Source organism: Aquarana catesbeiana, linkage group LG12 (assembly GCF_042186555.1).
Source record: "Aquarana catesbeiana isolate 2022-GZ linkage group LG12, ASM4218655v1, whole genome shotgun sequence".
Taxonomy (NCBI): Eukaryota; Metazoa; Chordata; class Amphibia; order Anura; family Ranidae; genus Aquarana; species Aquarana catesbeiana.
Window position 1 is genome coordinate 26,434,836 of NC_133335.1, and position 72,089 is coordinate 26,506,924.

Consider the following 72,089-nt stretch of genomic DNA (forward strand, 5'->3'; position numbering starts at 1 on the left):
TGATGGACTACAAGTCCCAGCATGAGCCCCTGATATCTAAGGATGTGCCCCCCCCCTCCAAAAGTAATGGACTACAAGTCCCAGCATGAACCCCTGATATCTAAGGATGTGACTTCCCCCCAAAAGTGATGGACTACAAGTCCCAGCATGAACCCCTGAGATCTAAGGATGTGACCCCCCCACAAGTGATGGACTACAAGTCCCAGCATGAGCCCCTGATATCTAAGGATGTGGCCCCCCCTCCAAAAGTAATGGACTAGAAGTCCCAGCATGAACCCCTGTTACCTAAGGATGTGACTCCCCCCAAAAGTGATGGACTACAAGTCCCAGCACGAACCCCTGAGATCTAAGGCTGTGACCCCCCCAAAAAAGTGATGGACTACAAGTATTGGCATGAACCCCTGAGATCTAAGGATTTGGGATTTGACCCCCCCCCCCACAAGTAATGAACTACAAGTCCTAGCATGAACCCCTGAGATATATGAGGTCCCAGCATGATCCCCTGATATCTAAGAATGTGACTCCCCCCAAAAGTAATGGACTAAAAGTCCCAGCATGAACCCCTGATATCTAAGGATGTGACTCCTCTCCTCAAAAAGTAAAGGACTACAAGTCCCAGCATGAACCCCTGAAATATATGAGGTCCCAGCATGAACCCCTGAGATCTAAGGACATGACCCCCCAAAAGTAATGGACTACAAGTCCTAGCATGAACCCTTGAGATTTAAGGATGTGACTCCCCCCCCATAAGTAATGGACTACAAGTCCCTGCATGAACCCCTGATATCTAAGGATGTGACTCCCCCCCCCAAAAAAAGTAATGGACTACAAGTCCTAGCATGAATCCCTGAGATATATGAGGTCCCAGCATGAACCCCTGATATCTAAGGATGTAACCCCATAGATTTCACGAGTTCATGCTGGGACCTGTAGTTCTTCACTAGTTGGGGGGTGGAGCTAAAGCACTAGGCTCAGAGGAGGAGGAAGTTAAATCCTCCCCCACTCTGAATGTTGAGGCCTCGCTCTGTGGTGATGTGATGTCACTGGTTGCTAAACACCAGGCGGTCCGGGCAGTGTAGAGTGCGGTAAAATTGGTCTCGTCCAGCCAGGTCAAGTACTGTCAGCGAGTAAAGCAGCGATATGGCGGCCTTTTTTGGGGGCATCAGACTGGCCCTGGTGTGTGTGTGTGTGGGGGAGGGAGGGGGGTTGGTGTCAGTTTTGTTCTAGGACACTGTATTGTCCCGGAATTAAGGTTTCGGGGACTCAGGACAGACCTGCAAAATGCGGGACTGTCCCGGGGGAATCCGGGACACGTGGTCACTCTAGTGGACCGTGAAATTGACGGAGGGGCAGAAGATAGAGATCAGTGTGTTTGATACCATAGGACTCCCCTACACAAAAGAACATAGTAACCAGAAGACCATGCTTGCTTTCATTCTTTAAACTTTATTTACACAGTTTGAACATGACATGTCCACTTGAGGTAAAGGGCTATGTCGGTGCGCTGCTAGAAAAAAAGAGGTGGGGCTGTCACTCATAGCAACCAGACTCCTCCCCCTCTGCTCCAGCGTGCACAGGAATAATGGGATAATGAGGCTGGGCGGCAGTCACGTGCTCGGGCCGCTCCCCTCTGCTTCACTTCCGCCCTCACTACCCACGCGTCACTTCCGCTTTTTCGGCCGCGCTGACTCCTGCGTCCCGTGTGCGCATGTGCGGAGGCTTCCGCTACCCGGCCTGCCCTGCGCCGCTGCTGACGTCAGCCGCACTCTGCCCAGTCCCCGCCGCCATTGGTGAGTGTGGAAGTCCCGGGCCAGGCCTCACACCCCGACTGGAAAGATAGCCCGAGACCCCCGACACCGCCCTGCGCCCGCTCCGCCCCACCGACTGAGAGGAAGAGAGAAGGAGCCGGCCTAGTGCGGCCTGTACACAGCGCGGCCTCCACTCCGCTCTACATGAATCATGTCTGCCACCAGCGTGGACCCGCAGGTGAGAGAGACACAGGGGCCTCACCCCTCCCCCCACCCACCCGAGGGGTGACTCTACACCCCAACCCTGAGATCTACTCCCCCCAACATCCGCCTCCTAATAATACCCCGACATCTGCCCCTCCCCCACAAGGGTCTGATCCTACCCCAACCCTGAGATCTGCCTCTATATACACCCCTCCCCCACAAGGGTCTGATCCTACCCCAACCCTGAGATCTGCCCCCTAAATACACCCCTCCCCCACAAGGGTCTGATCCTACCCCAACCCTGGGAACTGCCCCCTATATACACCCCTCCCCCACAAGGGTCTGATCCTACCCCCAACCCTGAGATCTGCCCCCTAAATACACCCCTCCCCCACAAGGGTCTGATCCTACCCCAACCCTGGGAACTGCCCCCTATATACACCCCTCCCCCACAAGGGTCTGATCCTACCCCCAACCCTGAGATCTGCCCCCTAAATACACCCCTCCCCCACAAGGGTCTGATCCTACCCCAACCCTGGGAACTGCCCCCTATATACACCCCTCCCCCACAAGGGTCTGATCCTACCCCCAACCCTGAGATCTGCCCCCTATATACACCCCTCCCCCACAAGGGTCTGATCCTACCCCAACCCTGAGATCTGCCCCCTAAATACACCCCTCCCCCACAAGGGTCTGATCCTACCCCAACCCTGAGATCTGCCCCCTAAATACACCCCTCCCCCACAAGGGTCTGATCCTACCCCAACCCTGAGATCTGCCCCCTAAATACACCCCTCCCCCACAAGGGTCTGATCCTACCCCCAACCCTGAGATCTACTCCCCCCTTCCCCCAACATCCGCCTCCTAATAATACCCCGACATCTGCCCATCCCCCACAAGGGTCTGATCCTACCCCAACCCTGAGATCTGCCCCCTAAATACACCCCTCCCCCACAAGGGTCTGATCCTACCCCAACCCTGGGAACTGCCCCTATATACACCCCTCCCCCACAAGGGTCTGATCCTACCCCAACCCTGAGATCTGCCCCCTATATACACCCCTCCCCCACAAGGGTCTGATCCTACCCCAACCCTGGGAACTGCCCCTATATACACCCCTCCCCCACAAGGGTCTGATCCTACCCCAACCCTGAGATCTGCCCCCTATATACACCCCTCCCCCACAAGGGTCTGATCCTACCCCAACCCTGGGAACTGCCCCCTATATACACCCCTCCCCCACAACATCTACCCCTTAATGATCCCCCTCCCCCACAAGGGTCTGATCCTACCCCAACCCTGGGATTTGCCCCCTATATACACCCATCCCCCACAACATCTGCCCCTTAATGATCACCCTCCCCACAGGGGTCTGATCCTACCCCAACCCTGGGAACTGCCCCTAAATACACCCCTCCCCCCCCAACATCTGCCCCTAATGATCCCCCTCCCCACAACATCTGCCCCCCCCCCCCATGGGTCTGATCCTACCCCAAGCCTGGGATCTGCCCCCAAAATACTCCCCCCCCCCCCCCCCAACTTCTGCCCCCTAATGATCCCCTCCCCCACAGGGGTCTGATCCTACCCCAACCCTGGGATCTGCCCCAATATAGACTAATCCCCCACAGGGGTCTGATCCTACTCCATCCCTGGGATCTGTCCCCTAATGATCCCCTCCCCCAACCATGGGATCTGCCCCCAAAATACACCCCTCCCCAACATCTGCCCCCTATTGACCCCCTCCCCCAACCCTGGTATCTGCCCCTAAAATACACCCCTCCCCCTCAATGATCCCCCTCCCCCACAGGGGTCTGATCCTACCCCAACCCTGGAATCTGCCCCCAAAATACACCCTCCCCCCCCCCCAACATCTGCCCCCTAATGATCACCCACAGGGGTCTGATCCTACCCCAACCTGGAGATTTGCCCCCCAACAACCCTCCTCCCCCAATATCTGCCCCCCTAATAATCCTTCATCACATGGGGTCTGATCCTACCCCCCCTCTACCTCAATATCCGCTCCCTAATACCCCAACATCTGCCCATTGCCCCATCATCTACCCCCTTCCCCAACAACCCCCCTCCCCCACAGGGGTCTGATCCTACCCCAACCCTGAGATCTGCCCCCCATAGACCCAACAACCCTCCTCTCCCCCTCCCCAGTATCTGCCCCCCCCCCCCCCCAACAATCCCTCTCTCCCACAGGGGTCTGATTCTACCCCAATCCTGAGACCCCCCCCCCCCCAATCATCTGCCTGATAGCCCTTCTCCCCCAGTATCGCCCCTAATAATCCTCCTCCCTCACAGAGGTTGGATCTTACCCCAACTCTGAGATCTGCCTCATACACTCTCCCAGCATCTGCCCCATACCCCTCCCCCATAGACTTTCTCTGATCTAACTTCCCACCTGTACCTACTCATTAACATCACTACTTTTACCATAAGGCCCCTTTCACACGATCGGACCGTTCAGGTCTGCCTGTCAGTTTTGACGGCGGACCTGAACGGGCGATCCATGTTAGCCTATGGAGCGTCGGATGTCAGCGGAGACATGTCCGCTGACATCCGACCCCGTTCGATTCGCTGGAGAGCAGACGGATGGCTCTACGTCCAGGTCCGTCGCGATCGGATCGGGTGAGATCTGACGAAAACGGACACGCTGTCCGTTTTCGTCCGATCCCTCCATAGGCGGCAGCGGCGCCTGACAAGCCCCTCCCCGCTCAGTGAGCAGAGAGGGACCTGTCATCCGCCGGCTCAGCGGAGATCAGCGGACAGATCTCCCGCTGAGCCGGCGGACCGAGGCGGGCTCCGTAGAAACGGAATCCGCCTCGTCTGAAAGGGGCCTAAGGTGACCCTTCCATAACATCCTTCTACTCATGTCCCCAATATTTGCCCTTGTACCCCAGATACCCCTCCAACATCTTCTGTTCTATCCATGATACCCCTCCAACATCTGTCTCTGATACTCCTCCTCTAACATCTTTACCCCTCTGCCACCCTCTCTTTGATATCTGCCATTTTTACTCCCCCTTCAACATCTGCCCCTGATACCCGCTCCCCCCCCCCAATAGACTCTCCCAGCATCTTCTTCCTCCCCCCCATAGACTCTCCTAGCATCTCCCCCCCCCCATAGACTCTCCCAGCATCTTCTTCCTCCCCCCCATAGACTCTCCCAGCATCTCCCCCCCCCATAGACTCTCCCAGCATCTCCCCCCCATAGACTCTCCCAGCATCTCCCCCCCATAGACTCTCCCAGCATCTCAGAGTCCCCCCCCCCTCCATAGACTCTCCCAGCATCTTCCCCCCCCATAGACTCTCCCAGCATCTCCCCCCCCCATAGACTCTCCCAGCATCTTCCCCCCCCCATAGACTCTCCCAGCATCTTCCCCCCCCCATAGACTCTCCCAGCATCTCCCCCCCCCCATAGACTCTCCCAGCATCTTCCCCCCCCATAGACTCTCCCAGCATCTCCCCCCCCCATAGACTCTCCCAGCATCTCCCCCCCCCCATAGACTCTCCCAGCATCTTCCCCCCCCCCCATAGACTCTCCCAGCATCTTCCCCTCCCCCCCATAGACTCTCCCAGCATCTTCCCCTCCCCCCCATAGACTCTCCCAGCATCTTCCCCTCCCCCCATAGACTCTCCCAGCATCTTCCCCTCCCCCCCATAGACTCTCCCAGCATCTTCCCCTCCCCCCCATAGACTCTCCCAGCATCTTCCCCTCCCCCCCATAGACTCTCCCAGCATCTTCCCCTCCCCCCCATAGACTCTCCCAGCATCTTCCCCTCCCCCCCATAGACTCTCCCAGCATCTTCCCCTCCCCCCCATAGACTCTCCCAGCATCTTCCCCTCCCCCCCATAGACTCTCCCAGCATCTTCCCCTCCCCCCCATAGACTCTCCCAGCATCTTCCCCTCCCCCCCATAGACTCTCCCAGCATCTTCCCCTCCCCCCCATAGACTCTCCCAGCATCTTCCCCTCCCCCCCATAGACTCTCCCAGCATCTTCCCCTCCCCCCCATAGACTCTCCCAGCATCTTCCCCTCCCCCCCATAGACTCTCCCAGCATCTCCCCCCCCCATAGACTCTCCCAGCATCTCCCCCCCCATAGACTCTCCCAGCATCTCCCCCCCCCCCATAGACTCTCCCAGCATCTCCCCCCCCCCCATAGACTCTCCCAGCATCTCCCCCTCCCATAGACTCTCCCAGCATCCCCCCCCCCCCAATAGACTCTCCCAGCATCTCCCCCCCCCCCCCAATAGACTCTCCCAGCATCTTCTCTTCCCCCCACCCCCCATAGACTCTCCCAACATCTTCTCCCCCCCCCCCCAATAGACTCTCCCAGCATCTCCCCCCCCCCAATAGACTCTCCTTCCAGCATCTCCCCCCCCCAATAGACTCTCCCAGCATCTCCCCCCCCCAATAGACTCTCCCATCATCATCTCCCCCCCCAAATAGACTCTCCCAGCATCTCCCCCCCCCCCCAAATAGACTCTCCCAGCATCTCCCCCCCCCAAATAGACTCTCCCAGCATCTCCCCCCCCCCCCAAATAGACTCTCCCAGCATCTCCCCCCCCCAAATAGACTCTCCCAGCATCTCCCCCCCCAAATAGACTCTCCCAGCATCTCCCCCCCCCAAATAGACTCTCCCAGCATCTCCCCCCCCAAATAGACTCTCCCAGCATCTCCCTCCCCCCAATAGACTCCCCCAGCATCTCCCCCCCCCAATAGACTCTCCCAGCATCCCCCCCCAATAGACTCTCCCAGCATTCCCCCCCCCCCAAATAGACTCTCCCAGCATCTCCCCCCCCCCCCATAGACTCTCCCAGCATCTTCCCCCCCCCCCCATAGACTCTCCCAGCATCTTCCCCCCCCCCCATAGACTCTCCCAGCATCTCCCCCCCCCCCCATAGACTCTCCCAGCATCCCTCCCCCCATAGACTCTCCCAGCATCTTCCCCTCCCCCCCATAGACTCTCCCAGCATCTTCCCCTCCCCCCATAGACTCTCCCAGCATCTTCCCCTCCCCCCCATAGACTCTCCCAGCATCTTCCCCTCCCCCCCATAGACTCTCCCAGCATCTTCCCCTCCCCCCCATAGACTCTCCCAGCATCTCCCCCCATAGACTCTCCCAGCATCTCCCCCCATAGACTCTCCCAGCATCTCCCCCCATAGACTCTCCCAGCATCTCCCCCCATAGACTCTCCCAGCATCTCCCCCCATAGACTCTCCCAGCATCTCCCCCCATAGACTCTCCCAGCATCTCCCCCCATAGACTCTCCCAGCATCTCCCCCCCCCCCATAGACTCTCCCAGCATCCCCCCCCCCTCCCATAGACTCTCCCAGCATCTCCCCCCCCCTCCCATAGACTCTCCCAGCATCTCCCCCTCCCATAGACTCTCCCAGCATCTCCCCCTCCCATAGACTCTCCCAGCATCTCCCCCCCCCCCCATAGACTCTCCCAGCATCTCCCCCCCCCATAGACTCTCCCAGCATCCCCCCCCCCCATAGACTCTCCCAGCATCCCCCCCCCCATAGACTCTCCCAGCATCCCCCCCCCCCATAGACTCTCCCAGCATCCCCCCCCCCCCATAGACTCTCCCAGCATCTCCCCCCCCATAGACTCTCCCAGCATCTCCCCCCCCCCCAAATAATAGACTCTCCCAGCATCTCCCCCCCCAAATAGACTCTCCCAGCATCTCCCCCCCCCCAATAGACTCTCCCAGCATCTCCCCCCCCCCCCCAAATAGACTCCCCCAGCATCTTCCCCCCCCAATAGACTCCCCCAGCATCTTCCCCCCCCAATAGACTCTCCCAGCATCCCCCCCCCCCAAATAGACTCTCCCAGCATCCCCCCCCCCAAATAGACTCTCCCAGCATCTCCCCCCCCATAGACTCTCCCAGCATCTCCCCCCCCATAGACTCTCCCAGCATCTCCCCCTCCCATAGACTCTCCCAGCATCCCCCCCCCCCCAAATAGACTCTCCCAGCATCCCCCCCCCCCCAAATAGACTCTCCCAGCATCTCCCCCCCCCCCCCAAATAGACTCTCCCAGCATCCCCCCCCCCAAATAGACTCTCCCAGCATCCCCCCCCCCCCAAATAGACTACCCCAGCATCCCCCCCCCCCCCCCCCCCAAATAGACTACCCCAGCATCTTCTCCCCCCCCCCCCCCCCCCCCCCCCCCCCAATAGACTCTCAGCATCTTCCCCCGATACCCCTCTGCCATAGACTTTCTCAACATCTGCTCTAACATCTCACCTGTACCTACTTATTGTCATCACTACTTTTGCCATCATCCTTCTACTCATGCCCCCAATATTTGCCCTTGTACCCCAGATACCCCTCCAACATCTGCCCTGTACTTTGTTCCCAACATCTTCTGTTCTATCCATGATACCCCTTCCAACATCTGTCTCTCATACTCCTCCTCTAACATCTTTACCCCTCTGCCATTTTTACTTCCCTTCAACATCTGCTTCTCATGACCTTTCCCCGATATCAACCCTTGTGCCACACATACTCTCTCTTAACACCTTCTCCTGTTTCACCAGAACACCCCTTTATCATCCACCTCTCATAGCTTGTTCCCCAACATCTGTATCCTGTAATCCTCCGGATACAGCGTCCCTGACACTCCCTTCTCAGCTTCTGATCGCCTTTTCCTGAAATCTGCCTCTGTGCCCTCCAGATTCCCCATCTCCAACATTTGCCACCCCAATATCTTCCTCTGATCCCCTTGGATCCACCGTACCCCTATCATCTGTCCTGTACCTTCCCGATAATCTACTCCAAACATCTGCCCTATACAGTGAGGGGAAAAAAAGTATTTGAACCCCAGCTGATTTTGTACATTTGCCCACTGACAAAAATGACCAGTCTATAATTTTAATGGCAGGTAAAGAGACAGAATAACAACAAACATATCCAGAAAAACTGATATTTTTCTTCCATTTGCGAATAATCGTACCGACTGTTGTCACCTTCTCACCAAGCTGCTTGGCGATGGTCTTGTAGGTCTACAATCTTGTCCCTGACATCCTTGGACAGCTCTTTGGTCTTGGCCACGATGGAGAGATTGGACTCTGATTACTTCTGTGGACAGGTGTCTTTTATAAAGGTAACAAGCTGAGATTAGGAGCACTCCATTTAAGAGAGTGTTCCTAGTCTCAGCTCGTTACCTGTATAGAAGACACCTGGGAGCCGGAAATCTTGCTGATTGATAGGGGATCAAATACTTATTTCACTCATTAAAATGCAAATCAATTTATAACTTTTTTGAAATGCGTTTTTCTGGATATTTTTGTTGTTATTCTGTCTTTTACTGTTAAAATAAACCTACCATTAAAATTATAGACTGATTGTTTCTTTGTCGGTGGGCAAACGTACAAAATCAGCAGGGGGGTCAAATACTTTTTTCCCCTCACTGTACCTTACCGATAATCTCCTCCGAACATCTGTCCTGTACCTTTGTAATAGTCCACCTCCTAAACCTCTGCTCTGTACTTTACAGATGCCCCATCCCTAACATCTACCCTGCACCTTCCTTATACACCTCCCCATTGGCTGTACCACCCCAGCATCTGATACTGTATCTGACACCCTTTTACATCTGTTTATCTAATATTTTGTCAGCATAGTCCCTGTGTCCCCCCTTCCTAATATCTACACTATGACGTTATGATCATCACCTACCTCCCCTTCTTTCTGCACAATTGGTCTTGAGGTTCCCTGACCACCCACTATTCTTTTCCTTGCAACTGCTCATCAGTTATTTTTTCCCTAGTAATAGTAAACTCAAATCTGCCTAGTCAGTTCAAGGACTTCCTCCAGGAACTGCAACCCAAACACCCGCTCCTTCCATACCTTTATAAATAGAACTAGGGCCTCAGAATTAAAAAAAAAAAAAAAAAAAATGTGCTCCATCGCCTAATTAGAAGTCCCACAAATATTTAATCCTTCTGATGATGTTCAACTTCTGTCGCTTCCTGTGATGGTGTGACAACAGTGATGCACTGCTGCTGAAATCGGAGCGGAGTGGTCACTCTCGTGTAGGCTGTGTCTGCTTTCACTACAGTGGGATGTCGGTTGTAGCTTGTCAATCGGCACCTGACTACACCTAATCCTGCTCACTGCTTTTTACATTGACTGTGCTGCCTCTGCTGCTGAAACACTCCCACTGTGAGCGGCAGTGTCTGGAGGAGGGGAACCTGTGAGACATGATGGAGGATTTGGCTCAGTCAGGGAAGTTAAAAGCATGTGCATCACATAGTAACTGGGTTCGGTATTTCTTTAGACTGACCTCTTTGTCCTGTCCCCTCTTCAAATATCTTTATACGTCTCTTCTGTCCCTGGGCCTCCCTTCTCTTCTGTCCCTCGGGCCCCCCCTTCTCTTCTGTCCCTCGGGCCCCCCCTTCTCTTCTGTCCCTCGGGCCCCCCCTTCTCTTCTGTCCCTCGGGCCCCCCCTTCTCTTCTGTCCCTCGGGCCCCCCCTTCTCTTCTGTCCCTCGGGCCCCCCCTTCTCTTCTGTCCCTCGGGCCCCCCCTTCTCTTCTGTCCCTCGGGCCCCCCCTTCTCTTCTGTCCCTCGGGCCCCCCCTTCTCTTCTGTCCCTCGGGCCCCCCCTTCTCTTCTGTCCCTCGGGCCCCCCCTTCTCTTCTGTCCCTCGGGCCCCCCCTTCTCTTCTGTCCCTCGGGCCCCCCCTTCTCTTCTGTCCCTCGGGCCCCCCCTTCTCTTCTGTCCCTCGGGCCCCCCCTTCTCTTCTGTCCCTCGGGCCCCCCCTTCTCTTCTGTCCCTCGGGCCCCCCCTTCTCTTCTGTCCCTCGGGCCCCCCCTTCTCTTCTGTCCCTCGGGCCCCCCCTTCTCTTCTGTCCCTCGGGCCCCCCCTTCTCTTCTGTCCCTCGGGCCCCCCCTTCTCTTCTGTCCCTCGGGCCCCCCCTTCTCTCCTGTCCCTCGGGCCCCCCCTTCTCTCCTGTTCCCCGGGGCCCCCCCCCTTCTCTTCTAATTGCCTATCCACAGAGAGTTCAAGTCATGTGATTCTCCCCCCGGCGGCTGGCTTCAGGATTGAGAGCCAACAACGTATGGAATGCCTAGGCCAGTGATGGCGAACCTTGGCACCCCAGTTGTTTTGGAACTACATTTACCATGATGCTCACCTACACTGCAGAGTGCATGAGCATCATGGTAAATGTAGTTCCAAAACATCTGGGGGTGCCAAGGTTCTCCATCACTGGTCTAGGCAGTGAGGTTACCATAAGCTTGCTATGGTGGCATCCATTGTCGCCTGTCCTCTCCCTTGAAGCATCAGCTCGGAGCCAATCACATGACTGGAGGGTAAGTACAAGCATCTCCCTTCTACAAGGTAGTTAGATTAGGCCAGTGATGGCGAACCTTGGCACTTGAGATGTTTTGAAACTACATTTCCCATGATGCTAAACAACACTGCAGAGTGCAAGAGCATCATGGGAAATGTAGTTCAAAAACACCTGGAGTGCCAAGGTTCACCATCACTTAAAAAGGCGTTAGGAGGGGGGAGGGGCCATTTTAAGCTTGGTTAGATCTAGCCTGGACTTCCACTTTAAGTCAACTTTTCCTGGAATATCACGAATCCTTTATTCATTAAGCCCACAATATCTATTCCAGGGTCCATCTGCCTAATATCCTCCTTCTCAAAATCTACGACATTCTTCTTTCCTTAAAATTAAACTTTAGTCAGAAAATTTAGGTCCTGCTAGATCACTTCAGACTGGCCCCTTTTGCAGGTATAGTTATGTAAAACATTAAAAAAAAAATACGTGCCTATACTGTTTGAAATCCAGTAATACACTCTCACCCCGCTCTGCACATGCTCAGTTGCTCTCTATTTTTAGTCACTGTGCTGAATTTGTAGAGGCCCCTCTGCTGACAGCCTAAAGATTTACTGCTGCTCAGGGGCTCTGGACTTCAGCAAAATGGCAGCCCCCAGCAAGAAGAGACATGAGCAAATGCTGGAGACACATTTACAGCACACACAAATTTTGGTTGCATAACTAATAATGTGGAATGAATGTTCCTTGCTAAGGAACATTATTTTGTTATCACATTGTTCTGGGTAAAGTTCCTCTTTTACATATCTTCCTTCTCTTATCTGTAATCTGGTGTAATTCTTGGCATCCTTCCTCATCAGTTTGAGAGCCCTCTTCTTCAAAGTATCACAATCTCCTTATGTCCTAGAAACTGTTTGTACTGCTCTTCAAATATCTTCCATACTTTGAACCTTCCCCCAAATGTTCCTTACTATTTAAGATTCGTTCTTGTACTCCCCACTTTCCCATCCCCCGCCCCCCCACATCCCACCACTGCTAGATTTATATTCCACCTCTAGATATCCCTCCTGTCTGCTCCCATCACCCCCCCTACTGTAATGATGACTTCCACCTTTCCAAATTCCGATTCTCAACGTCCTATCACCTCTGGTTTTCTGTAGTCATATCGTATTTTCCTTTGTGTGGTTTAAAGTTAAATTATTATTATTGTACAGGATTTATATAGAGCCAACAGTTTGTGCAGCACTTTACAACATGAGGGCAGACATTACACTTACATTACAATTTGGTACAAGAGGAATCAGAGGGCCCTGCTCGTCAGAGCTTACAATCTAAATGGGGAACATAACAAATTAGGCGAGGTTCTAAACCTTTTGAATATACCAAGATCACCAATTTTCTATATCATGTGGCAACCAGACACCCTTTACTAAATCTGGAGAGTGCAGAATCTGGTGCAGCTCTGCATAGAAACCAATCGGCTTCAAGGTTTTTATTTATTTTGTCAAAGCTTAATTAAACAAGCTTAAAGTGGATGTAAACAAAATTCTTTTTTTTTTTTTTTTGATGTCATAATGTAGAGCAGGGATATGCAATTAGTGGACCTCCAGCTGTTGCAGAACTACAAGTCCCATGAGGCATAGCAAGACTCTGACAGCAACAAGCATGACACCCAGAGGCAGAGGCATTATGGGATTTGTAGTTTTGCAACAGCTGAAGGTCCGCTAATTGCATATCCCTACTGTAGAGTATACGATTTCCTATCATTTGAGCCCAGTCTTGCCACAAAGAGTTAATTCATCTCTGAGCAATCCTCTTTTATTGTTCAGTGAGAAAAATCTTGAGAAACTGAGAAAAACTTTGTCAAATCCTCCCCCTTGCTGTGAGTGACAGGTGATTTACATCTCGTGCACTAGCCTAAGACATGCATTATTTTTTAATTCCCTCCCCCACTCCTTTCTTCAGCAGCTCTGCAAGGATTGGCTGTTCCACACCTCAGCATGATTTGGCATGCTGAAGTCATGTGGTTACTTTCCTGTCTTTTCACTGGATGTTAGAGATCATAGCAGAAGTTCAGTGTAAGAAATACACAGGAGAAAATGCATATTGACAAGGGAAGTGTAGAGGTGGGCGGGGAGTCTACTGACATCATGACTCCACCCACCGAGCTCCAGACAACAGACCCGCCCACAGAATCTGCAGTTTTTCGGGTCTAATAACAGACAGAGGGGAGACATTAGACAGGTAAAGATACATGCAGGAGGTGTGTATATCCTTATAGATAACCCCTATGGCAGTAGTTTAGAAAGGATGACATTGGGTTTACATCCACCTTAAGTTAGAAGCTGATTGGCTGCAGTGCACAACTGCACCAGATTCTGTCTGCTCTAGTTTTTAGTAAATGCCCCCCATCCCCAAATGTATCATATGAAAAACTTCCATGGAAGAATTTCACTTTCTCATCTTTTATCTGTCCTTACAATTGGTGAACCTAGACCTGTTCTTTTTGGGTGCAGGCTTGGTGGTGAAGCTGTCCCCCCCCACCAGATAACATTCAGACCTGTTTATATTCCATGTCTGACAGGTTTTTGTACTTTTGAAATCTTGTCAATCACCCATAACCTGTGTGTGAGGTTTTTTTATTTTTTACATTGGAAATATGCGATGGGTCATGATCCTAAGTTGTGTGTCTTGTGCTTTCGCGGATCTCCAGTCTTGTCATTTTGCCTCAAGTCTTGTAGGTGGTTCTCCTCAGGAGGAACTTTGAAGGTTTAGTGCCCATCAGTGCAGCCTCATCATGGCACATCAGTGAAGGAGATTACTTAGAAAATTTTGTAACAAGCAAAACCTTCCTTCTTTTTTTTTTTTTTTTTTTTTTTTTTTTTTGTGTTTTTTTTTGTTGCTTAAATAAAAAAAAAAAATAAAGTTTTGAAAAAAATTAAAATAAAAACGCATTAAACACCACCAAAAGAAAGCTTTATCGGTCTAAAAAAATTATACAAATTTCGTTTGGGTGCAGCATTGCATGACTGCACAATAGTCAATAGTTACATGTTCCCCACACAACAGCTTCTCCCTGATCCACCCCCGCCAACAGTAGTACGGGGGAAAGTTCCCTGTACTAGCTGTCACTTTATTTATTTATTTTTTTTAAATCAGCGGGGCTCAGCCCGTACGGTCACGTCATTCATTCACCCAGCTCTGTGTGAGTGAACTACAGAACGACCACAGTGCTAGTGCATTGATCCTGTCTGTACAAAATGTACAGGTACACAGATAAACCAATAGATCTACAGAAGACCTGCATTGGGGCAATGCTTTACAGGCTCCAAAAAAAATGCACATTTTATTACTTTTGCTGCAAAAAAAAAATGTGTGTGTTTTTTTTTTTTTATTTTTTTTTTTTTAAAGTGAACTTATCCTTTAAAGAAGAACTCCAGGAATTATGAGAGAGTATGGGCAGTCGGCTGCTCTGTGGAAGACTCCAATTGGAAGGCCCGGAGTATAGCGACATAAAACTGTAAAGGAGAGAGAAATCCACTTGGTGGCGACCCTTTGTAAGCCAGCACATTTAAATAGATAATTCCTGGAGTTCTTCAAACCTTTTTTATTTTTTGTAGTGTTCTAACTTGCATTTAATTAGGATTTCACACAATTGGTCTGGATGAAAAAAAAAAAAAAAATAATAATTTTTTTTTGACTTGAACGCGATTTAAAAAAAAAAATGTTGGATCCTGTTTGGAGTTGGGTTAAAGGCCTGCGAGAAGACACAGAAATAGCCTGTAGAGGCCAAACTGTAACTTGGCCTTAGCACAAAACAATGAGCCAATCAGCCCAACATTGGCTGTGACCTGGAAATCATTACTTCTACTGTGAAGCATGGTGGTGGTAGCAACATGCTTTAAAGGTCTTTTTCATGGGTAGGGCCTGCTCAGGTTAAAAGGCAAAAAGAGTGCAGCCAAATACTGGATGGTTATAGAGGCAGTTTTTGTCTATAACAGTGGTCTCCAAACTGCGGCCCGGGGTCCGGATGCGACCTTTTGCTTGCTTTTATCTGGCCCTTGGGATACCAACAGTGGGGCATAACCCCCCCCCCCCCCATGACACCAATGAAGGGTGCACAATTCCTCCCAATGACACCAACAATGGGGGCCTAATGACATCGATGATGAAGCACAGCTCCTCTCAATAACACCAATAATGGGGCCCTATGAAATCGATGATGGGGCACAGTTCCTCTGAATTACATCAATGATGAGGCCTAATGACATTGAGGATGGGGCTCAATTACACCAATGATGGGGCCCGATGACATTGAGGATGGGGCTCAATTACACCAATGATGAGGCCTAATGACATCGATGATCAGGCACAACTCAATTACTCCAATGATGGGGCCCAATGACACCAATGATGGGACCTAATGACATAGATGATGGGGCACAACTCCTTTTAGTTACACCAATGATAGGGCCAAATTACACCAATAAAGGGGCACAATTCCTCTCACTGAAACAAACAATGGGGCATTATTTTTTTCCCACTGACATCGGGACCTTTTCTACTCCCAGTGGCCACAGGCCGACCCCCCAAAGTCTGAAGGACCGTAAACTGGACCTTTTGCTTAGAAAGTTTGGAGACTCCTGGTCTACAAGACTGAGGGAGAGACTTTATAACAGGAAAAAATGGTCTGCCGCTGGTGAGTTATTGCCAATAACCGGATCACTTGTCAGTCCTCACAGAGCTAGAGAAATAATGCCAGGAACAAAAACCTTTAGGACCCAGATGTCCAAGCTTGCTGGAGATTTCCCCTATAACAATACTTGGGTTGGGGTGCAAGCAACAAATGTATACTTAAACGTATGTTCTTACGTTACAATACAGGACGTATGTGTTGTAGGCATGTCATATGTCATGGACTTTGAGTGGGGATATCTGAAGGATGCCTGCAGGCATCCTTCAGATATCCTTTTTTTCAGGCGGCGATTCTCTGTACCGTAAAGAACAATCATAGCGGCAGTTCAGCCACTTGATCGTTCTTACAGGCGGCGGGAGGGGACATCCCTCCCACCGCCCTCGGGTGCTTCTACCGGCTCGCCCGTGCGATCGGCAAGCCGGAGAATGAATCGGTCACCGCCGGAAGTTAAGTGCAGAGATTTCTCGTGACTAGATGGTCCCAAGTCATCTCTATGACCCTTTGGAGGCCCGGGCGTGACTTTATGACGTCACGTCCGAGCCCTCTGAAGTAAACAATGCCAGGGACACGCGGCTGGAAAGGCCGAGACAGTGTGTGTGTTTTTTTTTTTTTTTTTTTTTTTTTTTTTTTGTTTGTTTGATCTGTCTTTCAGCCTGAAGGAGAGATGTGAGGTCTTATAGACCCCACATCTGTCCATAAAGAGGACCTGTCACACACCATTCCTATTACAAGGGATGTTTACATTTCTTGTAATAGGAATAAAAGTGATAAAAAAATGAAAGAGAAAGTGTAAAAAAAAAGAGTAAAATAAACAATAAAAAAAATTTAGGTGCCCCTATCCCCGTGTGCTCGTGCACAGAAGTGAACGCATACTTAAGTCGTGCCCACGTATGTAAACAGCATTCATATCACGCGTGTGAGGTATCGCCGTGTGCGTTACAGCGAGAGCAACAATTCTAGCCCAAGACCTCCTCTGCAACTCAAAACTGGTAACCTGTAAACATTTTTAAAGAGTCTCCTATGGAGATTTTTAAATACCGAAGTTTGGCGCCATTCCACGAGTGTGCGCAATTTTAAAGTGTGACATGTTAATCTACTCAGCATAACATCATCTTTCACGTTATACAAAAAAAAAATTGGGCTAACTTTACTGTTTGTGTTTTTTTTTTTTTGTTTTTTTTTTAACTCGTGAAACATTTATTCCCCCCCCCCCCCCCAAAAAAAAAAACACGGTTGAAAAATTGCTGCGCAAATACCATGTGAGGTAAAAAGTTGCAACGACCGCCATTTTATTCCCTAGAGTCTCTGCTTAAAAAAAAAATGTTTGGGGGGTTCTGATTAATTTCCTAGCAAAAAATAAATAAACTTGTAAACAAAAAGATCCAGAAAAGGCCTGGTATGGAAGTGGTTACATTCCAGTTTTTTAATTCCACAACAAAACGTGGAAAGGCCAAACTGGAAGGGATTCTTATGAACGGGCCTGTAGGGTTTCTCTATGTACTTAATGACAGAGCAGACCTCGGATAGTGAACAATACAATATTGACATGGAGATGTAATTGGAGAAGGGAGTGGCGGAAGGGAAGTGTCAAGTTTGTTAAACAGCGGCGTCGTTCATTGCTACTCTCCGTGGATGGGTGACCATGGGAATAAGGTGCCGCCTGCTGAACTGGTGACCGATCGCTGCTCAGCCATTCACAGGACGTCTTTTATTTTTTTATCAGTGAATACAAGGCTTCCTCTTATTGGGTGAAGCAGCGATTGTGACCTCATCAAGCCCCAAACAAACTTTATAAAGCGAAAGTAAGGTTACATTGTAGTCTCCACATTAAAGCTGCATTCAGAGCTGGCAAAAATTAACTGTCGCTTCCCTCCTGCCCAAATCATCCCTGAGCACATGAAGAATATGATTGATTTATATACAGGGATCTTCTAATACAGAGTATAATTTCTTAACCTACAATCCGGTGCTTTTCTCCATTGCCAGATTGTGAGCCAGCACTCTTATGTCCGCACATCGATCGATGGACTAGTGGTGTTTTATAAGGCTCGGTTCACACTAGTGCGGGGGGGGGGGTCCTACGTTCTGGTTGCGGGAATCGCATTGATACCTGCAGCTGAATTGCACTGCTGTTGGGAGAAATGTGGGGCTGCCATTTATTTTGAATGGCACCCCCCATGCATCTCAGCGCGATCGTGGGTGTGGGAACCGCAGGGAAACCGCATGGTCAAAAGGACCATGCGGTTTCCCTGCAGCCTCGTTTTTAAGAAGGTGCATTCACTTTTTTTTTTTTTTGTACGTTTCGCACGGCATCCCATTCAAATGAATAGTCTGCCGTGCCCGAGCAAACTCGGACGCAAGGACTGCACTAGTGTGAAGAGAGACTAAGAGGTAATGTTGGCGAGAGGGATAGTGATACCACCGGTCAGAGATCGGCAATAAAAGCAGCTTTGGGGGGGGGGGGGGGGGGGGGGGCGCGGTGTCTCATCAATGCAGGGAGGAAGACTAAGGACAGTGTTCTTGTTTTTTTTTTTTGTTCTAATAATTTTTATTACAATTTAAAAACCGCATACAGAATTTTATGCTCTAATGTTTATCAGAAAATCGTTGAAACAATGATGCATTATTCGATATGATCGATGACCCTTCTTAATTACACATAAACAAAACCATATAAATAAATGTTATAAATTGGTTGGAGAGACTTTATTGTCCCCTTGTAAAATCCTACTAAACTATATATCTTCATCACCACGATTTTGCCGCATTTATACACAGGTCACCAATGTAAAAAGCAGAAAAACGCCCATAATCTGCCCCAAAGAAGTTTTTTTTTTTGAGCTTAAGGCGTTTTGCTTCAGGTGACAAAACGCTCAGATGTGAACAGGTGCCATTGAAATGAATGGGATTTTTCTTGTTTGTGTTAGGCATTTTCTCAGGAGTTTTACGAGCGTTTTTTGAGCTGAAAACGCTCAGGTGTGAATGCAGCTTTAGTGCTCTTAAGTACACACTATAGAAGGATATGCTTTGTTCTGTTTTATGTCTGAGGTTGCTAAGGTATGTATCTACGTTGCCAGCCACATTTTGTTACGCAGAGGGGATTACAGGAGTAGTATAGATATGTGATTGGCCATGATTGGTTTACATGTGTTTTGCCCATGGCAGCCAGTAAGAAAGTTCTAATCCTGCCTATTTACTGAACAGCATGGAAGGGCGACACACACTTGTCCTTCAGTGTGTGTACAGATGACTGTTGAAATTGCTGAATAACTGAACCTCGCACTATATTATACACATAGTCTGGACCACTTTTCTAATTTTATTTATTTTTTCTCATTTTAAATCGCAGAGACCAAAAGGACAAGACAGTAAAGGTAAGTTTTCTTGTGCTCTTTAAGTCTCTTCCTGCCCCTAAAACCCCCCCTTATTAACTATTTGAATGACGTGTGGTGTGCATGCGCTACCTGCAACATTTCATACAGTAGACCTTGATTTCCAATCCCCCAATAGCATCAAATAAAGTTTTTGCTTTGCCATAGAAGAACTTGTTTTGGGTCTTGTTATCCCAACCCAGATAGAGTTCCACTCACACTGATAGATGTATTGTGTTTTGTCCTCTCTCTCTTGCCATCATTCATATATATTCTACTATTGTACAAGGGTCAGAGATTGTCGAATGTTTGATCTTCCTTTCTACTCATTCAGAGGCTCTAAAGTGCTTGTTAAAGCGGAGGTCCACCATAAAATTAAAAATTACATTAACATTGTAGTTGCTGACTTAAAGAAAAAAAAGGGGAAAAGAAAAACTGAGCTCTTCCAGCGCCACAATGTCAGCGCTGCAGGGGCTCCCATCTTCACCAGTTTTGCTACCTGGTTCGCGGGCTCAGGCTCTGTGACTGGCCAGAGCTGCAATGACATCACTCCCGTGCATGCGCGCCGCTGTTCCATCACAGTGCATGCGCCTGTGATTTCACTGGCTGCATGTAATGTAAATATCTCCCAAACGGCTTATGTTTAGGAGATATTTACAGTACCTATAGGCAAGCCTTATAGGCTTACCTATAGGTAAATGTCAGTAAAGGAATTCACTTCCTCTTTAAGAGAAGTATGGGGTTTTGTTTTTAAAACTCGTACTTGCCTGGGTAGATGCAGCATTGGTCCCCTGGCTCCTCCTAACACCAAGAACCGAGCGATCGAATACTGCTGATCGCTCAGTTCTCACAGCTCCCCGAGCAGAGAGTTGGAGACTGTCAGTCACGGCTCTCTGCTCTGCCCTCTCCTTGCTCACTGGAGCACTGAGCTGGGGGGCGGCTGGCTGAGAGGCTGATCCGGTTGTCGGTCTAGGGATCTGGTGGATCCAGACTCGATGGTTGTGATGACGCAGAACCTGGACCGACTCTGTGATGTCCCGCTCTCTGCTGAAAACAGGTCACAGGAGTGCAAAATGATTTGCACACCTGTCATCGATAGAAGTACAGCCAAACAAGATAGGTCTGTTCTTCTCCTTTAACTCTGAGATGGGCTGGATGGTGCTGCTATAGTCACCTATTGAGTTCTTTAAAGTAGAACTATAGGCAAAACTTTTTATTTTGGCTAGAGCAAGGAAGGGGTTATAAATGAACCCCTGTCAGATTTCTTTTTTTTTTTGTCATATTTGTCCTATTTTAGAGATTTCCCTTTACTTCCTGTCTCCTATCCAAACAGGAAGTGTGAGGAAATCCCTGCTAATTAAGGGAATTCCTTAGGGACCCCAAGTCACCAGAACTAGTGTCCCCTTTGGAAGATTTCCCCTCTTAATTTTTTAGGGACAACCCAAAATGTATTTATTTATTTTTTTACTTTCAATGATAGAAGTAAAGAGAGCAAATAGAGAAGGTCAATCTCCCTAATGGGGGCACAGACAGCAGTACAAACTGACAGGGGTTCTAATTCTTCACTCCATCCAAAACTAGAAAAACGTTTTAGTTATACTTTTATATTATATTTTAGTATATTAGGTTCACATGTATGCAGTGTGGGCAATGCCACAATCCGTGTGCATTTCCTGCACCGCATTCCAATCACACTACACTTGCGATCTGCTGTGGGTGTCAATAGAAATTTGTTATAAAGAAAGAAAGCATTGCTTTCTATCACCCTTTTAAATATAAAAAAAACAATATTCATGTAAAGTGAAACACAGTAAAAATGATGAAAAAGCTCAGGCGTGCGTTTTGATCCACCACTATGCATGTAAATCTTCTATGTTCCCTTTTTATGATCTTCCAACTGTGCCACCATAAATCACCAGCCACTGTGAAAAATGCACACTCCCCATTAATCCACCGACCTCTGTTACTAAAGGTCAACAAGCGCAATGGGTTAAATCTACCAGATCGATCACACCATCCATCAATAGGTCATCAAACTCCTCCTAATTCTTCAATATTCACTCCAAAGACACCACAACATCGAATCGGAGAAGTACTTCTAGTGTAGTGTTTATTAGTGGTGCCGAAATTGATGTGTGTGTATGTGTATATATATATATATATATATATATATATAAAATTTTTTTTTTTTTTTATTGCTTGAATTTAAAATATTTATTATTGGCACCTTTTTTGAAGCAGTGTTAAAAATCCTGATTACTGTGTTTTTTGTGCATAATTGGTCAGCGCAAGAACGCATAAAAAAAGCACCCGTTTTTGATGCTTTTTTTTTTTTTTTTTTTTTTTAGTCACGTAACCTATGAAAAACACCTTGAGCTTAACAAAATCTCGGGCGTTTTCGCCAGCCATTATCAGCATTTTTTTTTGTTTGCTTTTGTTTTCTTTCGGCACAAGGCTGAAAACCGAAATTTTGGTGCATCACTAGTATTGTTCCAGGTGTACACAAAGGCAGAATGTAGCACCCACTTGTTGTTGTGCCCAGACTGGGCACCAATGTAAACAGCTTTTCTGTCAGCCAGCACCACCATACCGCTTGGCAACCAGCGTGCTTTCCAACAGCCGGAAGTGACGTCGCAGTGGAACAGGAAGTGACGACACCCGTAGAGCCTCGGCTAGTTTCGCTGATCGCGTCTTCAGGAAGCTAGCTTTTTCACAGTGGCTGGTGATTTATGGTGGCACAGTTGGACCATTTAAGGACACACAGAAGATTAACATGCATAGTGGTAAATCACAACACACGTCTATGGAATTTTGATAATTTTTACTGTGTTTCACTTTACATGAATATTATTTTTTTGTATTTATGGGTGATCGCACATTGCTTTCTTTATATCATATATAAAGTGATTAATAATATTTTCACTTTAAAGGGGGGCAGCTTCACTGGTCTAAAGGTAGGCAGGCGCCTTTATAAATACAAATTTAATGACACCCCAAACAACGCAGGAAACAAATGCAGTGTGTTTGCCTTCATAGATTGCATGGTACAAAAGAACCATGCCATCTGGTTTGCAGCACGCCTCCAAAAAAAGGCGCATGCATGTCTTTGCTGCGATGCTGTGTAGTTTGAGCCTGTTCAAAATGAATTGGCTCAAATCACAATGAATCACATGGGAATGCAGTGCTGTTCCTGTGCAATTTACATGCGCTTCATAGTGTGAAACGGGGCTTAGGCTTCCGCTTCTCCATTGCTGATTTTAAAGAAACAAAATTACCTGCAAAAGACTCATTCCTCAAATTCTAGAATCTTTAGTGTCTGCCACTACAGTGTGTGTTGGATGGTTGCATCTCCCGCCATGTAGGTCGCGGTTTCCCACATCAGTGCAGTGCGGGACACAGGCATTCAACACGCCCTGAGGTTTTTCTTCATCGGCTGCCCCTGCGGAAAGTCACTTTTCCTGGGGGCACCTGTGTGGGCTTGCTCCTGAGTCCCGCTGCTGCGTCCATCGACACTTGGCCCCGCCCCCCGCGTCACTGGATTTGATTGATGGCAGAGGGAGCCAGTGTCTCCTGCTATCAATCTGTCCGATGAGGAGAGAGACAGCGGCTGGAGCCGCTGCGCTCCTGCACATACCTGAGACTGATCCGATCCAGTAAAGAAAAAGGGGGGGGGGTCTGGGGGACCGCTGCAGCACAGGTTTTTCACCCTAATGCATTAATGTGAAAAACCTTGAGGCTTTACAACCACTTTAAATCTGTGACAGGGTCTCTTTATTTCAACACTTTTATTTCAGATGCCTTGGAAGGCAGACAGTGGACACAAAAAAGATTAAAGGCCAACTCTGCACCGTTTCACCCTGTATTTAGCAGCCGTTGTCTCTTTCAGAAATTGGCATGGCTCCGCCCACACATCTGAGCCATTCATTCACAGAAATCTGTGTTTTGTATGAGCTGCAAGAGATTCCAATGCACAGTCCCAACAGACACGTTCCTGGAATAATGGCTGTGTATGTAAGCAGGTGCTGTAGCAACCATCAGCTGGAACCAAAGATGGTCAAAGCAGAAGGACTTCTGTGAAGTTCTTCTGCGTTGAATGAACTACAAGCCTCATCTGGCACTGCGGCAAATGGATTTGTAATAATTATAGAGACACGAGTTTGGTGATCACAGCACATCACATTTCCTCCAGCTCTCTAACTGAAAGCCTGTACCCCTGTACAGACAAGGAGCTGGTGGAAGAATCTGCAGAAGCCTGGCATTGCACCCATGATCCATTGTGGTTGCAATGCTTTGCAGACTTTTCCTAAAAAGTAATTATTTATTTTTTTTGTAAAAGGTGGAGTTGTTGTCCTTTAAGGCATGTAGAAATATTAGGCCATTGAAGAACACATTCTCTGTGGCATCGGCCTAATAACACAAGTCCAGTAATAGCCGATAATGCTTACATCATTTTGGAAAGGGTGGCAGACATGTTCAGTGGCGTCTGCTTCTTGTGTCACAGCTGGCAAAGTGTGGCTTCTAGCAGGTCAGGCTGAATTTGCCTGTTTATCATCAACCAGCTGATTTGCATCGTGCGGCAGCATGCTGGAAGTTTTGGATGATGGTGATTGTGTGACTCGCATCTCATTCTGAAACTTTGCATAGGAAATAGATGAACTGAAAGCAATGAGAACGGTGTCATTGTATATGTAAACTGTGTGGATTAATGTCCTTTTCCTATAGGATTGGTGGGATGCAATGAGCAGCCCGTGTCCTGCTACCAGGCAAAGCCATCTAACAGGCTTCATCCAACTGCATGGAGTCAGCACTGTGTTTACATGTCGGCACTTTTCAGACTGACAGGAGGAACAGGGAGGGGGGGGGGGGTAATTGTCTGCCTCAGATCCCCCCTTTCACATAGCCACCCTATTCCTTGGGAAAGCTAGAAATGTATACCACACTAGCCACATATAGCCCAGCACATAGAAAATTATGTTTTATTTTCAAAAAGAAAATTGTAGATCTGAAGATACTGTACATGGGCAGCCAATCACAATTCTATAATAGATTGGACTGATATTTCAGTCTTTGGACGATGGTGATTTACACCCTCAGTCTTTTCTATCTCCTGGGTACTGTATTGGTGAGACCCTGTGCTGAGTTCCCAGGTCTGTACACCTGCTGTGCCCATTATGAGGTGTTCCCACCATCCCTGTGCTGAGTTCCCAGGTCTGTACACCTGATGTGCCCATTATGAGGGGTTCCCACCATCCCTGTGCTGAGTTCCCGGGTCTGTACACCTGCTGTGCCCATTATGAGGGGTTCCCACCATCCCTGTGCTGAGTTCCCGGGTCTGTACACCTGCTGTGCTCATTATGAGGGGTTCCCACCATCCCTGTGCTGAGTTCCCAGGTCTGTACACCTGCTGTGCCCATTATGAGGGGTTCTCACCATCCCTGTGCTGAGTTCCTGGGTCTGTACACCTGCTGTGCCCATTATGAGAGGTTCCCACCATCCCTGTACTGAGTTCCCAGGTCTGTACACCCGCTGTGCCCATTATGAGGGGTTCCCACCATCTCTGCTGGATTTCTATTTATTTTAGACAGAAGAGAGGAGATTTCCCTGTCTTGAGTATCCAGGACACATGAGAAGTCTCACCAAGTTCTCCCTATAAATTAAAATATCACTTTTGGGTGGACAACCTCTTCAGCTTCGTTCCATAAAGGGCCGGTAAATAGGACAGCGTGACTTGTAATAAAGGGATCATTTAGCATCATATTGTTAGTGATTGTAAAGGCAGAAGTTTTTTTTTTTTCTTTTATCCTAATGCGTTCAGATAAAAAGCTTTCTGTGTGCTGCAGCCTCCCCTCAGCCCCCCATAACCTGAGCCCCATCTCTCTCCAGTGGTGTCCACAAATCCCTCGGCCATCCAGTACTCTCCCTCCTGATTGGCTAATCGACTTTAATTGACAGCCATGGGAGCCAATAGCGCCGCTGCTGTGTTCTCAGCCAATCAGGGGAGAGAAGGGGTGGGGCCGAATGGCAGCTCTGTGTCTGAATGGACGCGGGGAGCAAGCTGCTTGCTGTAGGGGCACTTGAAAGGAGGGAGGGGCCAGGAGCACCGAAGAGGGAGCTGAGAAGAGGAGGATCAGGGCTGCTCTGTGCAAAACCAACTGCACAGGAGGCAAGTATATTATGTTGTTTAAAACATAAATACGTTACAATCATTTTAAGGTTGAGCTCCTATAGCCTCCTTAGAGGCCATGGGAGGTTCCTGGGAGGGAATTTTTCCCTCATTGGGACCACAGAGCAGTAAAACCTTCCCCATTCTACCCAAAAAAAAAAAAAAAATGTTTGGCTAGTGTGTCTGGTATCTTTTTAAAAAAATTAATTTCCTGCAGATCCTCCTGAATTCCGGTGAGCTCCTGACTTCCTGTAGTCAGCTGACAACTTTTCTTCTGTTGCATTGAAATACAAAGCAGTATTGTCAGCCCAGTCTGCGCTATCCACTGCTGGACTACAGAACACCTCCCCTGTATTAATCTCTATAACATAAAGGGGAGGTTTTCTCAAATGGGAAGTTAGGATCTTGCTGGGTTTCTGGCAGATCAGTAGGGATTTTTCTGTGCGTTGGGAATGTGCATGTGTTGCAGAGATGTACTGAATGTGTTTTTGGCCCCCTTTGCATTGGTGTATTATGTTGAACGGATGTAGTTGTAGCCCCCCCACCCCACCCCTTCCCCCGCTCCCACAGCTTTTGCATAGACTTGTGTCTTAGGCCAATCCTTGCCTAGTTAGTTTACAAACTCAATTTCTCCTCAAAAGTTTTTCCACTAGGGCGCTCAAACAATGATCTTATTTCAGTGCAAAATGGATCCCTACACCAGAAGGACAACGTGCACGACAACGACTTTGAGCAGTACCTGTCCGGCCAGTCCAATCAGGTCAGTAAATATCTCCTGCCTCTGAGTGGGTGGAGGTTGGGGGGGTTTATTCAATGAAATTGCTGTGTGATACTCTACTTCACTCCTGTCTAAAAAAGCCACTGATGGAAGCTGATGTTTCTCAATGCTACTTCTGGGGCAACAAAGCCAAGTATGCCTTTTAGCTGTTTTGGCTTATGGTATATTCCATTCAAAGAACACCTGTCATGGGTTTTTTAGATCTCATTTTGTAGCTTGAAGTTGGGAAATTCTCTAATATAATGTGCCATATTTACTGTAGATGGCTTTAGATATGTGGGCCTGCCTTCACATTTAGTTTGGGTATTTCCAATGTAAAGAACTTTTGAGATGTGCACTTCCAGCTATGTGGTAAGTTTGGTGAAGGCCTATGACTGTTCTACTGTGTACAAAGCCAGCTCCATTAAGACATGGTTTGGTGTGGAGGAACTGACCTCAACCCTACTGATCACCTTTGGGATGAAAAGCAACATCAATTGTGAGCCAGGTCCTCTTATCCAACATCACTACCTGATCTTACAATTGCTCTGTTGGCTGAATGCGTACAAGTTAACACCAACACCCTCCAAAATGTTGTGGAAAGCCATCACAGAGGAGTGCAGGTTGCTTAGCACCCCCTTCCCCTTTTTACAGCTATAACACAATATGGTTTGTGAAGGTCAGGTGTCCACAGACCTTGACCATGAGGTGCACCTTACTGCAAGCTAATGCACACAATTCAAGTGAAAGCCCTATGCTACTGGGTGGTCTTATTTTGTAATGACATTTAATAAAAAAAGCCCAGTATTTTGTGGGTCATTAAAGTGTAAGTAAACCCTCCTATCATTTTCAGCCAAGGAAGCTGCCATCTTTGCCTCTGTTTAATCTACAACTTCCATGATGCTCCACATGTGATCAGTTATGACACCAGCTATTGGATGGTTTGACAGATTGGTTGAGAGCACAACCAATGGGAGTGTTACATTTCCAGCACGTGCCAGAAATTAAACTGTTTTATGGATGGGTTTACTTCCACTTTAAAGCAGAACTTCACCCAAAAGGGGTAGTGTCACTTTGTCTCCCCCCCTTCCCCCTTTTCTATTGGAAGTTTTTTTTTTTTTTTTGGGTGGGGGGGGGGGGGTAGTTTGGGTAGGTACCCACTCCCTCCTTCTTCCCCACCCACAGCCTTCTAGGACACGTCACAGGTCCCAGCAGGTCATTTACACATCGCAGTGCAGCTCACGCATGTGCAGTGGAAGGCCAGCTGTGAAGCCGCAAGGAGTCATAGCTAGCTTCCCACACTAAACATGCCAGCACCAGGGACCTCAAGACCGGTGAATAACCAGCCCTGATGAGGATAACACTGGATCGCTGGACAGGTAAGTGCCCTTTTATTAAAAAAAGTCAGCAGCAGCTGATTTTTTCAATTCCCCCGCCCCTCCGGGGCTTCTATCGGCTCAACCGTGCGATCGGCAAGCCGGAGTAGGAATCCACCGGCGCCGAAAGTTGAGGATAGAGATTTCCAAAGGACAGATGGTCCCCGACATAGTGTATGACCTTCGAAGGCCCCGTCACGACGTTATTACTTCCGCCCGCCCGGACGTGACGTCAACATCTCGGCTTGAAAGACCAAAATCGTTTATTTTTTCTTTTGACATCGGTCTTTCCGGCCTGGAGGAGAAATGTGGGGTCTTATAGAGACCCCACATCTCTCCATAAAGAGGACCCTGTCACACACTATTCCTATTACAAGGGATGTTTACATTCCTTGTAATAGGAATAAATGTGATCAAAAAAACATTTTTTTAAAGAGAAAGTGTAAAAATATACACGTACGTCGTGCCCGCATATGTAAACAGCATTCAAACCACACATGTGAGGTATCGCCACGAACGTTGGAGCGGGATTAACAATTCTAGCCCAAGAACTCCACTGTAACTCTAATACCAAAGTTTGGCGCCATTCCACGAGTGTGCACAATTTTAAAGCTTGACATGTTGGCTATCTATTTACTCGGCGTAACAGCTTTCACATTATACAATAAAATTGGGCTAACTTTACTGTTTTTATTTTGTTTGTTTTGTTTTTTCCCAAAAAAAGTGCGTTTGAAAAATTGCTGCGCAGATACTGTATTTGGGGGTTCTGAGTAATTTTCTAAAAAAAAAAAAATATATATATATATTACATGTAGGAGCGAAGAGCCAGAATCGGCCTGTATGAGAAGTGTTTGCTCTGTAAAAGTGAACACCCTTCCCTCCCCTCCTTGCCAATCTTACCGCCGGTGATGTGGAGCTGTCAGTCCCCATGCAGCCACTCCAGCAGTCCAGGGATTGGAAGTCCCCACCCTTTTTCCCCTTCTCTGTGCAGACCTTCTGGAAAGGACCAGAGTGATTCTGATTGGTCAGTGTTGGCAGAGTGATCTGTCCTTTTAAACACTGCACAGAGAAGAGGGAGAATATCAAATCTGCATATGGTTGGACCGCCTACATGGGCACTGACAAGCTCACGGTTGTCAAATACAGCGGGCACTGGCTGGGTGGGCAGGGTGTATAATGTTCACCTTTGCATTATTCTCTGTAAGGCTGCTTTCACACTGGCAGACTCCACCAGCGGATCTACCTGCTCAGTGGGGAATCTCCTCTGAGCAGGTGGATGACAGGTCCGTGTCCGCTCTGCTTAGGCAAAGCAGACACAACCTGCTTTCCTCTATGGGCAGTCAGATATAAACAGACCGCCTGTCCATTTTTTCATCCGACTGTTATCCAATCCACCAGACGGATGTGGAACGGATCCCCCATCCGTCTGTTTTTAGCAGATAGGATGTCGGCGACTATCAACCAACACGTCCATTAATATCTGCTAAAGGGCAATGAATGGGTCCAATCAGGTCCACCTGAAAAACTGACAGCCCATGTGAAAGGGGCCTAAAGGTGAACAAACACATGTTTTGTGATTGAGCTATCAATATTTAGAGTGTGAACAAGTTAAAAACATGCAAATTACTGCCAAGAGGGCCAACTCCATGTTATTGCTCATGGTTTTGGAATGGGTTGTCAAGCATATGTAGATGTGATGATCAAAGGTCCACAAACCACGAGCTTTATTCGTGTGTATTAGGACATCTCAGTTATGTCCACCTGTTATCTTGGTCTTTCTTCAAATCTCCCACCACCCCCCTTGGAAAACCATCCCCTTAGGTTTGGGTATGTTAGGCAGGATTTTCTTTGCGGTCTGTTCTCCTTGGGAAGGTCCTCTCTTTCCATGTGGTCTCCTGGACAGGAAGTCATGAGAAATCTCCCCAGTGGTGGCACACGCAGCAGCAACAAAAAAAATAAGTGCTTAAAATGGACACCATGAGTCAAAACCACTTTCTGTGGAAAGAGGAAGTCTTGGTAACATTTTTTGTAAATGGTTAGAGAATTTCCTAGCTTGCATCCTAATGAATGTGACCTTTTTTAGTCATGAAACCTTTGATATGGCGAAATGAACAGTGAGGTGATTTACTAAAACCAGAGAGTGCAAAATGTGGTGCAGCTGTGCATAAAAACCAATTGGCTTCCAGATTTGTTCTGTTTAATTGGACACGCTGAAGTTAGAAGCTGATTGGCTACCATGCACAGCTGCACCAGATTCCGAGTGCTCCAGTTTTAGTACATCAACCCAATGTGTTTTATTAGGAACATTTAGTTGGTTTTATATATTGTTTCTCAGGTCTTTGTCATACTAACAATCCTGTTGTCTCGGCTACAGGATCTCTAAGAGCAGGGGTCTTCAAATTTTGGACCAATGGACCAGTTTGCTGCTTTCAAACATTAAGGGGGGCCAGACTGTAGTCAGTGTGACCGTGGGAGCAGAAAATGCCCCGGCGCCAGTGGGAGCAGATAAAATTACACCATTGGTATCAGTGGGAAGAATAGTGCCTCAATGGCCAAATAAAGGCAAGCAGAGAGCCACTATTTGGGGGCCCCTGGGTCGCACATATTTGGTCATTTATGGACCTATACTGAAAATTGCAAGATCTTTTATAGGACCCTAGAATGATCATAAAAATATTTTATACAGAAAGCACAATCGCTTTTTTCTGCCTCTTAAGTATAGCGACTCCAGATCTAAACATTTTTAAATGTATGCTTTTCAGTGAAAGTAAATCACCAAATGGGACCACATACACATGTAAAGAACTGACAGAGGCTCTGACCCTTCTGTTGTACAAAAGAGAAATGTTTTGTCTAGTTTACCTACTGTTCTGTGACAATTATTAAAACGTGTTAAAACAATATGGTCTAAAGTGAGTTGTGGCTAAATTCCAGTTTTATTTTATTTTTTTTAACAGAGTAACAGCTACCCTTCAATGACGGACCCATACCTCTCCAGCTACTACCCTCCATCGATTGGTTTCCCGTACTCCCTCAGTGAGGCACCGTGGTCAACAGGTGGGGATCCTCCTATCCCGTACCTCACCCCGTATGGACAGCTGAGCAATGGAGACCACCATTTCATGCACGATGCCGTGTTTGGCCAGCCTGGTGGACTTGGAAACAACATCTACCAACATCGTTTCAACTTCTTCCCCGAGAACCATGCCTTCTCCGCCTGGGGCACCAGCGGCTCTCAGGGCCAGCAGACTCAGAACTCTGCCTATGGAGGTAGCTATAGCTACCCACCAAGCTCTCTGGGGGGCACCATTGTGGATGGACAGACCGGGTTTCACAATGAGACTCTGAACAAGGCACCTGGCATGAACAGCATTGAGCAGGGCATGGTGGGGCTAAAGATAGGTAGCAATGTTACCGCCTCTGCAGTCAAGACAGTGGGCTCTGTAGTCAATAGTGTAGGGATGCCTAGTGCCCTGTCTGGCAATGGGGGCCCAAGCATAAGCATGCCACCCTCAAAACCCACCTCTTGGGCCGCCATAGCCAGCAAACCTGCCAAACCCCAGCCTAAGACAAAAACCAAGCCCGTGACCATCATTGGTGGAGCCCTGCCTCCACCACCCATCAAACACAACATGGACATCGGCACATGGGATAACAAGGGCCCCGTCACAAAGCCTCCGATGCCTCAGCAAATCCCGTCTCCTCAGTCCATCCCTCAACCACAACCCCAACAGCAGCTGCTGCAGCCCATCCCGGCCCAACCACCGCCTTTATCCCAAGCCCCCTTCCAAAACCCTCCACCACCACCACAGCAGCAGCAACAGGCTCCACAAAACCGCTGGGTAGCCCCTCGGAACAGGAACGCTGCCTACGGGCAAGGTGGGGGATCTGATGGCAATCCCTTGGGTGGGGCCCAGCCTCATGCTGCTCCCGGTAGTGACTCCCATCCAGTGTTGGAGAAGCTCAAAGCCTCCCACAGCTACAACCCCAAGGACTTTGACTGGAACCTGAAAAATGGGCGAGTGTTTATCATTAAGAGCTACTCCGAGGACGATATCCACCGCTCCATCAAGTACTCTATCTGGTGTAGCACAGAGCATGGGAATAAGCGTCTAGACAGCGCCTTCCGCTCCATGAACGGCAAAGGCCCGGTCTACTTGCTCTTCAGCGTCAACGGCAGTGGACATTTCTGTGGCGTGGCCGAGATGCGGTCACCCGTCGACTACGGCACCAGCGCCGGTGTCTGGTCGCAGGACAAGTGGAAGGGCAAGTTTGACGTCAAGTGGCTCTTTGTCAAGGACGTCCCGAACAACCAGCTGAGGCACATCCGCCTGGAGAACAACGACAACAAACCGGTCACAAACTCGCGAGACACGCAGGAGGTGCCCTTAGAAAAAGCGAAACTAGTGCTTAAAATCATTGCCACTTACAAGCACACGACCTCCATCTTTGATGACTTTTCTCATTATGAGAAGCGCCAGGAGGAGGAAGAGGTCGTGCGCAAGGTAAAGAATTAGTCTTGTTAAATCCTGGTACACCCCGGTTTTTTTTTTTTTGAGTTTCCTAAATTTTGTCAGAAAGCTGCAACAGGGGTTAATATATTATGTATTTGATACCTAATCCCGTATCTGTTTAGAATGTAATCAATTATAAACATTAAAGAACTACAGTACATGGGCACATGTGCAGAAATATTAATTTTATGAACCTGGCTTGTATCTACTCTATTTTCTTTTACGTGGTAAAGCAAGTTGTTCTTGACCAGGGCCAAAAAAATAAATAAATCGGTTACTGGTTAATATTATCCAGCAGACAGTGAAACTGTGCCAAGTCAGCAAATCTTTCAAGTTTTTTCCTTATTGTCAGCCAGAATGCAGACAGCTTATCCCACGTTCACTGGGAGTGTATTTCCTGAAGTCTATGGAGTTTCCTTTCTGTGCTTGATGTGTCCAGATCTCCAGTAAAGGTTTGAATCTAGTACTTTTAGACAGCAAGGTTTCTGAATGTGAGAGATAACGATGAGTGTTTGGGAATACATCTTCTTCATAATTACTGGTTAAGCAAATAGGGGTTCTTGGATCACCTGATTTCTGACACAGCAGTGAGATGGATTTGTGCATTAAAACAATGCCTGGGCAAGAAGCTGAAGCCCCATTCAGGGAGATGGAGCTTTTGTATGCCTTTCATGGTTTAGTTTACAACTTTGACTGGTGTGCACCTTCCACCATCAATGGCTTATCACACATGCACATTGGCTTATCTACACCTGCCTCCTGCTTTGTAATGTAGTACATTGAGATGGCTTTAGGCTAGGTTCACAGCTATGCATCTTGGGAACGAGGACAAAATTGTACGCTTTCCCGGCATGCACAGGATCGCGCTGCCCTTAATTGTCAGTGGTGCCCCATGCTAAACCACATGGTGCAGCACGGTTTTGGGGAAGAGTCCGGGACTGCTCTACATGCAATGTGTGGAATCGGACATGCTTTTTAAAAGCTCTCTGAACGCTAGTCATGGCTCCTGTCGCTAAATAAAATGGTTTGCTTACAGTCCTGTTCACACCATGCATTTTACTTTGCTTCATTTAAAAAAAATATACCCCACTGTTCTGTTACTGCAGGCTTATTTAGCTCAGAGTGGAAGCTATACACTTTAGTTCAGGGGTGGCCCTCCAGCTGTTGCCAAACTACAAGCCCCATCATGCCTCTGCCTGTGGGAGTCAAGCTTGTAACTGTCAGCCTTGCAATACCTCATGTGACTTGTAGTTGTGCAACAGTTGAAGGGCTGCTAGTTTGAGACCCCTGGTTTAGTTGAACTATCCGATCTTAGCAGCTGTTCTCACTTTATACTTTAACCTTTTGGCACTGAAAATACGCAGATATATGGCCTCTTAGCCGGTGGGCCTGGCTGCCAAAAGGCCGCATATTTGTGTACCTAAATGTAAATCTGTGCTCCCGGAACAGTTACCGGCGCCTTTACAGCTCCCGATCACTACTTCGATCGTGTGCTTTCCGATCATGTGACCGATGTGAAAGCCAGCCATGGGGGTCAAATGATCCTAAACCCAGCCCTGTCTGCCAGCATCAGAAACCCCTTTCTGGGCCGGGAGGTGCAGGCTTTAAGGTGAAGTCCCGTTAGTTTTTTTTTTTTAAATAACAAACATGTCATTCTTACCTGCTCTGTGGTTTTGCACAGAGCAGCTCTGACCCCCCCCCCCTGCTGAGTCCCCTATAGCAAGCCACCTGAAATGGGGGCACTTGAGCTCACCCCCCCAAATTACTGCCGTAATTGGCAGCAGCCAATAGCTCCCATTGCTGTATCTGAGCCAATGAGGGAGAGAGCCTCTCCTCTCGTGCACATCGCTTGAGTAAGATCGGACTCGGGTATGTATTTAAGGGGGGAACTGCGTGCAGGTTTGTTTTTTTTTTTGTTTTTTTTTTGTTTTTTTACCTGCATAGAATACAGTAAGGTAGAACAACCTTATGCCTTTACAACCACCTTAATTCCTAGCATACATACCTTTTTCTCCAGGTATCTTAAGGCATTCACATGACATCCTAGTGTCCTTTCTCTTCTCCTCTTGGGTCATCTATGGGCAGTCTTCAAAGCTGCAGAAAATGGTACCTACATTATGATGGCAGAGCGGTCTGCAACACTACTGTGACCACCCTAGGCTGACCTGATGGTGTGCCCCCCAAGGGGGTATGTGTGACAGCCTGTGCTCATAGGGAATAGGTAATTTACCGAGAAGAGGCCTTGCAATAAGATGTCTCGTTGTGTCTGCAGGGATCAGCACTGTAGAGAAGTATTACAGCAAACGCTGGATTTTTACTTTTTTTACAAATGCTGGGGGGGGGGGGGGGGTGTTAATTTTTATATCCTTTAAAATCCAGGGGTTGGACTTTAGTTTGTTTAGCGATGGTAGCTACATCGAATGTACAAACAAAACGTTTGCCTAAAATATGCTTTCTGGTTGTGAGGGTGATCTGGCTGTGACATCGGTCATCCCATTGATTGGTAGGGTTGCCTTTCCTTTCTCACTGGTCCTGTGTGTCCCTCCTGAAGGTTAATGTTTTAAAAAGATGCCCATCCCTGGTAGAGAAGCATGTGTCTTCAGTAACGGGTATACAGTGCCTTGAAAAAGTATTCATACTCCTTTGAAATTTTCCACATTTTGTCATGTTACAACCAAAATCGTAAATGTATTTTATTGGGATTTTATGTGATAGACCAGTGTTTCTCAACTCCAGTCCTCAAAGCGCCCCAACAGGTCATGTTTTCAGGATTTCCCTCAGATGCAATGGCTGTGGTAATTACTAAGGCAGTGAAACTGATCAAATCACCTGTGCAAAATAATGAGAAGCCTGAAAACATGACCTGTTGGGGCACCTTGAGGACTGGCGTTGAGGAACACTGTGATAGACCAACACAAAGTGGCACATAATTGTGAAGTGGAAGGAAAATGATAAATGGTTTTCAAAATGTTTTACAAATAAATATGTGAAAAGTGTGGGGTACATTTGTATTCAGTCCCCCCCTGATTCAATACTTTGTAGAACCCCCTTTCACTTCAATTACAGCTGCAAGTCTTTTTGGGGATGTCTCTACCAGCTTTGCACATCTAGAGAGGGACATTTTTGCCCATTCTTCTTTCCAAAATATCTCAAGCTCTGTCAGATTGCATGGAGAGTGTCTGTGAACAGCAATTTTTAAGTCTTGCCACAGATTCTTAATTGGATTTAGGTCTGTCCTTTGGGCCATTCTAACACATGAATATGCTTTGATCTAAACCATTCCATTGTAGCTCTGGCTGTATGTTTAGGGTCGTTGTCCTGCTAGAAGGTGAACCTCCTCCCCAGTCAAGTCTTTTGCAGACTCTAACAGGTTTTCTTCTAAGATTTCCCTGTATTTGGCTTCATCCATCTTCAACTCTGACCAGCTTCCCTGTCCCTGCTGAAGAAAAACATCCCCACATCATGATGCTGTCGCCACCATGTTTAACGGTGGGGATGGTGTGTTCAGGGTGATGTGCAGTGTTAGTTTTCCACCACACATAACGTTTTGCTTTTAGGCCAAAAAGTTGAATTTTGGTCTCATCTGACCAGAGCACCTTCTTCCACATGTTTGCTGTGTCCCCCACATGGCTTCTCGCAAACTGCAAATGGGACTTCTTATGGCTTTCTTTCAACAATGTCTTTCTTCTTACCACTTTTCCATAAAGGTCAGATTTGTGGAGAGCACGACTAAGTTTTCCTGTGGACAGATTCTCCCACCTGAGCTGTGGATCTCTGAAGCTCCTCCAGAGTTACCATGGACCTCTTGGCTGCTTCTCTGATGAATGCTCTCCTTGCCCGGCCTGTCAGTTTAGGTGGACGATGTCTTGGTAGGTTTGCAGTTGGGCCATACTCTTTCGATTTTTGGATGATGGATTGATCAGTGCTCTGTGGGATGTTCAAAGCTTGGGATAATTTTTTTTTTATAACCTAACCCTGCTTTAAACTTCTCCACAACTTGATCCCTGACTTGTCCGGTGTGTTCTTTGGCCCTCATGATGCTCTTTGTTCACTATGGTTCTCTAACAAACCTCTGAGGGCTACACAGAATAGCTGTGTTTATACTGAGATTAAATTACACACATGTGGACTCTATTTACTAATTAGGTGACTTCCGCAGGCAGTTGGTTCCACTAGATTTTAGTTAGGGGTATCAGAGTAAAGGGGGCTGAATACAAATGTACACCACACTTTTTTCTAATATTTATGTGTTAAAAAAATTATGAAAACTTTCATCATTTTCTTGCCACTTCGTGTTGGTTTATCACATAAAATCCCAGTAAAATACATTTACGGTTTTGGTTGTAACATGACAAAATGTGGACAATTTCAAGGGGTATGAATGGTTTTTTCAAGGCACTGTTTATGTTGCTGCGTTCCCTTGGTAGATCCTCCAAATAAAGTCATGGTCCCCCTGTAAGAGAAATGTGGGAAGTTCTGGATGCAAGTCCTCAGGGACATCCAAATGCTGCATTGCATGTCTTAAAAGAAAAAAAAAAAATAATGCTTTAAGCTGCCTCAGATAACGGTCATGAGAGAAATTTCAGGAGAAAGAGCAGAGATAAGCTGGTGATTTTGTCTAAATGATTGTATTGAAATGATGAAGTCACATCTCACAATAAATGACGAGTAGGCAGAAGAAGCGGGGGCCTAGCTTGATATTTACTGTAAAACTGTAGATTTTCCATGTAACCGGCTCCCATTATCTCCAATCTGTTTGAGATTAATTTTGAGGTGTAGATTTCACCACAGATATTGCCTTTCGATTCTTTCCGTTATTTGCTCAGTTTGTTTTAGCCAGATTTCCCTTAACATGGAAACTAGAAAAATTCCAGATGTTATTAGATGATTTTTCCCGGGTATCTTCCATTTCACCCTTTTATAAACTCTTCCGTGTATCTGAAACCATTGTCTTGTATTTTCAGGTTCTTTGTTACCTTTGTCTTGTTGAGAAAGAGAAATAGAAGCAACTTGAGTGATGTAGAAGCTTCTGGCTAAGAAGCTACCAAATTTCACCCTTCTAATCCCCATACCTGCTTGCTTTTTGTTTTTTTTTACATCCTGCATGCCTACCTTTTCCCCAGAGGTCTTCTTAGTTATGCAACATCACAGGACCATGTCACAGGTCCTTTTTCCCCCTTTATTTTATAGTAGATGATCTTGAATGCTACAGGGAGCAGCACCACTGGCTGGCTTGACAGTGCACCCTATGAAAGGGAGAGAGGTCAAATGAAACCCTTGATGCCCTAGGCTCAGAAAAGAGGGGCAATGTTGCCCTGGGCTTACAGAAAGTGGGTTAAATGCCCCTTGCCACTTTATTAAGTACACCTGTTCAATTGCTGATCGACCAATCATATGGCAACAACTCAATGCATCTAGACGTGGTGAAGATGAAGCTGAAGTTCAAACCGAGCGTCAGCTTGGGGAAGAAAGGGGATTTAAGTGACTTTGAACGTGGCATGGTTGTTGCTGCCAGACAGGCTGGCCTGAGTATTTCAAAAACTGTTGATCTACTGGGTATTTCACACACAACCATCTCTGTGGTTTACAGAGAATGGTCCGAAAAAGAGAAAATATCCAGTGAGCGGCAGTTTTGTAGAGGAAAATGCCTTGTTGATGTCAGGGGCGAATGGGCAGACTGGTTCCAGATGATAGAAAGGCAACCGTAACAAAAATAAGCACTCGTTACAACCAAGGTATGCGGAATACCATCTCTGAACGCACAACACATCGAACCTTGAAGCAGGTGGCCTACAGCAGCAGAAGACCACACCGGGTGCCACTCCTGTACAGCTAATAACAGGAAACTAAGTCTACAATTTGCACAGGCTCACCAAAATTGGATAACAGAAGAGTGAAAAATGTTGCCTGGTCTGAGCCTGGATTTCAGCTGCGACATTCAGATGGTGGGGTCAGAATTTGGCGTAAATAACATGAAAGCATGGATCCATCCTGCCTTGTATCAACGTTTAGGGTGGTGGTTAATGGTGGGGGGGGGGATATTTTCTTGGCACACTTTGAGCCCCTTAGTACCAATTGAGCATCATTTAAATTGCATGGCCTACCTGCGTATTGTTGGTGACCATGTCCATCCCTTTATGACTACAGTGTACACATCTTCTGATGGTTCCTTCCAGCAGGATAATGCACCATGTCACAAAGATCAAATCATCTCACCACTGGTTTCTTGAACATGACAATGAGGTCACTGCACTCCAATGGCCTCCACAGTCCACAGATCTCATCCAATAGAACAGCTTTGGATTGTGGTGGAACAGGAGATTCGCATCATGGATGTGCAGCCGACAAATCTGCAGCGACTGCGTGATGCTATTGTGTAAATATGGACCAAAATCTCTGAGGAATGTTTCCAACACCTTAATCTATGCCAGGAAGAATGAAGGCAGTTCTTGGGGCAAAAGGGGGTCCAACCCGGTATTAGCAAGGTGTACCTAAATAAAGTGGCTGGTTGAGTGTATGTTGGCTTGGTCTCTCAGGAAATGGGTTCAGTGCCACCAATCATGCTCTGGGCTCACAGGAAGTGGGTTGAATGAAGAACACATGATTCCTATAGTGGCAATAAGATCCCAGGTGTCCTTTTCCTTGCACATTTCTCATCTCCTCTGTATAAAATACATAGACCAGCTGTGACTGGACTGAAATGTAAGTTAAGCGAGGGCAATTATTAAATGCTTCCTTTATAGCAGAGTTTGCTCTCCTATCTTCTCACAATTGGTGTAGAGTTGATGGCTGTAAACGCCATGTCATGTAAAATGTCAGTTTACCTGGATACATAAAAGGAGGAGAATTTTTGGAAATCCTGATGAGCGCCATTGGTGCAAGAAAGACACAGTGAGGTAAAGAAATTCATTCAGAAGCCAAAGACCTAGTAACTTAGACACAAATGCATCCACATCAACCAATAAAAAAAGCTCAATAAACAGAACCTTCTACCCACAGCTGATCCAGAGGAAGGCAAAAGAAAACCTTCTATAGCATGGTCCAATTTCTGACCTCTGAGTACCATCGATGCATGAAAGACAGACTTTGAAACAATCATGTAGAAGCCAGAGTCATAGTTTAGAAAAAAAACAAAAGTCCTTTGAGTTCCACCAATAGAAAATTTTTTATAAACCTAACCCTGTACCCACAGCTGATCCAGAGGAAGGCATAAAAAAAAAATACCCTTTAAACCCACACACTTTTTTTATTCTCCCACATCCTGCATGCCTGCTTTTTCTCCAGAGGTCTTAGTAATGTGACATCTCCGTGGTAGATTATCTTGAATGCCACAGAGCACAGCACTACACCCTATGAAAGGGAAAGGGGTTGAATGAAACCCGTGATGCCCTAGGCTCAGAAAAGAGGTGCAATGACACCCATGATGTCTATGTTGAATTGAGCTCTCAGGAAATCGTTTCAATGCAACCCTGTGCTCACAGGAAGCAGGTTGAATGACACCTATGAGGCCCTGTGCTCACAGGAAGCGGGTTGAATGACACCTATGAGGCCCTGTGCTCACAGGAAGCGGGTTGAATGACACCTATGAGGCCCTGTGCTCACAGGAAGTAGGTTGAATGATGCCCTGTGCTCACAGGAAGTAGGTTGAATGATGCCCTGTGCTCACGGGAAGTAGGTTGAATGACGCCTATGATGCTCTGTGCTCACAGGAAGTAGGTTGAATGATGCCCTGTGCTCACAGGAAGTAGGTTGAATGATGCTCTGTGCTTGCAGGAAGTAGGTTGAATGATGCCCTGTGCTCACAGGAAGTAGGTTGAATGATGCCCTGTGCTCACAGGAAGTGGGTTAAATGATGACCTGTGCTCAAAGAAAGTGGGTTGAATGACACCTATGATGCCCTGTGCTCACAGGAAGTAGGTTGAATGATGCCCTGTGCTCACAGGAAGTAGGTTGAATGATGTCTTGGGCTCACAGGAAGTGGGTAGAATAAAGCTGGGAGTCTTTCAATTAAAAAGAAAACCCCTATAAACCACGGTCGTTTGCCGAACAGGGGGAAAAAAATTTCTCTTATCTCCTAAGGCAATCGGTATTCCTTGGTATTTGGTGATAATCAGTTCCAGTCTCCCCCATTGCAGCACCCAGTTTTCCTGGTGATGGGGGTGATACAAACCGCTGACTTCCAGAAATCAGGTGTTTGCTGAGGAATTTTAGAGTTCCAGTACCGCTATAAGATGACTGTAAATGGGCACATTGACTCCTAATAGTACCTGCTGTCTAGAAAATAGGTTAGTTCAATGCCAATTATCCTCTACAGATGTTCTCCATACTTTGACTAAGCCGCTAAATACATAGGAATTATTTTACCAGAACATATTTTTTTTTAAACTCTGTTCAGCCAATCTTGTGATCCAAGTTCCCCTGCTAGAGCCTGGTAGGTGACCACTCACTGCACCTTGCCCATGTATGGCAAAGCAACAGTGTCCTTGTTAAAGGTGCCTATGGGTGTACCTATATCCACCTTGCTAGCCCTCCCTCGCGCTTCCTACTTCTTTTTTTAGCTGGCGTTCAAATCACTGGTGGCGGTGACTGGGGGCTGTGACAGCTCAACCTCAGTCATGTGACGTTGCCTGGGCATGTTCTCATACCTGGAAGCACTGGGGATTGTTAGCAGCTGAGGCTGGAGCAGTGAGGAAGTGCTGGCAACCTTATCATGGGTTGGTGGAGACCTTTACCAAAGCTTACATGGGCAAGGTGACCATACCGCTTTAAAATGTATGTCAAGCCCAAACCTTTTCTTTTCTTAGTTGGCGATAGAGTAGGTAAAAAAGGAAAATCCCGATCAGGTTATTTTTGCTGTCTGTCTCATTGGGGAGGTTTTCCTTCACTTCCTGTTGCGGGGACGCAGCAGAAAATGAGAGGAAATCTCTCCCAAGTTATTAGCGTTGTCCTCATTAGAGGATTTTCCCTCGCCTCATTCTCTGAAGACGGCTTAAAGTAGACCTATAGGCAAAACTTTTTTTATTTATTTTGGATAGAGTAAAGGAGGGTTATAACCCCTATCAGATTTTTTTTTTCCCTCAACCATCTGTGTCCCATTGCAGAGATTTCCCTTCACTTCCTGTCCCATAGCCAAACAGGAAGTGAGAGGAAATCCCTGCAAATGAAGGGAATTCCTTGCTGTCCCCCCAGATCACCAGAACTAGTGTCCCCCGAGATCACCAGAACTAGTGTCCCCCCCAGATCACCAGAACTAGTGTCCCCCCCAGATCACCAGAACTAGTGTCCCCCCCAGATCACCAGAACTAGTGTGTTCCCCCCAGATCACCAGAACTAGTGTGTTCCCCCCAGATCACCAGAACTAGTGTGTTCCCCCCAGATCACCAGAACTAGTGTGTTCCCCCCCAGATCACCAGAACTAATGTGTCCCCCCCCAAATCACCAGAACTAGTGTCCCCCCCTAGATCACCAGAACTAGAGTCCCCCCTAGATCACCAGAACTAGTGTGTTCCCCCCCAGATCACCAGAACTAGAGCCCCCCCAGATCACCAGAACTAGAGCCCCCCCAGATCACCAGAACTAGAGCCCCCCCCCCAGATCACCAGAATTAGAGCCCCCCCCCAGATCACCAGAACTAGAGTCCCCCCCCAGTTCACCAGAACTAGAGTCCCCCCCCCAGTTCACCAGAACTAGAGTCCCCCCCCAGTTCACCAGAACTAGAGTCCCCCCCCAGTTCACCAGAACTAGAGTCCCCCCCCCAGTTCACCAGAACTAGAGTCCCCCCCCAGTTCACCAGAACTAGAGTCCCCCCCCCAGTTCACCAGAACTAGAGTCCCCCCCCCAGTTCACCAGAACTAGAGTCCCCCCCCAGTTCACCAGAACTAGAGTCCCCCCCCCAGTTCACCAGAACTAGAGTCCCCCCCCCAGTTCACCAGAACTAGAGTCCCCCCCCCAGTTCACCAGAACTAGAGTCCCCCCCCCAGTTCACCAGAACTAGAGTCCCCCCCCCCAGTTCCCCAGACCTAGAGTCCCCCCCCCCCCCCAGTTCCCCAGAATTAGAGTCCCCCCCCCCAGTTCCCCAGAATTAGAGTCCCCCCCCCCCAGTTCCCCAGAATTAGAGTTCCCCCCCCCCAGTTCCCCAGAACTAGAGTTCCCCCCCCCCCAGTTCCCCAGAACTAGAGTTTCCCCCCCCCCAGTTCCCCAGAACTAGAGTCCCCCCCCCCCAGATCACCAGAACTAGAGTCCCCCCCCCCCAGATCACCAGAACTAGAGTCCCCCCCCCCCGGATCACCAGAACTAGAGTCCCCCCCCCCCCGGATCACCAGAACTAGAGTCCCCCCCCCCCCGGATCACCAGAACTAGAGTCCCCCCCCCCCCGGATCACCAGAACTAGAGTCCCCCCCCCCCGGATCACCAGAACTAGAGTCCCCCCCCCCCCCGGATCACCAGAACTAGAGTCCCCCCCCCAGATCACCAGAACTAGAGTCCCCCCCCAGATCACCAGAACTAGAGTCCCCCCCCCCAGATCACCAGAACTAGAGTCCCCCCCCCAGATCACCAGAACTAGAGTCCCCCCCCAGATCACCAGAACTAGAGTCCCCCCCCCAGATCACCAGAACTAGAGTCCCCCCCCCAGATCACCAGAACTAGAGTCCCCCCCCCAGATCACCAGAACTAGAGTCCCCCCCCCAGATCACCAGAACTAGAGTCCCCCCCCCAGATCACCAGAACTAGTGTCCTCCCCATATCACCAGAACTAGTGTCCTCCCCATATCACCAGAACTAGTGTCCTCCCCATATCACCAGAACTAGTGTCCTCCCCAGATCACCAGAACTAGTGTCCTCCCCAGATCACCAGAACTAGTGTCCCCCCCCCCCGATCACCAGACCTATTGTCCCCCCGAGATCACCAGAACTAGTGTCCCCCCCTCCCGAGATCACCAGAACTAGTGTTCCCCCCCAGATCACCAGAACTAGTTTCCCCCCAGATCACCAGAACTAGTTTCCCCCCCAGATCACCAGAACTAGTTTCCCCCCCAGATCACCAGAACTAGTGTTCCCCCCCAGATCACCAGAACTAGTGTGTTCCCCCAGATCACCAGAACAAGTGTGTTCCCCCCCAGATCACCAGAACAAGTGTGTTCCCCCCCAGATCACCAGAACAAGTGTGTTCCCCCCCAGATCACCAGAACAAGTGTGTTCCACCCAGATCACCAGAACTAATGTGTCCCCCCCCCCCCCCCAAATCACCAGAACTAGTGTTCCCTCCCAGATCACCAGAACTAGTGTTCCCTCCCAGATCACCAGAACTAGTGTTCCCCCCCAGATCACCAGAACTAGTGTCCCCCCCAGATCACCAGAACTAGTGTCCCCCCCAGATCACCAGAACTAGTGTCTCCCCCCCCCCCCCAGATCACCAGAACTAGTGTTCCCCCCCCCCAGATCACCAGAACTAGTGCCCCCCCCAGATCACCAGAACTAGTGTCCCCCCAGATCACCCGAACTAGTGTTCCCCCCAGATCACCAGAACTAGTGTCCCCCCCCCCCCCCAGATCACCAGAACTGGTGTCCCTCCCAGATCACCAGAACTAGTGTCCCCCCCCCCCAGATCACCAGAACTAGTGTGTTCCCCCCCAGATCACCAGAACTAGTGTGTTCCCCCCCAGATCACCAGAACTAGTGTGTTCCCCCCAGATAACCAGAACTAGTGTTCCCCCCAGATAACCAGAACTAGTGTTCCCCCCCAAATCACCAGAACTAGTCCCCCCCCCCAAATCACCAGAACTGGTGTCCCCCCCCAGATCACCAGAACTAGAGCCCCCCCCAGATCACCAGAACTAGAGTCCCCCCCCCCCAGATCACCAGAACTAGAGCCCCCCCCAGATCACCAGAACTAGAGCCCCCCCCAGATCACCAGAACTAGAGTCCTCCCCCGGTCACCAGAACTAGAGTCCCCCCCCCCCCCAGATCACCAGAACTAGTGTCCCCCCCCCCCCAGAACTAGTGTCCCCCCCAGATCCCCAGAACTAGTGTCCCTCCCCAGATCCCCAGAACTAGTGTCCCTCCCCAGAACTAGTGTCCCCCCCAGATCACCAGAACTAGTGTCCCCCCCCCCCCCCGGATCACCAGAACTAGTGTCCCCCCTCAGATCACCAGAACTATTGTCGCCACCCCAGATCACCAGAACTAGTGTCCCCCCCAGATCACCCCAGAACTAGTGTCCCCCCCCCCCCCCCCCGATCACTGGAACTAGTGCCCCCCCCATCACCAGAACTAGTGTCGTCGTCCCCTCAGATCACCAGAACTAGTGCCCCCCCTTCAGATCACCAGAACTATTGTCCCCACCCCAGATCACCAGAACTAGTGTCCCCCCCCCCCAGATCACAAGCACTAGTGTCCCCCCCCCAGATCACCAGATCAATGACTTTATGCCTGTACTGGCCTGCGGACTGGAAACTAAGTAGGTTCATTTTGCTCTTGCTAGGTTACCCGTCTTGTATTGACCACTCTGTGTCCTGCTGTCTCATCCCTGATTGGCACACGGTACAGGAGACCACTGAGCGCTAATAGGATGGATCTGTGCTGCATTTAACCATTTTTTTTATTCAGTAGATAACCGGAGTAAATGCTGATCTTTTGTCCTCTACCAGGTGATCACTAAAGTCTAACGCCACATTTATTGGCCATTTTTAAATAGTTTGGGCTAACCTGGGCCAAGCAAACTATTGACTGCACTAAGAGGTGTGCTTGCAGGGCATTCTGTATTAACCAGTTGCCGACCCGCATTTCCAGGTATCGGGTGTAAGTGCACGCCGCCGGAAGCTCGCTCCCGCTGTGGTTGTACACAGGGGGTCCCGCGGACCCGGTGTCCGCCTGCACCGGCAGATTCGTTTAGGACACCATGCAGAATGGGGATCTGCCAGATCACAGCTCTGTCAGGAGTGGAGACATGGATCCTGTGTTCCTGGCCTAGTAAAGGCACCTCCCACAGTACACATAAACACTGGCTAGGCACACTGTTAACCCTTTGATCACCCCCTGATGTTAACCCCTTCCCAGCCAGTGTCATTGCATATTGTGCAAGTTTTATTGTACAGTGACAGTGCATATTTTTCTTTAGCACTGATCACTATATTCGCGTCACTGGTCCCCAAATTAGCATCAATTAGCATCCACTTTGTCCACCGCAATATCACAGTCCTGTTATAAGTCGCTGATCTCTGCCATTACTAGTAAAATAAAAATTCCATAAATCTATCCCGTAGTTTATAGACGCTATACCTTTTGTGCAAACAATCAATATACGCTTATTGGGATTTTTTTAACCAAAATTATGTAGCAGAATACATAGTGGCTTAAATTGAAGAAATTTCATTTTTTATTATTTTTTTGGATGTGTTGTATAGCAGAAAGTAAAAAAAATATTTTTTTTTTTTTCAAAATTTTTTTTTTTGTTTATAGCGCAAAAAAAAAAAAACCGCAGAGATGATCAAATACCACCAAATGAAAGCTCTATTTGTGGGGAAAAAGGACATGCATTTTATTTGAGTACAGCATCGCACGACTGCTCAATGGTCAGTTAAATCGAGGCAGTGCCATATTGCAAAAAATGACCTGGTCATGAAGGGGGCTAAATCTTCCGGAGCTGAAGTGGTTAATTGTATGTAACCTCCGCTATATACAGTATACAGCGCTGTGTTCTGGCCGTGGGATGGGAACTTCCTGTCCCGCTCCAGGAACAGGCGCTGATTGAATACAAAGCTTCCTCTGATTGGCTGAGGTGGAGAGGCGGGCAGATGTCATGATCTCCTTCTTTTCATAGTATACAAAGCTTCGGTGAATGGCTAAACCCAACTCAATTTTGTTCCGGGTATGGGAAAGAAAGTTCCCATCCCGCTGCCAGAACCCAGCGCTGTATACTGTGCGGAGCTGAGGCTCTGAGCAATTTATAGAGCACACCCAAGGCACAGGCACACCTGTTAGTGCAGTAAATAGTTAAGGACATCTTGGCCCAAAGAACCTATTTAAAGGGACATTAAATGTCACGTTGACCCACCTCTCTACCGGCCACTATATATACAGTGCCTTGAAAAAGAATTCACACCCCTTGAAATTTTCCGCATTTTGTCATGTTACAACCAAAACCGTAAATGTATTTTATTGGGATTTTATGTGATAGACCAACGCAAAGTGGCACATAATTGTGAAGTGGAAGGAAAATGATAAATGGTTTTCAAAAATGTTTTACAAATAAATATGTGAAAAGTGTGGGGTACATTTGTATTCAGCCCCCCTGAGTCAATACTTTGTAGAACCCCCTTTCACTGCAATTACAGCTGCAAGTCTTTTTGGGGATGTCTCTACCAGCTTTGCACATCTAGAGAGGGACATTTTTGCCCATTCTCCTTTGCTAAATATCTCAAGCTCTGTCAGATTGGATGGAGAGCGTCTGTGAACAGCAATTTTCAAGTCTTGCCACAGATTCTCAATTGGATTTAGGTCTGGACTTTGACTGGGCCATTCTAACACATGAATATGCTTTGATCTAAACCATTCCATTGTAGCTCTGGCTGTATGTTTAGGGTCATTGTCCTGCTGGAAGATGAACCTCCGCCCCAGTCTCAAGTCTTTTGCAGACTCTAACAGGTTTTCTTCTAAGATTTCCCTGTATTTGGCTCCATCCATCTTCCATCAACTCTGACCAGCTTCCCTGTCCCTGCTGAAGAACAGCATCCCCACAACATGATGCTGACACCACCATGTTTCACAGTGTGGATGGTGGGTTCAGGGTTTTGTGCAGTGTTGATTTTCCACCAAATATAGCGCTTTGCTTTAAGGCCAAATTTAAATTTTGGTCTCATCTGACCAGATCACCTTCTTCCACATGTTTGCTGTGTCCCCCACATGGCTTCTCACAAACTGCAAATGGGACTTCTTATGGCTTTCTTTCAACAATGGTTTTCTTCTTGCCACTCTTCCATAAAGGTCAGATTAGTGGAGAGCACGACTAATAGTTGTCCTGTGGACAGATTCTCCCACCTGAGCTGTGGATCTCTGCAGCTCCTCCAGAGTTACCATGGGCCTCTTGGCTGCTTCTCTGATGAATGCTCTCTTTGCCCGGACTGTCAGTTTAGGTGGACGGCCATGTCTTGGTAGGTTTGCAGTTGTGCCATACTCTTTACATTTTCGGATGATGGATTGAACAGTGCTCTGTGAGATGTTCAAAACTTGGGATATTCTTTTATAACCTAACCCTGCTTTAAAAGAGAAGTAAGGGATTTCTTTTTCAGTTTCATACTTACCTAGGTGAATGCAGCATCGGCGCCTTGGTGCCTCTGCACTGAGAACCGAGTGATTGAACACCACTGATGGCTCGGTTCTCACAGCTCCCTGAGCTGCTGACTGTCAATCAGCAGCTCTCATCTCTCCTCCTCGCTCACAGGAGCACTGAGCTGTGGAGGGGCGGGGAGCGGCTGTTCAGGCTCTTAGTGGCTCGCTGAGAGGCTGAGATGATTTCTGTGATGTCCACAGAGAGCGGACTTCTGCCCACTCTCTGCTAAAAAGGGTCACAGGAGTGCAGAACGAATTGGACTCCTGTGATCCATAGAAGTACAGCCAAACGAGATTTGGCTATACTTCTCCTTTTAAACTTCACAGCAAGTCTGGTGTGTTCCTTGGCCTTCATGATGCTGTTCACTAAGGTTCTCTAACAAACCTCTGAGGGCTTTGCAGGACAGCTGTATTAATACTGAGATTAAATTACACACAGGTGGGCTCTATTTACTAATTAGGTGACTTCTGAAGGCAAATAGTTCCACTAGATCTTAGGGGTATCAGGGTTTAGGGGGCTAAATACAAATGCACGTCACACTTTTCAGATATTTATTTTTAAAACATTTTGAAAAACCATTTATCATTTCCCTTCCACTTCACAATTATGTACCACTTTGTGTTGGTCTATCACATAAAATTCCAATAAAATACGTTTACGGTTTTGATTGTAACATGACAAAATGTGGAAAATTTCAAGAGGTATGAATACTTTTTCAAGGCACTGTTAGGCTGGCCATACATGGGTTGGATTTCGAAAGAATTTTCTTTTGAAATTCAAAAAACTTGTGCGTTTTGTGATCCGATGGCGCCACCATTGATTTCGAAATTCGGCCAACCAAGTCTTCAATTTCACCTCATGTTGCTACAGAAAAGAATTTTTCGTGGCCGAGAATCGTCTTCTTTTCTTTCCGGGAATTTTCTTTTCTTGCACAAGCGCATTTCTTTTTCGACTTTACATTTCTCGCACGATTACTCAAATTTGATTGCTGCGCAAAAATTGTCTGTTGCTGCAGCCCACTAATGGTGCGAAATACGAATGAAAATTCTTAGATAGGATTTTCAAAAGAAAATTCTTTGGAAATTCGACCCAATGTATGGCCAGCCTTATACGTCCTGGTAGGGAGGTGGTTGTAACAGGCTTATGGTTGAGACTACAACCATTTTTTTTTCAGCTGGCGACTCTGCTTCATGTAAAAATTTTCCCGAGCGGCTGGGCAGCCACTGGAATACTTTTTACAGGTGGCGCAAGGGGGTCCCACCGCCGCCATTACCGGAAGCCCAGGAGCGATGTCACCGGCAGCATCCATGTCCAGCCTCACAGTGAGAGCAACTGAAGCTGTTCCTCCCACTGTGTGACCTCAGAACCAGCAAGCGTTGACTATGTTGTGACGTCACTTCCGGGTCCGGCTCTTTGTTTACTGGCTGCATAGTGTCTGATCGGCTGCACTGGACCCAAAGTAGAGATGGGGGATCTAATAGACCACTCCCCCCCCCCCCCCCCCATCTCTCCATAAAGGGTAACTGTCATTGCTATTGCCCTAAAAAGGATGTTTACTTTCCTTTTGACTGCAATAAAAGTGATCAAAAGTTTTTTTTGTAAAAAAATAAATAAATAAATCAAAATATTTTTTTGTTTAAAGCGCCCCCGTCACCCCGTGCTGACATGTAATGGCGAACGCAAACGTCGGTCCCCGGACGCATATGTTAACCGTGATCGCACCACACATGTGGGGCATCCCCGTGACCATCAGAGCAAAAGCAGTAATTCTAGCACCAGATCCTTCTCCAACTCTAAACTGGTAACCTGCAAAGGCTTTTAAAGCGTCACCTATGAAGTCACCATTCCTCGAGCACGCGCAATTTTAGAGCGTGACATGTTGGGTATCTATTTACTCGACATAACATCATCTTTCACGTTATACAAACAAATCGGGTTAACTTTACTGTTTTTTTTTTAAATTATTTATTAAAGTGTGTTTTTTCCAAAAAAAATGCATTTAAAAGACTGCTGTGCAAATACCATGTGACATAAAATAGTGCAACGACCGCCATTTTATTCTCTAGGGCAGTGATGGTGAACCTTGGCACCCCAGATGTTTTGGAACTACATTTCCCATGATGCTCAACTACACTGCAGAGTGTGTGAGCATTATGGGAAATGTAGTTCCAAAACATCTGCAGTGCCAAGGTTCACCATCACTGCTCTGGGGTCTCTCTGGAAGATGGAAATCAATTTGTACCACCACTACAGTGATTGCTGCTGGCTTCTTGTATCCTGTGCCAAGCAGCTGCTAGTGAACACAGAAGGTCGCACAGTGGCTACAGGATCTGCACCTCATCCAAACGGTGAACGCTTTGCATTCATTGAAAGAATGCAAAGTGTTTTCTGAATGGAGCCGGTGCTAAGCAAGTGACAACCTGTGTTCATTAAAGTGATAAAAAGCTTAGGGTTACTAAAATCAATTCTCTTTGCGATTTAACAAAAAAAAAATGTTATCTGCTCTGTGCAGAGGTATTGCACGGGGCAGCCCCAATCTTCCTCCTCTTGGGTCCCCCTTTTTCTTTGTCCCCATAGCAAGACGTTTTAGTAACCTCCTCTTCTGGGGTCCCCCTGCTGGTGCTTTGGCTCCTCCTCTTCTTTGTGTGCACCCATAGAAAGCTGCTTGCTATGGGGGCACACCTGTGGTCTCACTCCCGAGCCACGCTATGTGTGCGTCCATAAACAGTGTGGCTCGGCCCCTCCCACCCACCAGTATTTGATTGACAGCCAATGGCTCCAGTTGCTGCCTGTATGTCCTGTGAGAGGAGCAGAGACCAGCACTGCTGCAGTCGGGCCCGGCGCTGGATCTAGAAAGTACTTCAGGTAAGTATTTATGGAGGGGTAAGGGTGCAATACATCTACTGGGACATATTTCAAATGTCCTGCTTTCACAGAAGCCAGAAGCCAGCGGCAGTTGGCAGTGACTGTAGTTATGGTGTGGAGTACAAAAGGAAATCACTCTCCTGTCTCCTTTTATGTAGGGGAGGGGAAATTTTCATCTAAACCAGCTTGTACACAGTTGGTTATCACAGCTTTGCTGCCAGTACTTAATTGGTGGTGGCTGGGAAATTGGGGGGGGGGGGGATCCAATTGTCCTGCTGTTGCCCCAAGGGGTTTGGGTTTTCTGTGTGGCCCATCTGTGGTTTGAGCAGCTTAAAGGGTATATCTGGGAAAGTATAAAAACCTCTGTGTAGCTCATCTTGTGCAGTTTCCCAGGTTTTCTCTTTAACCACGTAACCGCCGGAAGATTACCCCCCCCCCAACCCTTCATGACCAGGGAGTTACTTTACCTGATAATTGCGCGGTCGTGCGACGCTGTACCCAAATAAAATTTGTCATCTTTTCCCACAAATAGTTTTCTTTTGGTGGTATTTGATAATACTGTGTTTTATTTATTTATTTTTCCGTTCTAAACAAAAAAAAAAGACCAAATTTTAAAAAAATTACTTTAAATCTCCTCCATTGATGTCAGACCACATGTCTTCACATTCCTTTACTGTGCCGCTGTTTTCATTCATTGACCTCTTCCTGAAGGGGCTGTCTATGTTCTCTCTGCTCAATTGTTCTTATCCCTTTTTCATTTGCATAGACTGGCAGTGGCATCCGAGACAGGAACTGCTAGCAAACGAGAGGGAGAAGAAGGTTTGGAAGGTAAAACATTCTGCTTTGCATTTGTTGGCCTTTTTACAGGTTGTGACATCATGGGAACGATTTGTCCATTCAGCTCTTTCATCAGTTCAGAAGGAACATGGGGTCATGACAAAATACTGAAGCAGGGTCTACCTTTTATTGAAAAGCTCTTTCTAATGCCGTGTACACACGGATGGACTTTTGGACCGGACTGGTCCGACGGGCTTCATCGGACCTGCAGCAGACTTTTTCGGACGAAAATCTGACGGACTTTAGATTTGAAACATGTTTCAAATCTTTCCGACGGACTCGAGTCCAAGCGAAAAATCCGCTCGTCTGTATGCTAGTCCGACAGACGAAAACCAACGCTAGGGCAGCTATTGGCTACTGGCTATCAACTTCCTTATTTTAGTCCGGTCGTACGTCATCACGTACGAATCCGTCAGACTTTGGTGTGATTGTGTGTAGGCAAGTCTGTTCCTTTGGAAGTCCTTCAAAAGTCCATCAGAAAGACCGTCTAACCTTTGATGCCGAAAAGTCCGCCCGTGTGTACACGGCATTAGATGATCAGCAGATCTGAGCTACAGGGCAGCTCAGGTTATGAGCAAATATCTACTTTCCTGTAGAAGCTGTTGTGTTCTGCCCCTTCCCATCTCCTTGTTAATCTTATTAAAGCCAAACTAAACCCATCCATTTAACGGTTTCCTAAAAACAACATTCAATGCATAACTTGCAGTTGCTTGTGCTCTCAGCCGAACTGTCAAGCTATCACAAGGTGGGTGTCATACCTAATCGTCTGCAGCACCATGGCAACTGAAGATGAAACAGAGTCCAAGATGGCAGCTACTTCGGCTGTAAAGCAGGGGTCTCTAAACTTTCTAAACAAAGAGCTAGTTTACTGTCCTTCAGACTTTAGGGGGCCGTACTAGAGCCAGTGGGAGTAGAGAATGTCCTGGCATCCACTGGGAGTAAACTATGCCCCATCGTTGGTGTCGGTGGGAGGGCTTGTGCCCAATCGTTGATGTCGATGGGAGGGCTTGTGCCCCATCGTTGGTGTGGGTGGGAGGGCTTGTGCCCCATTGTTGGTGTCGGTGGGAGGGCTTGTGCCCCATTGTTTGGTGTCGGTGGGAGGGCTTATGCCCCATCGTTTGGTGTCGGTGGGAGGGCTTGTGCCCCATTGTTGGTGTCGGAGGGAGGAATGGTGCCCCAGGGGCCGAATAAAGGAAGGCAAAGGGCCACAGTTTGGAGAATGCTGCTGTAAAGGGTGAGGGGTTGTAGTTCTGCTTTGAAAGACCATTTAGGGGTGAGGCCCAGGATTGGGAGCCTCATCAGGTTAGGGTTTAGCATTTGCCTGTATATGTGGATCTAGTGGTCATCTGGTTTTCAATAAAGTCTTGTGCCTTATTCATCAAAAGAATTTGGACCCCCCCATTATAATGAGTTCAGGTGCTTCTAGTGAACAGTACTGATAATGCTAAAGCATACAAAGACACCAACCTTGTGATAATGGTTTGGTGAAAGCCCTTTTCTGTTCCTGTATGACTGTACTCCTGCGTACAAAGGCAGCTCCATGAGGACATGTTTTGGTGGGAAGGAACTTGAGTTGCCCTGACCTCATGAACATCTTTGAACTGAATTAGAACACCAATGTGAGCCAGGTCTATCTTCTACAGCATTAGTATCCGACCTCACATTTTCCTTTTTTGGCTGAATGGGCACAAATTCTCAGACACATTTCGAAATCTTGTGGAAGGCCTTCCCAGATAAATGGAGGTTATTTATTGACACATGCAAACTTCATATTAATGACCATGGGTCAGGAATGAGGTGTCCAACGAAGCAGAGGGAGGGGTGGCGGACGCGACTGCTCGCTATTAATGGCTGTGATGTTCGAATGGGATGTCCATCAGATCCTATAGGTGTGATGGTCAGATGTCCACATACTGTGGGCTCTATAGAGTTCCTTAGTCCATATCGCCCAGGTTTATGACCAGTTTGTTTTCAAAGGCTTCCTAGATGTGCTTTAGAGCACCAAGAAAAGCCAAGCGGTTTCTCTAGAGGAGTTCCAATTAATCTCATATGCAGAAGTTGTCACACCTGTCCAGCAAGAGGGTTACCTGTCAATGATCTAATTCTATGGAAATAAATAAAACCTGTCAGAAGGGAAATCTGATCACCTTATGGAAATATTATCCGGGCTGATTCTCTGGTGTTGGTAGAGATGTGATTCCACTTCACCTGTTGTAAACTTCATGTTGGTGACTTGGAGACTCCTGTTACTTTGTGCTTTGAGAATTGCCCAGGTTTGTAAGAGATTTACCCATTAAAAGAGAAATTTGGGGTTGGAAATAAAAAATAAAAAAACCCTTTTTATATTCACCTAGGTGGGTGCAGCATCAATCCAAGGCTGCATCTGTCCCCTGCTGCTCTGCCTTGAGAACTGAGCAATCAAACACCGCTGATCACTCAGTTCTGCCCTCTGCTCTGAGCAGAGAGCCAATATTGTCAATCACCATCTCTGCTTTCCCCTCCAGCTCTCTCACTGGAGCACTGGGCTGCGCAGGGGGCGGGAGAAGCTGCCTCAGTCTTCCAGCGTCTCGCTGAGAGGGTGAGCCAACTGCCTTTTTAGGCATCTGGGTGGATCACGACTGTAATGTCAGAATCGATCCAATGCCTGGACCTGACTGAGTAATGACAACTGACTTTAGCCCACTGTCGGCTGAATACGGGTCACAGGAGTGCCGAACAAACTGCACTCCTGTGATCCCCAGGAGAAGTATAGGCAAAATTGCTTTGGCCCTACTTCTTTTAACAGCTTCCCGCCAACCGTATTGTCAAATGACGGGCGGATGGGAGCTCACTCGTTCTGGGAGGACGTCACAGGACCTCTTCCCACTCTTGCTGCGCTCGCGCGCCGATTGTTGGTGCGCTCTGTCTCTGGGACACAGCGCACCACTGATCCCGGTAAAGAGCCAATCATGAGGCTCTTTACCTATGGGATCAGCAATCACATGTAAACAAGGAAATGCCGGTTATAGGCATTCCTCTCCTCGCGCTGACAGCGCATTAGGAGAGGAGTGCCCATCAGCGGCATTTTTTCACAGTGCCCTAATTGTCAATGATGCCAATCGGTTCCCATCAGTGCTGCATATTAGTGCCTCCTCATCAGTGCCCGTCAATGCAGCCTCATTAGCGGACATCAGTGAGAAAAATTGATAACAGAAACTTTATTTTTTATTTTTTACTCTCTTTTTTCATTTAGCAAAAAGTAAAAAACCCAGTGGTGATTAGATACCACCTAAAGAAATCTCTGTGTCTTATAAAAATGTAGTTTGGGTACAGTGTTGCATGACTGCACAATTTTCATTCAAACTGCAAAAGCGCTGAAAGCTGAAAATTGGCCTGGACAGGAAGGGGGTAAAAGTGGCCAGTAGGCAAGTGGATAAGGAGGGTAAGTAAGTGATTACAATCAGAATAAACATATCTGTGTCCAAACTAAAACCAATGTAAACTCAAGTTTTCAGTCTCCTCCAGACCAGTCGCATGATCTGGCTTCCCTGTGTCAGTCAGCGGCAAAGGGGATAAAGGAACGCCAACGACGGAGGGGACAAAGGAGTCTATGGGTAACGTCACCACTCCCAGCTGCTGTTGAGCGCTCTCTCTTCTCCCCTGCAGTTGCTACTGGTTGACACAGGAGATCACGTATATACATTTTTATAATACAGGTTAGTGAGAATAGGTGTTAGGACATTTTTAAGACTAGTTAGGTTGAGGTTGAAATTCCACTTTCATTTTTAAAAATCCTTTTTAGTATTTTTAGATCTCCAGCTTTCATTGGGGTGTACCCACACTGGGCACAGTTCACCGCCTTGGTCTTGTGTAGTGTGAGGACTGTTGGCAGCCATCCTTGGAGTGCATGTAGGCACAGGCTGCTGGAGATCAGAAAATAATTATTAAAATAATGACATGAAAGAAAGTAGAAAGGGCCATTTTATCTAAAAAATAAAGCAGTCGATTGACTTTCTGCTACTGGCACCTTATGGCCTTTTGAAGAGGAGTTCCACCCAAAAATGGAACTTCTGCTGATCAGATCCCCCCCCCCCCCCCCCCTCCACATTTGGCACCTTTCAGGGGGGGGGGGGCAGATATCTGTCAAATCTAGGTATCTGCTCCCACTTGCAGGGAAAGATCATTGCACATTGTGCGGCGAGCTACGTAATGTCTGGCCCCCCTCCTTCCGGGAGAGACACAGGTCCCAGAAGACAGCAGGGACCATTCAGATCGTGCACGCGCAGTAGGTAACGGGCTGTGAAGCCCTAAGGCTTCACTTCCTGTTTCCCTTAGCAATGATGCCGGGGCCTGCACCCGGAGCCGAGGGACGGGTTGGCTTCGGGTGCCGACATCGTGGGCTCCCAGGACAGGTAAGTATCCTTATATTAAAAGTCAGCAGCTACAGTATTTGTAGTTGCTGACTTTTAATTATTATTTTTTTTTTTTTTTACCCAGGCGGAACTCAGCTTTAAGCAGTTCTTTATGCAGGAGGCCAGCAGGTGGGCTCCTGATCATGTGATCACTGTAATTGACAGTCAGGGTGGTCAGGTGATTGGGAGCCCGCTGTACCGTCTCCAAAATATAAACTGTGATTGGGAGCTGTTGGTGAAAGCTTGGTCACAGTACTGGGGGCATGAACATAACAAACACCAGATGGGCGCACCCTGTTAAAGCCGACCACTGTGCTGCCATATATATACGTACAACTTCCGGCAACAAGGTAAGATACTCAGTGCTTTAGCAAGCTAAAGTGTTATCCAGTTAGGCTTTACATCTATAAAAGGTCAAGGCAACTGCAGTGTTGCTGTTCAGTAGGTTTATGGCTGCTTCTGACTCCTACTCTGCCCTCCCTGATCCCTAAAATGGGTTTAAGTTGAACGTGTGCTGGACAAAGTAATGACTTCCCCTTTAATGCCCCCCTCCACAGCCTCGCATAACGTTCCTTAGCTCCCCCATTCAATCACCAGGGGTGAGGAATGAAGGTCCTATGTAAGAGTACACAGGAACAGGATCTCCCCACTCACCCCCATGCGGCAGAGTGGGGTTCGTCACCAAGCACCTGAGTTTGCACACGAGGGTAAAGGGAGTCTTAAGGTCTCCTTCATACACAAGAGTGCTGAATATTTTCAGGCAGTTACTGCTGGGGAGTTTGAGCTTTAACCTTTGCCAGTCACGTAACACATATATGTACAGCAACATCTTTTCAGCTTTCAGCACAGTTGCACTTTGAATGACAATTGTACGGTCATGCAACACAGTACCCATATAAAAATTTTTTATCATTTTTTTCCTTCACTCAAATAGAGCTTTCTTTTGGTGGTAATTAATCAATGCTATGGTTTTTTTTTTTTTTGCTAAATAAATGAAAAAAAAGTTTTCATAGTTTATTATAAAATTTTGCAAACAGTTAATTTTTCTCTTTCACTAATGTGCACTTATGAGGCTGCACTGATGGGCACTTATTGACAGCACTGTTGGGCACAGATTGATGGCACTGTTGGGACTGCACTGATAATCAGTGCCTTGATTATCAGTTTAGATGTCCCTTTTAGAGAAGCCAGTTATCGCCTCTCTTCTCCGATCCTCATGATTTTAGCATGAGGAAAGGAGTGCCGATAACCGACATCTGTTTACCTCTGTGATCAGCTATGATTGGACACAGCCGATCACGTGGTATAGAGCTGCTGATTGGCCCTTTACCTTAAAGGAGATGTCCAGCCTGAGCTTTTTAGGCTGGGCTTCTCCTATGGGTCACAGGAGTGCAATTGGTTTTACACTCCTGTGACCCGTTTTCAGCGGAGAGCGGTCTGAATTCCACTCTCCGCTGACGTCACTGCCATCAGTCGAGGCACCGTGTCATCCCGACTTCCCAAGTCTGGATTCTCCAGCTACCTTAATTGATGGCAGTCTCAGCGAGCCGCTGAAACCGCCTCTCCCCATCCCTCCACAGCTCAGCGCTCCAGTGAGCGTGGAGAAGCAGAGAGGAGAGACGCTGACTGACAGGCAGCAGCTCTCCGCTCGGGGATCTGTGAGAACTGAGCGATCAGCGATGTTCAGTGGCTCGGTCATTCGGCTATAGCCCAGTCAACAAGTGGTTAAACGACAATGATGCCCAAAGGCAGAGGCATGATGTGAATTGTAGTTCCGCAACAGCTGGAGGGCCACAGGTTGAGCACCCGTGGTTGAAAGCAGGGGTCTCCCAACTACGGCCCTCCAGTTGTTCAGGAACTACAATTCCCGTCATGTCTGTGAATGTCAGTTTTACAATGCCTCATGGGACGTGTAGTTCTGCAACAGCTGGAGGGCCGTAGTTTGGATATCCCTGGTTTAAAGGATGCCAGGGCTGGGCAGGAAGTGGTTAAAGGGAACATTGATTCTCCGCAGGGGGAAAAGTTTACTTTCATTTGAGTGCTGGGTCCACTTTAAAAAAAAAAAAAAAAAAAAGAAGGTTTGCAATGAAACACGTTCCTTTTGTCTCATCGTACATTTATTTGTCAGCGATAACCAAATCTTACTTTGTTTTTAATCTCTTTGCAGGATCGCCAGACTCGAAGCAAACCCTAAGGACACGGCTTCACCTTTCTGAATAGAACTGATCTTAAAAGACAAAAAAAAACAAAAAAACAAAAAAAAGAGTAACTTTCAGAGGTGATTTAAACAATAAAAAAAAAAAAAAACTGAAATAGACATTTTGTGGTGCAGCCTGTAGGCCTGGGACTGAAATGACGCTTTTCAGTATCTGTATCTTCTAACGCAGGCTACAACATAACCTCCACTCCTAAAATAATTTCATTTTTTTTTTTCATTTATCTTTCTTTGTTTTTGGCCAGTCCGCCTGTCTTTCTTGTATCATTATACACCTGTAGATTATAAGTGTACTATTACTCTTCTTTCCCAATCCCCCCCCCCCTCCTCCCGACCCAAATATCTGCTATTTGTCCTGAGGAATAAAAAAAAAATATTAGTTTGTCAAACTGACCCCAAATTTGAAGGCAGACTTCAAATAATCCTTGACAAGAGAAAATTTCCTTTGCAGCCACTGTAGGGGTGGGTCCCGGCTCCGCCCCCCACCTCACTATATAACTAGTGTGACAACCTGTGAAATGTAATGAATAAGCCGTTTGTGCTGTGTTCCTGGGCACCTCCAGAATTTAATAATCAATGTCATTTAAACCATATCTGCTTCCGATTTGTCTGTTTTTGTTGCCGGTTTTATTTTGCAGTTTGAAGGTAACCCCCCCCCCTGCCCTCCAGCAGTTTTAAAGGTAACCCCCACCCCACACCCAATTTTTATTTTATTTTTTTTTTAAGCACATTCTTGAGCTACAAAGCAGAATACATTACACAGATTGGTGAATGCAAATTATCTATTTATGTAACCATGTATTTGCCAGAGAGGATATAACCGCAGTTGTGCAGCAATGCTTTTGGCTTGGTAAATGCTGGCAGAGGGTAATCTGTTATTTTGAAAGTGTATTAAAAATGTACATTTTCGTCAATGTGAACTGAATAGTGTCTGGAATTAAAAGGATCAGGTGGGGAATTGTTAGTACAGTAGTTGTACAGGTCAGTTAAAGAGGTTTGGGTTAGTTTACCTTTATAATAAAGTTTACAGCTGCACTCAAGGGGCCCCAGTAGATTTCAATGCTTTGTAGCTAAATTCAGCTTCTTTTAGATTACATACCTGTAGACCAAGCACATCTGTCGCAGAGCCAGAAAGTTATCATTCTGAGTGATCCATGCTGTCCTACATATTGGCTAAGATTGTTGGTTGAGTGCACCCCCATCATCACAGCAAGGAGCACTTCTCCATCGTCCACAAATCAGCGCATGCATAGTGTGCACTAACTTGTCCACAAATCCGCACATAAGCAGTGCTCCCTCCCTCAACCCAAGACCCTTAGCTCCCTCTGCTTTTAGCACTGCTGTGGCAGGGGGAGGGAGTGCATAATTGTGGACAAGGCAATGTGCTCTGTGCATGTGCAGATTTGAGGACTAAGCAGTGTGCACTGCGCATATGCAGATTTGTGGACAGGGGAGTGTGCACTGCGCATGTGTGGATTTGTGAACAAGGGAGTGCACACTGTGTATATGTGGATTTGTGAACAAGGGAGTGCACACTGTGTGGATCTGTGGACAAGGGAGTGCGCATTGTGGATTTGTGGACAAGGGAGCATGCACTGTGCATATGCAGATTTGTGAACAAGGGAGTGCGCACTGTGCATGTGCAGGTTTATGGACAAGGGAGCGTGCGCTGTACAGTGCTGATTTGTGGACAAGGGAGTGTGCACTGTGCATGTACAGATTTGTGGATAAGGGGGTATGCACTGCGCAGATGTGGATTTGTGAACAAAGGAGTGCACGCTGTGCATGTGCTGGTTTGTGAACAAGGAAGCGTGCACTGTGCATGTGTGGGTTTGTGGACAAGGGAGTGCGCACTGTGCATGTGCGGGTTTGTGAACAAGGAAGCGTGCACTGTGTATGTGCGGGTTTGTGGACAAGGGAGTGCGCGCTGTGCATTTGCGGGTTTGTGTACAACGGAGTGTGCACTGTGCATAATTGTGGATAAGGAAGTATGCACTGCGCAGATGTGGATTTGTGAACAAGGGAGTATGCGCTGTACATGTCCGGATTTGTGAACAAGGAAGCGTGCACTGTGCATGTGCGGGTTTGTGGACAAGGGAGTGTGCGCTGTGCATGTGCGGGTTTGTGGACAAGGGAGTGCACGCTGTGCATGTGCGGGTTTGTGAACAAGGAAGCGTGCACTGTGCTTGTGCGGGTTTGTGTACAAGGGAGTGTGCACTGTCCATATTTGTGGATAAGGAAGTATGCACTGCGCAGATGTGGATTTGTAAACAAGGGAGTATGCGCTGTACATGTCCGGATTTGTGAACAAGGAAGCGTGCACTGTGCATGTGCGGGTTTGCGAACAAGGGAGTGCGCTGTGCATGTGCGGGTATGTGGACAAGAGAGTTTACCTTTCTCTGATGGGGACGCACTCAGCTATCCATCCTAGTTTATATGCAGGACGGCACAGATCGCTACGTTTTGGGCAGCCTTTGCAGAATCCATGCGTGATCTTCAGGTATCCAATTTAAAAGCATCTCCATTTATCTACAATACACCATGATTTAAAAACTACTGGGGCCCCTCAGCTGCACTGTAAATGTTTCTTATAAAAATATAAACCAACACTTTCAAGAATTTTTTTCGTCAAGCTAAATATGTGACAGGTGCAATTTCTAGCCAAAAAAAGATGTCTTGTGATCTTCCCATCAGAAGATTCTCTGGGCTAAACTGTCCACTCACAAGCCATATTTTGGCCTAAAAGGAGTCTGGTATACAAGTCACAAGTCAACTGCTGACTCAGGCTTTGGGTTTAGTTCCCACTTACCCCAGAATTCTGGGTGTTCCCTGCCATTTTGGGGGTGTGCTCAGCGGGGCCCCCTCGTAGTGCTGACGGTATTATTCAAGTACAAAAGTCTCTTTGGGTCCCCAAACCGGTGCGGCTCTCTGGCCTCTGCCAAAAGCCTGAAATATCTGTTTTGGGTGAACTGACCTTTTAATAAGATGGGGAATAATGAGGTGCAGATACCTGTAGCAACCAGAGAGACGCTATCCAGTTGCTAAGGGTTGCTGCAATTCAATTTATTAAAGATCATATTTTTATGATGGGGGTTTCCTTTAAAGTGGTCTTTGTTTGAAACCCACTAGAAAGCATAATTCTGAGGAAATGTCTAAATACACAGCTGTAATTCTGTTCAGCCGCTTGAGTGGTTCGCACACCCAGGCCAAACAGCACTGCTAGGACGATCAAACTGCTACTTCCTTGGTCACCCCTTTTGCTCGCTGAGCACCAGCAATGATGCTGGTTCATTGTCCAGTGAGCAAGGTGGAGGAGAGGAAACCACTAACCTGGAAATAGAGTGATGCCACCTTGTTGTGGCAGAGTTGTTTAAATCGCAACACTGGATGAACAGAACTGCATATGTTTTTTTTTGGCAGACCAAGCAGTAAGTGTTTATGGATTTATGCTGTGTATTTCCAATCTCCTCATTCATAAATGTGCAACTCGTTTGTTAACAGTGACGTCACACGCTGGGCCTCATGATCAATGTGTCTGAAATAAGAACTTTGTGTGCTGAGCCTCAACCACCGCTTCCCTAAGGCTTTCGACAGCATAGAATTTCTAGTTTTAATCTGATTTGGAGTGTTCACGGCAACAACGCAGTTCTTGTATCAGACTGGAGCATCGGCTGCAGCCTGTGTCCCCCACCATTGGTCCATGACACTTGCTTTGACAATGTAGATTTCCTTGACTCTGTTGGTTCCGGTGTTTCCTGGAAGCTCTGTGACCTACGATGGGCTTGGCTGTGCATTGAAGACCTTGCTTTCTAATCTTTGTTAGAAGTAACTGACCTACATTCAGATACCCCTATTTAATTCTATATCATGTGGTGTATCTTCGCAGCTTGTTCTTCTAGATCAGGGGTCTCCAAACATTTCAAACAAAGGGCCAGTTCACTGTCCTTCAGACTTTAGGGGGGGCCGAATTGTGGCCAGTGGGGATGGAAAATGGCCCAGCATTAGTGAGAATAAACATGGCCTCAGGCTTGGTGGTCAGTAGGAGGAGTAGTAGTGCTATATCATTGGCATTAGTGGGAGGATTAGAATGCCATCATTGGTGTCAGTGGGAGGAGTAGTGCCCCATCATTAGTGGGAGGAATAGTGCCCCATCATTGTGTCAGTGGGAGGAATAGTGCCCAATCGTTAGTGGGAGGAATAGTGCCCCATCATTGGTGTCTGTGGGAGGAATAGTGCCCCATCGTTGGTGTCTGTGGGAGGAATAGTGCCCCATCGTTGGTGTCTGTGGGAGGAATAGTGCCCCATTGTTGGGGTCAGTGGAAGAAGCAGGGCCCCGCTGTTAGTGTCAGTGGGGTGTGTAGTACCCCAAGAGCTGATTAAAGGCTAGCAAAGGGCCGCAGTTTGGAGACCTCTGTTCTAGACGAGTGCAGTTTTGATCAGATTAAAATGTTACTAAATTACTCTACACGTGACAATGTATCTTCTCCATATTCAGACCAAACTAGCCTCAAGCTTTTGGGAGGATCCGAGGTCTTATCTGGAGTAGACAGAGATGAGGACTTTCCCAATGCAAGAGAGGACCAGGAGCTGAATTGTGATAGACACCCTAGTTTTAGGGAATTCCTTTTGCCACTGGTTTGCCCGCTTTAATGTCTGGTCCACCAAGTCCTAGCTTAAAGGACGAGTTTTACTTTATAACTAAAACCCAGGCCATCCACCCTAGGGCCCTAACTTGATCTAACCCAGACCCCTCTCCCTAGCAGTGGTGACCTTCTCCAGAGTTTACATCCTCAGGCCTGAAATCTTTTCTGACACTGGTCATATCTGCACTGTTTCTCCCTGTAGATTTGAATGGGGTCATAGCTCTAGAATCCATAGCAGCCATTCTCAACCAGGGTTCTCTGGAACCCTATGGTTCCTGCAGAGGACTGCCAGGTGTTTTTTTCACCTTAATGCATAGGATGCATTAAGGCAGGAGTCTTCAAACTATGGCCTTCCAGTTGTTCAGGAACTGCAATTCCCATCATGCCTAGTCATGTCTGTGAATGTCAAAGTTTTACAATGCCTCGTGGGATGTGTAGTTCCGCAACAGCTGGAAGGCTGTAGTTTAAGGATCCCTGCATTAAGGTGAAAAAACACGAGGGTTTACAATCCCTTTAGGTCTAGGTTAATTAATGTGGAGGCTTGGACAGTGCCGGAGAAGGCTGTTAGGGAGAGGCCCCTAGGTGGGGGTTCTATCAGTGTCGAAAAGGAAGATCCGTAAGCCGCACATCAGATGGCAGACTTTTATGAATGTGGATGGATCAGTCAGATGGGGGCGTGACCTGGTCGGAGCCCAGGCTGAGGCTGCAATTCACTTCTCTATATGGGTCTGCCATCTGATGTGCGGCTTGACATTGCTGCAACTTGGAGCCTGGACAAGCTCCCTTCCTGCCAACATTCATTTTGTTTTAGCCTGGACTTTAGTGGCACCCACATTTTGCTATTTGGTCACTTGAAGGGATTGGGGAGCTTGGATAGTTGGTTAATAATGCTGGACCGATGTGGGTAGAGGTTCATTAAAGTGATTTGTAATGCAGTTAGGATTTAATGGCATATGAAGCCAACATGTATGCATCCAACTGGATCTATAATCTTAGATCCAGCCTTTTCTCCTCTGCTTATAGTAGTAAACCCAGAAGCAACTTTGAAAAGCAGGGTTCCGAAAATGCAAGGAAAGACACTTGTGTTGAAGAGAACCAAAGAAACTGGCCTCGATTTAGTGTGAGTTTATCCATATCAATGTGAAGCATAGAAAAATCAGCCTTCAACGTTCTGTTCTAGAAGCCTCCTTCCCTACAGTCCAAAATAGGACACCTAACAGTAGTTAATATAATCTTATAGGCTCAGCCTTATTCAAATATTAACACAGCTATGTCAACAGTCCTCCTACAATTGATCAATAGCAATGCGAGGACTAAATTACTTGCTTTTCCTGTAGAAAATGTTGTTCCAGGTTACCTCCTGTACTGTTCACATAACCAAGAGTAGCTTTTGCAAATATCTATTTTGATGTAGGGAATAATTTCCAACCAGTTGATCCCTTTCGCATACCTCCCAGCGTGTTGCAATAGGAATGAGGGACACCTATTAGCAAAAGTATTTAGGCATAGGACACTCCCCCTGCCACGCCCTCTTACAGGGCAATTCTACAAAAAAATTATTCGTTTTTTTTTTACCACTACTATTCCTTTATATTGGCTTTTGAAATTCACAAATGCAGAAAATTATAAATTGAATGAAAGGTTTAGCACTGGGAAACACTTTTTTGAGAGATAAAAAGTGCATTTTATATACAACTATATAGATCAGATCAAAATGAGGAGGAAAGAGGGACCTTGTTCCAAATCAGGGACAGTCCCTTGAAATCGGGGACAGTTGGGAGCTATGCTTTTCGTAGTCCTTGAAGTCAGGTTGAACTTATTCAGCATTATTGTAGATGAAAGTCTGGAGCTTAGTATGTGCCCTGAGCCGTGGCCTTCTATTAAGGGCCTCTAAATCAGTATAGATCTTCTTTACAGAGCCCCTTTAGCTCCTTGTGTTTTGGATGCTTGTATTTTTTTTATACAGTAGCCATCAAAAAGGATATTGGTTACCCAGGCAAAAACGTTCCTGCAAAAGCATGAATGCCAACAAACTCTTAGAAAAGTAAGTTTGTGTTCCACCATTGCAACTCATAATACTCCAGCAGTCCCTTTCCTGCCCACCATAGAAGAGTTGATATAGGCCAGGCACGCTCAACCTGTGGCCCTCAAGCTGTTGCAAAACTATAAGTCCCATGAGGCATTGCAAGGATAACCATTACAAGCATGACTCCCACAAGCAGAGGCATGATGGGACTTGTAGTACTGCAACAGCTGGAGGGCCACAGGTTGAGCACCCATGATATAGGCAAAAGGCTCCCCTCTGTCATTTCTTGATAACAGCGAAGGATACAAACTGCTTCTTTACACCACTAATTAGTATATGAAAGCAGCACGAGTTATACAGCTGTATTTGGCTTAGGTAGCTGGGTCTGCACTGTCAAACAGCCAATCGCCTGAGCAGGATTCAGTCACATGACACAACACCGTCTTGAAGTGAAACCCGTTTGTTGTTTTGATGATTGAGGGGAGGGGTAGCCTTCATTTTTTTTTTTGTGTCCCAGCCACATCCTGTCCTCCATTTTATACATCATAGCCTCATGATATGTGTACGTCTTGCATGTTACCCCCACTACATACCTGTGTGTTTTGGTTACCGGTCTAGAATAGCCGGCGCTTGGCTGCATCGACCGTAATCAAATGAACCATTCTTCCCTCTTGCTGCAGCATTTTCAGGGTCTATACTAACACCGTGTCTTTCTGAATCAAAATTTCTCTCTTCCTGATATTAAAACATCAGAAAAAAAAAAAAAAAAAAACGTGTCTGTCTGTGTTTAAAAGGGGACTTTGTAGATCTGTATTTAAAGCTGTTGTACTCTCTCACCACCAGAGAGCGCTGCTAGACTACAGGTAAGCCTGCCACGGTAGGGTACTCCTTGTTCAGATATTACTGAGCCAGACTGCTTCTTTCGAAATCCGTTGTGGTACAAAATGTATTCATGACGATAAAATATCCACAGGGTCGTAAGATCTCTGGATTGAGGTGAGGGGTGTAATGGGGGTGCTCTGCTGTTACATCGGTGCATCTGATCCAGATATCTTAAACATCAAAGTTTTCATTAATTTACATTTCTCCCTGGGGACTCAAAGTGCTTTATATACTGTTGGGGCAGATGGTGAGGCAGCCATTTATCCCTAAATGTATCCAACCTCTGTGCTGAAATGGCCGCTTACTGGCTAAAAAAGCTTCTACAAGAGGATTGAAATATGTTTAGGATAGAGAGGAAGTTTCCTTGTGACAGTTGATGGGTATTTCTGTAACACTGCAGGACAGTATGTCATCTGTGTGCATACAAAGATTAGATAAACTTATCTTTGAGGCTTCCATAGGCCTCCAAAAAGTTGTGTGCCATCTGTACTTTTTGAGGTATTTGTCGATAGTTTTATTCCTTCAAATCGGCTTTGCAATCCCCTAAGTCTATAAATGCAAAGCCCACTTTAAGCAGGACAAATGCTTCTGTTGATGAACTCTGAATCTCATAAGCGTCTTCAACTACAAAATGGATGCCATCTGTACAAGCCCAAAGCCCGTTGGCACAGGCCCCAATACACACTGGCGACCAGGCTCCTAGGACTTGTCCATCCCTGTGAACAAATTGGCAACCAGGCTCCTAGGACTTGTCCATCCCTGTGGAAGGGTGATCCCAAAAGGGTACATATGTTTAAGAATTGTTTTTTTAAAAAAAACATTTGATGTGTATTTTTAGTGGTCCACCCATAGCTAGGCCCCCAGTTGCCAAGTTTAAAGTGGAACTTTACCCAAAAGGGAAATTCCTTTCTTCCTCCTTCTCCCCATCTCTACCATACGAGTGGAAGTTGGCACCCTGCCCACAACATTCTGGGGCTCGTCCCAGAAGGCTGCGGGACCATTCACAGGGTGCAGCACGGCTTGCCAATGTACAGTCAGAAGCTACCTGGGGACCCAAAGAAGAACTAGCCCTGGTGAGGACAGCGCTGGATCCCTAAACAGGTGAGTGTCTATTAAAAGTCAACAGCTACAGTTTTTGTAGCTGCTGACTTTTAATTTTTTGGAACCTGGCTGAAGCACCTCTTTAAATTCTGCTTTTAATGGTGTTTACTGCTAGAACAATAGAGCTCAAGTTAAACGCTCGTTCAAGCAGTTTTCTGGACCTGGTCTTGTATATCTGTGATGCTTTTGTTTCTCCCTGTTACAACCTATGAGAATATTGTTACTATGGACAATCCACCTTTTCTTTTATACACTTGAAAGATGAGAAACATTTTCCTTAGTTTGCTGAAAACCTAGGAATCTAATTTGGGTAAAGCTTTCTTAGATGTTGTGTTCAGACTTCCGCCATCCAGTTTATTCTCTTGCCACTAGCCAAGTTAAACCTAATGAAAACATTTTAAGTCATCTCTTGAAAGCTGCCATTCCGTTGCGTAGTAGACTAAAACAGATGATGGAGGTGGTTAATTTTGATCATTTTTAATTGACTACGTTGATGTGGAGGGATAATCTGCCTCTGTTTCAGAAGACCGTTGGCATGAGGCAGATGAAAGAAAGTTGGGTTGTAATCCTGTCCCAAGTATAAAGCTTGTGTGAAGCTAGCCATAGATGGACTGTAGCCTACCATGTGTCAACTGATCCATGGTGCTACAACACACGGCTGTTTCTTGCTTGAGCATTGTTCCTGTCCTCAGCCTGGGCAGTTGAGCTTATTGCCCACCCCACTGTCTTAATAATGGTGGTTCCCATACTTTAGCTTTGCTTCATTTATTTTACAGCTTGGTGACCAAAATGTTGGGGTTTTTTTGGCAAGTTTCAGAACTTTTAAGGCATAAGTCAGTTGCTAAACTTTATCAATGTTCATAATTAGTATGGTAATTGCAAACTCTAGTATTTTTTATTTTGGGTATGTGCAGACCCTTTGCCTCTACTCAGTTTGACACCGTCTTATAGATTTGCCCTCACACCATATTGCTTTTTGTCTCAAGTTGTATTTAGCAGTTGGGGAAAACTTCAGAGATGCTGAGCGTGGTCGTCCTCCAAACTCATCTCTACCAGAACTTCAAACTTACTCCAGTGGGCAGGGTCATACCTGCCCTGCAGCTCACCTAGACAGAGACTGGCTGTATGGTGGGACTGACGTGGCCTGCAACTAATTGGCCATTTTCTAGTGGAGATGAATTTAGAGGACACCCAAGCTCACCCCTAGTTTGTGACTAGGCCTATGAAACCTGGAGAACCTCAAGTTTAAAATCTGGGTGACTTTAGGTGCAATTGTCAGCCATTAAGTAAATAGTATAATGTCCAGAGCAGCCCCCTCGCTCATGTGTATTCACCGGCGTACTTTTGCTTCTTAACCGGGGCTGGTTCTTTGGGGAAGTTTGACATTTTGATTGTGAAAATGCACAACCAGTAGCCATAAATGATACTCACCCATGTGACTTGGACATTAAAGTCTAAAGCCATGTTTTGGATGGAGTAGGAGAAAGATTAGAAAACTTGTCAAAATTATATTGTTTATTCCAATCTGGGATATTTGGCCTTTTGGTAGTCACCAAGACCAAAAAGGGGTGGGAAAATCCACCTTTTTTTAAGTTGTTAGGATAGAGGGGAAATCCTCCTACGGGGCACATCTGTTCAGAGACAATTTCCTTACCTGTTGTGTCTGCGGGTCAGGAAGTGTAGTAAAATCTTCATAATATCTAATGGGTTTAATAATTTCCTACTCTAGCCAAAACTTTTGGCTGTATTGTGGAACACCAACCTACATTTTTAGGTTTAAAGTTGGGTAAGAGGTCCATATTTTTTGTTCTGTGTTTCACTGCAGGGAAGAAGGGAAACTCTTCCCACTTGAGGACCCAATAATAAAAACCCTGAGAGGCTTCAGCATTTCCCACTGAGACAAATTTCCCCTTCCTTTCTGTAATGGAAACATGACTGGAAGGTTGGTCAACTGTCTGCAAACTGGCTGAGGTTTTAACACTTTCCTACTCTATACTAAATTCTGTTGGTGTTCCACTTTAGTTTGATGCTGACATGATGAATGATGGTTATTTGTATTTTTACAGGAATTATGCCTCTTTGATGGGATTTATCAAAATGTATTGTTTAGGTTGAAGCAGAACATTGGTTTGGTAAACAAAACAGGCCGTCATTTCGGCAAGATCCCTGTTTTTTTTGTGTTTTTTTTTCCTTCTGTGTAGTCCACATCAAACCCTTCATCTCATGACTACAGCATCTGCCCTTCATCATGTCACTCACTTCATCAGGGGTCTTTTGATGTATCCTAGATGTTTTTTTGTTGTTATATGCAGTCCCTGCATGCATGGAGGAGCCCTGAGGGACAGCAGCCCCCACCCCCCAGGTTCCCCCTCTGTCAGATGTGGGAGGGGTTCATTTGACTGAATGTAGCCAATAAGCATCTTTGTTTCCTTGCCTATGGTTTCTCATCTTGCGTTCTGCAGCAGCCCCACACACTGGCCACTATGCTCTCTGCTTGTCTAGACTAATAAAGATTCAATAATGTCATGAAATCTGACTCATGGTTTTTATTGGAGGGAATTTGGATGATGTCCGTTCCACTGTAGGGATTGGTTTACCAGTTTCAGGGCCCCTATGGTGTCCAAATACTACATGCCAGTGTAGACCAAGAAAGGTGCAAGCTCCCGGGTGAGCACTGACACAAGGGTTAGGATGATGGTCCCAGATATTTGTACCTTTACAAACCAGATCCATTATTTCTGTCCTCACAGGTTCCATTTTAAAGTCATTCTGTCTCTTTACACATTCAAGGCAAAGTGACAGGTTCTCTTGGTAGGTCAACCCCTCTATCAAACCAAACCAAAGAAAATTCCCAGCTCAACTTTACCGACCAATCTACAACCAACCGAATTACCCCGTCTAACAGTATGAGACAGGGATTTAGTTTTCACACATTTGCAGATACATGCGTAAGCTACAGAGCCACTTCACGGCACCCCAGTATTATCTGCAGTCCTAACTCTAAATTTTGAGAGCCTCCACAGTGGAAGCACATGCATTATAATGGATAGAGGGCAGGTGAGTCTTGAGAGAGCCCACCCCTCAAAGGCACAGGGGAGCACCGGACACCCAGCATATAGCACAATGGCAGTGAAGGTGTCCAGTGCAACCCCTCTACCTTCACCGCGCTCGCCTGCTGCTCTGATGCTTTTTCTGAGCCTTTGGAAATCACATGAAAGATCATGTAATCTCTCCTTTCTCCCAGGTATCCGTGGGTGGGTTCTTTCAAGTAACCTTTCCCATGAATGCATAGCGACCAAGTCTCCTAATAGTGGTAGAAAACTTTCCTGTTAAAAAAAAAAAAGCCCCCCCCCCTGCAAGTTAATATCACATAGTGCAGTATGCACAGCATACTAGCGTGTTAGGACAGACTTACCTGTAAAGCAGATCCCTCCAGTGGCACTCTGTCACCGCTGCCAGGGCTTCCATATTACTTGGTCTTCTTTCTGGGTTCTTGGGCTCTGGCTTTGTGAATGGCTTTGCTCGATGATGTCACTCCTGCGCATGCAGACGGGAGTCACGATTGCAGCACAGCACTCTGAGTGGACCATCCATTCGGAGAGCTCTGCGCATGCGCTGGTGACGTCACTGGCTGCTACAAATGTGAATGTCTCCTATATGGTGCACGTTTTAGTAGATAATCACTGGACCCACAGGTACATTTTTTTTTTTTTTTGGTATAGGCTTACCTGTAAGTATAAGTTAATAAGGACTTTGCTATGGCTTTAAAGGGGAAGTATGGTGTATTTTCAGTGAGTGTATATTGATATTAGTGCAGTGATCATTTCCTCCCGGCGGGCCCTTTATGTGTGTTTATGCTGGAAGGCTGCTTCCCAATTACTTGATCAAGAGCCTGCCTGATCGTAAACCAGGATTGGTTTGGTGACAGCGCAGTCAGTGTGCTTGGAGCATGCTTTCAGCACAGAACCTTGGAGGCATATGTGCAGCCGAAGGGGGTTAAGGCCCACCCACCCCACAGCTGCATATATGCGTTAAGCGGTCAGCCAGAGGTTAATATTTGAACATGTTTGCTCATGGTTTTTCTTGTGTTAGATGTAGAGAGATGTAAATTAGTTACTAAATGCAGACTAGATAACCTACTACAAAGACTGGGGGAGACCTACTAAAACTGGTGCATGCAGAATCTGGTGCAGCTATGCATAGGAAAACCAATCAGCTTCCGGGTTTTATTGTCAAAGCTCAATTGAACAAACTGAAGTTAGAAGCTGATTGGTTACTATGCACATCTGCACCAGATCTTGTGTTCACAAGTTATAGTAAATGTGTATCTAAGCCCAAGAGCAGAAATATTACATATAATATTCTGTCCCCCGCTACATGTTTCTTTTCCAACCCTCCTATTCTGCAAGCCAGACTGAATGTAATCTTGAAGCTTTATTAAAACATGGTGGGGGTATGTGAAATATACAGAAAATACAATGGATATGCTAAGCTGTACAGTAGATGGCGATAAGTAATTCTCACCAGCAATGCTGCATTTAGGGGGTCCAAGTTGCTCTGATAGCTGGTTCCTTCTTTCAGTCTCTCTAAGATGGAGTCTAAGTTCCCAGGATGCCCCTGTGTCGTCTTCTCAAGGCATCCCATTCTAAAATGTAAAAAACTATTCTAATAGCTTTACATAATGCAGCAACATTCACACGTGGGACACCGAGCATTAGAGGGGATTTATTCTTCCAAAGCAAATACATTTTTCACAATAGTACTGACTAGTATTCCAATGTTTCTTTTCTCCCTCAATTTTCCTCCATCAGTCAGCTAATGTCACCCCAGTGCGGAGGGAGAGGGGCAGGGGAGGGACAAACAAGGATGCTGTCGAGGCGACAGACATTCACCCTATCAACTGATGACGTTGTTGGGATGTTGTCTAGAAAGTCGTATTGGTGCAGAATGAAAGCCTATGGCTTTGTGTAACTTAAAAGCAGGCTTGATCCACCTGCTGGCTTGTATACAATTTTTGGTAAATTTTTTGGCATTTTGCAAAAACACCCCTGAAGAAACCTCAAGGCACCCTGGTTGAAAAAAGGCTGCCTTAACCACTTCAGCCCAGGAAGGATTTGCCCCCTTAATGACCAGAGCATTTTTTTGCGATAAGGCACCGTGTCGCTTTAACTGACAGTTGCGCAGTCATACGGCGCTGTACCCAAACAAAATTGATGTCTTTTTTGCCCACAAATAAAGCTTTCTTTTGGTGGTATTTGATCACCTCCGCGGTTTTTAATTTTTGCGCTATAAACAAAATAAGAGCGGCAATTTAAAAAAAAACAATCTTTTTTATTTTCTGCTATAATAAATATCTTAAAATAATTGAAAAAAAAATTCTTCATCAGTTTTGGCCGATATGTATTCTTCTACGTATTTTTGGTAAAAAAAAATCGAAATAGGCGTATATTGATTGGTTTGCGCAAAAGTTATAGCGTCTACAAAATAGGGAATAGATTTATGGCATTTTTATTCCCTTTTTTTAAATTTAACTAGCAATGGCGGTGATTTGCGATTTTTAGCGGGGACTGTGACATTGCTGTGGACAGATCGGGCACTTTGACATCGATCAGAGCTAAAAATAGCCACTGATTGCTGTATAAATGTCATTGGCAGGGAGGGGGTTCACACTAGG

General features: G+C 46.9%; 1 protein-coding gene across 2 annotated transcripts; it reads left to right on the top strand.

The window, feature by feature from the left end:
• The first annotated feature begins 1,696 nt into the window (after positions 1-1,696).
• Positions 1,697-58,354, top strand: YTHDF1 (YTH N6-methyladenosine RNA binding protein F1). 2 transcript variants are annotated; one of them, XM_073607468.1, is made up of 6 exons: positions 1,697-1,986; positions 19,296-19,320; positions 26,122-26,240; positions 30,571-32,118; positions 51,087-51,148; positions 57,716-58,354. In XM_073607468.1, exons 1-5 carry the CDS (start codon positions 1,960-1,962, stop codon positions 51,117-51,119), a joined length of 1,752 nt encoding a protein of 583 aa, XP_073463569.1. In that variant the 5' UTR covers positions 1,697-1,959; the 3' UTR covers positions 51,120-51,148; positions 57,716-58,354. The 2 variants fall into 2 exon arrangements, with proteins under 2 accessions (XP_073463569.1, XP_073463571.1); XM_073607470.1 differs by having other exon boundaries at positions 26,161-26,240.
• The last annotated feature ends 13,735 nt before the right edge of the window (positions 58,355-72,089 follow it).

Bases quoted from the DNA above. Each gene is read 5' to 3' on its own strand.
- YTHDF1 (XM_073607468.1), top strand. From the start codon at position 1,960: ATGTCTGCCACCAGCGTGGACCCGCAG. The intron at 1,987-19,295 runs GTGAGAGAGACA...TTTAAATCGCAG, and splicing joins CCACCAGCGTGGACCCGCAG to AGACCAAAAGGACAAGACAG. The intron at 19,321-26,121 runs GTAAGTTTTCTT...TCTCCTCAAAAG, and splicing joins AAAAGGACAAGACAGTAAAG to TTTTTCCACTAGGGCGCTCA.